Source organism: Benincasa hispida, chromosome 10 (genome assembly GCF_009727055.1).
Source record: "Benincasa hispida cultivar B227 chromosome 10, ASM972705v1, whole genome shotgun sequence".
In the NCBI taxonomy this organism is placed as follows: Eukaryota; Viridiplantae; Streptophyta; class Magnoliopsida; order Cucurbitales; family Cucurbitaceae; genus Benincasa; species Benincasa hispida.
This window is the reverse complement of record NC_052358.1, coordinates 42,428,887-42,500,975: the sequence shown is the minus strand read 5'-3', so window position 1 is coordinate 42,500,975 and position 72,089 is coordinate 42,428,887. Positions and strand designations below refer to the sequence as shown.

Below are 72,089 nucleotides of genomic sequence, written 5' to 3'. Positions count from 1 at the left end.
AAAAGCAAAGTCGAGTAATATAATCAACTCCTCAAAAGAGAAAAGTTGATAGAACTTGTTAAGCGAAACAAGAAGTATTTCTAGAGATAGAAACAACCTTGCGTTCTATAGCACTCCCATTTACATTTCATAGAAATATGACCATTGAGGCAGCCATCAAAAGGTGTGCGCCAATCGGAAGCAAGAACCGTGGTAGTATCTGCAGTGAGATTTATTGATTCTTTAGTTACTTTCCCTCTAGCCCTTTTATTTCCATATAGTCTCTTTTTTTATTCCGCGACATTACTCACCCATTCCTATGTCACGATTATCAGACCCTTAGTTACTCAGAATTTCATTAATTGCATTTAGTTTATTGTCAGCGCAACAAACAATGCATCTTGAACACCATCACATGATTCACTTTACTTCAACAACATCGTATCAGATCCCCATGTTTGACCTTAGGTTATCTTGAGATACTCGTTACCAGGTTTCACTTGGCTTGTTAACGAGAAAACTTGTGATAGGCACATGTTCATTAAGCTTGATCACATACATTTGTCATCACATAATCTTTGTGAATCTCAAAATTGTCGCACCCATTTCCACATAACACACATCCAATCCGTCGATGACAACCCAAAATAAAAAGAAAAACTAACCTAAAGATACTAAAATTTGAAGAGAAATGAAGAAGATTGAAGTTTAACTTCGGCCCCCATCAATTCAGCCCCAAAAAATTAGCATATTTTGACCTAAAGACGAAGGGATATATTTATAGAAATCATCGGAGCGTTGCAACGCTGGCGTTGTGCAAACTTTGGAGTGTTGCATCGCTGCACATTCTGACTTATAGCGTCAAACAAGCGTCAGGCTAGCGTTGCAACGCTCCTGAGCGTCGGCTAGCGTTGCAATGCTGTGATAGTGGCATTTTCGTAATTTTTACTCTTTTGAAGCCCGAATGCTCAAATCACCTTCAAATTGCTTGAAATTAACCTCGTTCTTCACTAAATGATTAACTCTACCTCTTGATTGCTTGGTACCTACAAAATAACACATCAAACACATAAAATCCAACAACGAGCTTAAATTAAGCTAGGAATTATAACTCTTTTTTAGAACTATCACCCTTGTAAATACATCATGCTCCTTAAGCTCCCACTGACCCTCTATTGAACAATTGGTTTATAGTCAACTATAAACCAATTGTTCAATAGAGGGTCAGTGGGAGCTTAAGAAGCATGATGTATTAAGCTAGGAATTATAGCTCTTTTTGAGAGCTATCACCCTTGTAAATACATCATACTTCTTAAGCTCCCACTAACCCTCTATTGAACAAATGGTTTATAGTTCAACTAATAAACCATATCCCTCTCAGCCATGAGAGGACGGGACCCATTTGTTCTAAACCAGAAATCAGTACTTAAGGAAACAACCTATCTACTAACCCAAAATTGGGTAGGAGTGAATTTCATCTTACAGAACTATATCCCTAGCTATCTATCTGGTCTTATCCCCAAAGTGGGAGGCTTATTGACCAATGTTGTTGAACTACTCTCACCTATGAAAATAAAAGGATAATCCCGAATAAAAAGGAGTTTATAGTTAGCTAAGGATTAAGATCGAGTTACCTTAGGTCATCAAATTTGAAATAATCAGTTTTAACAGTAAACGATTATTATAAAGAAAAGTGACTATTTAGTGGTCCGATCTTATGCAAACATCCTTTGCATAGGATGCCTCCACTTGCATGTCTCAACTTGAATGATTTTTGGATCACATCATTTGTATCAGTATACATAGTGGATCACATCCAATAGTGTTGCCAGGATGAGGTACCCAATCTCATCCATATACTTATAGACCATTTTGGCTATATACTAAAACTTAATCCACTTTTATGTCTCCACATAAAGTTAAAGTATTTATATTATAGCCATTGATTTATTTATTGGATTTTTATAACAAAATGCAGTATCAATAACATTTTATTGAATGAACAACTCAATAACACTTTTATTGATAAATAAATTATGTTTCTAATATTTACGAACTGTGAGTTTTATGACATTCCCAACAATCTCCCACTTGGACTAATACTCCAGCGAGTTACAAACATATACAAATATATAATATATATAATGTTGAGATACAAAGAGAAAATATAATAAACTAGGGCATCTACATACCCTTGACATTCTCCCACTTGCCTTAGATTATGAAGCTCGTAGTCCTAGTCCGATCAGGTGGCCCTTGAGCACTTTAACTGTGAGAGCCTTCATAAATGGATCAGCAAGATTATCTTCAGAGGCTATCTGCATGACTATCATGTCTCCTTTGTGTACTATCTCATGGATGAGATGGTACTTTCTCTCGATGTGTTTACTATGTTTGTGGCTTCTTGGTTCTTTTGAATTGGCAACTACTCCACTATTATCACAATACAAAGTGATCGCGATGTATATTTGGAACCACTTCCAAATCTATCAGGAACTTTCAGAGCCTTACTGCTTCTTTAGCTGCTTCACATGTAGCTACGTACTTACCTTCCATCGTGGAGTCAGCAATACAACTCTACTTGATGTTTCTCTACACTATAGCTCCTTCATTAAGAGTGAAAACTGATCCTGAAGTAGATTTCCTAGAATCTATATTAGTCTGAAAATCAGAATCAGTGTATCTCGTAAAGATCAAATCCTTAGGCCCATACACAAGCATATAGCCAATCGTTATCCAAAGATACTTGAGGATGTTCTTAATAGCAGTCCAATGACTGCGTCCAGGGTTAGATTGGAACCTACTGACAATTCCAATTGCAAAGCATATGTCAGGATGTGTATACAACATAGCGTACATCAGACTCCCAACCACTGATGCATATGGAATTCTTTTCATTTCCTCAACTTCTTCAGGCATCTTAGAACACTGTTCCTTTGAAAAATGAATTCCATGTCTAAAAGGTAACATATTCTTTTTGGAATTTTGCATATTATACTTTGACAATATTTTGTCAATATAAGATGCTTGAGATAGCGCTAGCATTCTGTTCTTGCAATTTCAAATAATTTGGATTCCAAGAACATACTGTGCATCTCCGAAATCTTTCATTTGGAATTGTGATGCTAGCCATCTTTTTACATCAGCAAGAAAACTTGTCTCATTCCCAATGAGCAAGATATCATCAACATAAAGGACCAGGAAAGCTACCATTTTGTTGACTATTTTATTGTAAATACAAGGTTCATCAACATTCTGTTCAAAGTTATAAGATTTGATCGCAGTGTCAAATCTTATATTCCAAGATCAAGACGCCTGTTTCAATCCATAAATGGATCTATTGAGCTTGCAAAACTATTGCTCTTGATCCTGTTCCATAAACCCTTCTGGTTGAGACATGTAAATACTTTCGTGAAGATGACCATTCAAAAAGGCGGTCTTGACATCCATTTGTCAAATTTTATAATCATAAAGGCCAGTAATGGATAAAAATATTCTAATCAATTTAATCATGGTAATAGGAGAGAAGGTTTCTTCATAGTCTACCTTCTTTATTTGGGTAAAACCTTTTACCACGAGTTTGGCTTTATAGGTTTGCACCTTACCAATTTGGTATCGTTTTCTCTTTTAGATCCACTTGTAACCAATAGGTTTGACCTCATCTGGTTGATCTACAAGTTCCCAGATAGAATTAAAGTACATCAACTCCATTTCTAGGTCTATGGCTTCAGTTCATCGATCTCTATCTACATTTTCCATTGTCTGTTTAAAGGTTAATGGATCCTCTAAGCAATCATCATGTATGATGACATGAGTATCACCTAAATCCATATAATGATCAGGCTGTTGAGCAACCCTCCCACTACGTCGAGGTATTCTCATCTCATGAGAAGGATGTGATGGAGCGACAACTCTTGTTGAAGGACTAGCTTGATCAACAACTCTTGTTGAATTTGTAGTTTCTCTAGTCATTAAAGGATCTCTTAAACAAGCGAACCAATGAGTGGAAGCAAGATCGTTCCAAACCCATTGTGAAAGAATAAAACATTTACAAACATACAACCACAGTTATGCATCATTGAGTAAATTACAGCATGTTTTCATTCAAAATCAAAGGGAATCGTGTAATATACCTTTGAAGAACTCTTCTTAAAGTGTTCCCTTGATCAACACTAGTCATGCACCCACGCAAACTCGATCCAATGCACGAACGCAACGAACAACCAGTGAATTCCACGAACTGTCTGATCCTTGAACACAATCGAGTTAAGACTCGATCCTCGACCATCAAATAGAAACACTCGACACTACCAATCAGTTGCCTTGGTATTCTCGGTGTGAAAATCCAAGAGATGTGGGCTTTGTATGAATTTGGTAGAGGGAAGGAGGAACTCAACGATCGAGTAAATGGGAGAATGTCTAAGTCTGTCGTATAGACTGGGTACTCGATCGTCTAGTAAATGAGAAGCTATCGTCTAGAAAATTCGATGCCTCGTCGTTCACTCTCTCAAAGGCTATTGTATAGCTTTTTCTTTCACTCGATCGTTATGTGATGCTATTATGAAAAAAATGAAACCTTTTCACTTTTATTCATCAGTTATTAAAACTAATAGTAACTTCCGATTCAAACACGGTTAAAGGAGAAAATAATAACCAACCAAACAATTAACTTATAATTGTTTTATTATTAATAAGTATAATAACTAGTTTATCATATTATATTTATAACCTATAGTTTTAATATCAAATCATATGTAATATTTAAACCATAGTTATTTTCTCCTTTATGACATTTAATCTAAATCATATTTATATTAATTCCTCCATTTAATGCATCTAATACATCAAATCAATTATATCACATATAATTGAATCAATTTAATTATGTCATATATAATCAAATTCCCTCTTGTTAATTTGAACACTTCAAACTAACCCAAAAACTGATTCTCAACTTGAATCTATTGAGATACCAATGGATTCAAGGGGACCTTATGGACCTGTAGGTTGAAGCTCCAATGGTACATGAATAATGACTAAACTCTTTAATCAAGATATCCACCACCCATTAACTGTCGGACACTCCACTAAAGACCGATAGTTGTACTCTTCGCACTACAGATATATTTTTGGGTCCATTAGATATAACCAATCAATATTACGATGACTCTTCACAAATCACTCGTAAGTACAGCTGGGCCAATTTATCATTTTGCCCCTGTAGTTACATCTAACTCCTTAAGTACCACTAAATCCTCTAATGAACAATACATCATAGTTCAACTATGAGTGAACACTTCTCGGGCTATGAGAAGGTATGGCACCACATTGTTCAATCCCCATAATCAGCCTTTAAGGGAGCAATCCATCTACTTACCCCTGCTTCGGGGAAAGAGTGAATTCTGTCTTGTGTAGCTGAGTTCCCAGCTCCCCAATCAAACGAATCCCCAAAGTGGTAGGTTTGAGTCGACGATCTGGCCATTCACACCCATGCAAATCAAAGGACTGCCCTCATAGGCAGGAGTTCCCAACTCATTCAGGATTAAGGTCATGTTACCTATGGTCATCTTAGTGAAATTAAAGTCTTTGTCATTAACAGCATTATATAACGAGACTAATCATTTCATAGTCCGGTCTTATACAAATTCTTTTGTATAGGATACCCCCGTTCGCATGTCTCCACATGAATAATCAGGATCAGACTATTTGTAGCACTTTACAATACTTGTGACATCTACAAAGCGGGCTGTATTCATAGTTTCACCAGGATAAGTTTCCTTCATTTATCCATATACTACAAACCATTTAGGTTATCACTTAAGGCATGATCCACTTTTATGTCTCACCATCTTGTTCTGATAAAATTTTTTTTTTTTTAATTCTTTTACCTAATAAGTTTTCAACTTCTGTCTTAAATTCTTTGAACTTTTCAAGAGTTTCAAACTTATGACTCATTAGATAAATATAGCCATACCTTGAATAATCATCAACAAAATTGATGAAATATTCATATCCTCCTCGAGCTTTAACATTCATTGAACCACAAAGCTCGGAATATATAAGTTCTAGGGGTTCTTTGGCTCTAAGACCTTTTCCTGCAAAAGATCATTTGGTCTTTTTACCCTCAAGACATTATTCACACGGAGACAAAGAACTATCTTCTAACTGATTTAGATGATCGCTTTTTACCAGTCTCTCAATCATGTTGTGATTATATGACCAAATCATAAGTGCCAAAGATAGACGTTGGGAGAAATATTTCATCTTTTATTTTGAGTTTTTACTATTTTAAACATCTCTATATTTAAAATGGCTTTTTCTTCAATTGGTTTTAACACATACAAGTTATTTTCAAGTCTAATAGAATAACACCTCTTGAACTAATAAACACTTCATTGATTTCAAAAGTTACTTTATACATATGTTTTAGCAGACAAGACACAAAGATTAAGTTCCTTTTCATTTTAGGTACATAATATATATTTTCAAGTAAAATGTAAGCATCTCCGAAATATAACTTGACGTCTTCAACTGCTTTTGCTGAAATGACTTCACTCGTTCCCACCTTGAAAGTCATTTCATTTTTTGATAGCTGTGTTCAGGAACTAGTTTCCTGAAGAAAAGTGCAAATATGGTTAGCTGGGCTTGAATCTAGTATTCATATTAATTGAGAACTTTCCACTAAACATGTTTCTATTACAAGTAAATCACATTTACCTTGATTTGCCTTCCCAACTTTCTTTTCTACAAGATATTTAAGGCAGTTGTGTTGCCAATGGCTATCGATGTTGTAATGGAAACATTTTCCTTTTGAAACTTTCATCTTGCTTTTATTATCAAGAGATTGTTTCTTCCCTTTTCCCTTTTTCTTCATCTGGAGACTTTTATCCTTTGAAGATCCAGACTTCTTTTCAGAGGGCCTTGAACTAGTTGAAGCACTCTTCTGAAATTTTCTTTGGGAAACAACATTTGCTTTCCCTTCCTTATTTTTCATTTAGGATTGATAAGTCTGTAGTTCATTGAGAAGAGTTTTTAAGTTGTAATCAATCTTATTCATTACAATGCTCGTACGGAAAGTTAGAAAACTCTTCGGAAGAGATTCCATTATCATACTAACTTGGCTCTTTTCATCTATAACAACCTCGTTTGCCTCTGCAATATTGAAGTGGACAATCATGTTCGTGGCATGTTCTCTAACAGAGGTCCCTTTCTTCATACGCAAATTAAAACATATTTAATAGCATCTTGTCGTGCTGATGAGAAAGGTTGTTCAAAAATCCCTTGCAACGACTCCATGATCTCTCTTGCAATGACCATGGTTTCATGATTTTTTGTAAGCACATCAGATATACTTGCCAAATTATAGGCTCAGGCTTTTTCATTTGCTCGAACCCATCTGTCAAAGCTATCCTGAACATTTCAGGCCACGTTTGGATTGGGAAGAGGAGGACGTTCCTCTGTTAAAACGAACCTCAAATCATCAACAACTAGTATTGTATTTATGTTTGATTTTCAGTTCGAATACCCTTCACTGTTGAACTTATCGGGAGCTAATAATTGTATAATCAAGTTCGACATTGCTGAAAAATAAATAAATTCTATTAGACTTATGCATCTAAATCCAATTTTACCAAAAGTAATAAAGTACTCATATTTCTTTATTTATTTGCAGTGATACATTAGTGAGTCAAAATAGATGCTACTAAGGGTCAGTCAAATATTCCTTCACGAAGCAAGACAATCTTGATCAAATACTATCTCCAGAATAACTCTTATTCCTATAGTTATTTAGTAACCGTTTTCGGTCAAGGACTTACTAACACTTAGTAACTATTGTAAATGTGACCCTCAATTTTCATATTTCATAGAACGATATGAATATGCCCCTGAATTGGATGACAATGTTCAAGATGGAACTATAAAACCCTATTCATTTTTGAAGTTTGGGTTGTTTCGAATTCTACACTCTGAGGGGATCGCCTTGGTTAAGACTAGTTATTGCCGCTTAAAAATGACAGCAGGCGCAACATAGAAATCTCACGGTTCAAACTAATGGAAGAGACCGTAGGATATGTTGATACATTTCCTGCACCCACTTACTATGAACTACTTCCCCTATTCACCTTGATATTGACCTATGCAAACACTTTTCGAATGGAATAGTCGAGGTAAAATCGACACGATGTCGAGCATGGATCTCATGATGTGAACTCTTAGGGATGTGAGAGCTAAGAACAATATGTTGTATATATTATTAATCTCCCACGGAACTGTTCTAACATATTGGGTATACTTTTTTTAGGTATATTTTGGCTAAAAAACATCCTAAGTCTGTGATTTTTCAAACATAACTCTTATATTTTGATTTAACCTACAATATCTAGGTGATAAACCCATTTTATTACCTCACACCGCTCATGTAAGCTTATAAAACCGGTTAACAACGCTCAATTATTCGGTCATAATCTCCAGGTAGAAGTTGTTTCGTAGACTGTCAACTTAAATACCACTAACCTTAGACATGAATATATACCAATTGAGTTTGTAACTGTATTTTATAAGATAACTATTGGGTTTTATGTCCTAAAACTTGTGGGTTGTAAACAATAATCTTATTTTGTAAATCGATAAAATTGTTATTAAATATATGAATTGTTTATTTCGTTTTAGAAATAAATCCAATAAACTAAAAGATCCATGACTATTTCATGAGTACTTGAACTTTATATTGAGACATAAGAGTGGATCAGGTTCAAGTAAATAATCAAAATGATCTATAGTATACGAATAATGTTGGGTGCCTTATTCTGGTAATACTATTGGATACGGCCCACTTTGTAGTTGTTTCAATTTAGTGTTACAAACGAAGTGATCCTGATTCGTTCATGTATTGACATGAAGAGTGGGGAATCCTATGAATGAGTTTGCATAAGATCGGACCAAGAATTAAGTCATTCTTACTTTATAACGTTGTTTACTGTTTAAGACTGACTATTTCAAAGTGATGACCTAGGTAAATTGACCTTAATCTTGAGTTAACTAAGAACTCATGTTTATTCGAGATTATCCTTAGATTTGCATGGGTGAGGGTTGTCTCAATAGCGCCGGCTCAATAAGCCTCCCATTTCAGGGGTAAGACTGAGTAGATAGCTGGGGACATAAGGTGTAAGATGGAATTAACTTCTACCCACTTTTAGGGATAGTAGAGAGGTTGTTGCCCTAAGTGCTGACTCTAGGTCTTGAACAAGAGGTCCCACCCTTTAATTTACTATTTAATATTAATTTAATTTTAAAATTTATTATTAGGATTGATTTTGAAATTAAATGGAATTGGTCAAAATTGTTGACTAGGTAAAAAATGCAATGGAAGTCAAATTGTTGATTTTTTATTTTTGAAAGTCAAAAAGTCAAATTTGTTGACTTTAGACTTTGAGAGTCAAACTTTCACCAAGTTAGTGGAAAGATCCGACATTTGTGAGTGGGAAATTCCAACTATTGAATTATTAAGTGTTGTCTTCATTTGAACACAGTTGCCCCATGGATTTTTTAGTGTCAAATTCTCATCAAACTCAAAGTTGCATGTTTTACATGTCATGGTCTTTGAAAGGAAGTGTTTAATGAATCTTAAAAACTCTTGGCCATAGTGGAATTGGATGAGATTATGTGATAATCTCATTGCAATTTTTTCTCAAAGTCTTAACCTTTTCCTCTCAAAATTAGTCACTCAACGGATCCCACCATCCCGTTCTAAGGCCGGAGAATAGTTGGGAAGACTCTCGTGGTGGTCTACAAACCGTTCGTAAGGAGATTGAAGCAGATTTGGAGAAGCTTCAAAGTCTACAAAGGTTGTATTCTTTTTTCCCTTTTATTTTTCGAACCGACCAAAAGGCCACCGAACTGGTCAAACTAGTTTCTTCCCACGAACCGGCTCTGTCAAGCGCGCCTTTCTGGGCTGGATGACTAGCGTTGATAAGTCTTTTAAATGACTATCTTTTCTATGATAAACCTTAAATTCTATCATAATTGTTTGTTTAAAATGACTACTTTTGTAGGTAAATTCCGATCCCAACTCAACAAAGTTATTTCGGAAGATTTGGAGCTAATTCAAGCCAAATGACACCAAAAGATCACTTCCATGATGAACTACCATTTTGTCTCTCAAGAGGAACAATTAAACACTCTTTAGCAATGCTTGTAGCACCGCGACGCTCCTTACATCACTAAGCCTGATGCTAGCTCATGGAATGCATCTATTTGCTGCAAAACAGGGCAGCATCACAACGCGTCTAATATTCACAGAATAGTCTATGTGCACGCGCGCCTTGTGCAACCAAGCATCAGTGCAGCGTTGCAACTTCGGCCCAAAGCTTCCTGGCTTTTCTACGATTTAGCATTGCAACGCTGGCCTTGGCGTTGCAACGCTATGCCTGCTGATATAAATTTCGTTGTTTCATCTTTAGCAAAGGAAAGAAAGGAAAACTAAAACTTTTAGAGAGAGACTTCGAAATTACATAGCTATTTTTGTAAATTTTGGAGAGACTCAATCAATTTATATTCAATCCTTGTACCAATTATGCAACTATCAATGGATTTCTTGAAGAATTTCATCATCCATGAGTAGGTAATCCATTTTCTTGGGGAATTATGTAGATTGGCACTTTCTTGAGACTTTTCCTTGAAATTTCTTTCATGTAATTACTTTCTTTTGAATGTTCTTGCTAAGATTTAGAATAAAATTGATTAAGAATGAATTGACAACCCAAGATTAATCAATTTTTGTATGCAAAAGTTACATAGTTCTATAACAAATTTGTAATTAGGATTGCAGGAATTAGTAGTCTTGATAAAAAAATGTGGACTTCTTTTCCTCTTTTCTTTAAAGAACCTACTGATTCAAAACATTCATGCAATCAATCTTGAATTTTCAGTCTTTTGATCTGAAGATTTGGAATAGTTAAGAATACTTAGGGATTAATTGTGAAATATCTTTAGGAAGCAATTAAGACCTAGATTAGGGTTAATTGTCAAATTAGCTAATTAGGGCATTAGGAATTGAATCTTATCTCATAATCTCTCTTACTTCTCTCATTACTAAAATTCCTATATCAATTCTTGTTTTTTTCACTTAGTTAGTTTCTAGTTCTTTAAAACAAACAACCCCCCCCCCCCCCCCCCCAGTTTATTTTAAGCCAACTAATAGAGATTCTCTTAGGATAAAAATAAGAAGAGAAGAAGGAAAATTTGAAGAATCGAGTCAAGAAGAGGAACCAATACAAACAAACACTATGGGTGAAGCAAGGGAGCAAACGCTAAGAGAGGTTGCCAAACCGAATTACACTCAACAACTATTATGTATAGTATATCAGAAGACTGTTCATCTTTTACCCACTTTCGAGGTAATCCAAGTGAAGACCCACATAAACACGTGAAAAAATTCCATTTGGTATGTGACGGTATACACCCACATGGGGTAATGCAAGAACAACTTAATCTTAGGGGCTTGTCATTCTCTTTGAAGGATATGGATAAGGATTAGTTGTACTACTTGTCAGCCGGGTCAATCACCACGTGGAATGGTCTTAAGAAAAAGTTTTTAGAAAATTTTTTCCATGCATCTAAGGCTAATAATATTAGAAAATAAATATATGGTATAAAGCAATTGGTAGGAGAGACCTTATATGAGTATTGGGAAAGGTCTAAGCAACTTTGTACTTCCTTTCCCCATCATCAAATTTCTGACCAATATCTTATTCAATATTTCTATTCAGGATTGCTTCCATCTGAGAGGAGCAACATTGATGCAGCCGCTGGTGGATCTTTAGCTAACAAAACGCCCACTGAAGCTAGCCAACTAATATCAACCATGGTGGAGAATTTATAGAATTTTGGATTAAGGACTCTAGAATATGATGTTGTTCAAGCTAAAGAGGTTAGTGCGTTGAGAACTCAATTATCTAATCTAGTTTCCCTTTTCAGTCAAGTTGCTTAAGGAGGACTTCCCCAAATTAAAACATGTGGAGCATGTGGAGTGCTTGGACATGCTTCCGGAGCTTGCCCACAAGGTCAACCTCTAGTTAATGTAGGTTTCCAAAGGAAGTACGACCCCTATGGACAAACTTATAACCAAAGGGGGTGAGATCACCCAAATTTCAAGTGGGGATCTCAAGGGCAATTTGAGAACCGAAACCAATCTTCTTTAAGCTCCTCAAGTATGTCTCTCAATGATGTAGTTAAATCTCTTGCTGAACATTTGTTAAAATTTCAACAAAATTATACAATTTGCAAAAGGACAATACAACTTCAACAAGAAACAAAACAACTTCAACAAGATATAAAATCTTTTCAACAAGAAACTAGACAAGGCTTTTAGAACTTGGGCACATAAATCACGCAACTTGCGACTGTGGTATGCAAGCTTGAGAGTAAATCATCAGGAAAGCTCCCCGCTCAATCGGAGCATGAAAATGTAAGCGCAATCACTCTAAGAAGCGGTAAGGAAATTCCTTCTTCTTCCTAAGTAGCTTGCTCAGTTCAACCAACTCCCAAAAAGCCTGAAAAAGTAATGGATCATGATAACAAGGTAAATGAATCTAAGGAATCTTCCATCTTCCCAGAGTACATAACCACTCTCCCTCTAATGTAGAGCCATATGTACCTAAGGCCCCCTTCCCCAGTAGACTAGTTATGCCTAAAGGAGAAGAAGCCGATTTAAAACTAATTTAAATGTTTAAAAAGGTACAAAGAATATCTCTTTACTTAATGAAATTCAACAAATACCTAGGTATGCTAAATTCTTAAAAGACTTATGTACTAAGAAAAAGAAAAGGGAAAGAAGAGGAGAGAGTAATTGTTAGCAAAAACATGTCTGCTTTGTTAAAAAATGACATGCCTCAGAAATGCAGAAACCCTGGAATGTTTACTCTACCTTGTAAGATAGGAGATAGAATTATCACTCATGCCATACCTAGGTGCATCAATAAATGTCATGCCTTTTCATGTCTATGAAGATCTTAAACTGAATGGCCTATAAAAACTAAATCTTTGCATATAACTAGCTGATAGGTCATATATTCAACCCCTCGGCATAGTAGAAGATGTTTTGTTGAGAGTTAAAGAATTAATCTTTCCCGTTCATTTTTACATTTTAAAAATGGATGAACCATAATCTACTTCTTCCATTAATATTCTACTTGGTAGACCTTTCATGAAAACTGCAAAAACTATAATTGATGTAGATAAAGGGTCTTTGTCAATAGAATTTGATGGAGAGGTAAAATCTTTCAATCTTTATGACGCCATGAGATTTCGAGAGGAATATTATTCTCTTTTCTCCATAGACACATATAATGAAATTGATCACATTATTGGTTCCATGTTATACAAAAGTTCTCATTGTTTTGTAGCCCCATTCATTCATTATGGTTATGATTTGATTACTCATATCTCTTCACTGTCGACGTTGCAATGGAAACATTTTCTTTTTGCAACTTTTATCTTGCTTTTATTAGCAAGAGATTGTTTCAACGTTGCTAACGTTGTAACACTCTATGCAAGCACTCATTTAATCAGCTAATTGACACTTTTTTTTTTTTGCAAAGGTATTGTAATTAAAGTGTAGGGTGGGGGAATCAAACCTCAGATGTTGAGGTCAATAGTACAAGCACTATGCGAGTTGAGCTATGCTCATGTTGGCAGCTAATTAACACTTCAATTAGCATTAAGTGAGTGTGCTAAGTGTTAGTTAGTGGATTAATCCAAATCATCTTGGATTATTCCACTAACTCACCCTTCTTCCAAATTTTGTATTATTTAAATTTCCATTAAAATTAAATTTAATCAAAACTAAAATCTGCATTTTGAATTTACAAAATTGAAAATATTTTATTTAAATAAATAAATAATTAATTAATTAATAATTTAATATCAAATTTCAAATTAATCAAACACTTAATTCATACATGAATCCTATTTATGTTAATCAATATTTAAATATCATAAACTCTCCAATTTACGTTTAAATTTGATAAATTTAAATGTTTAATTATATCAAATATAATTAACCAAATCCTAAATTGAATTTGAACACTTCAAATTCAAAACCCTAGTTTCGATTTTGAATATTTCAAATCCACTCAATTCACTAATCTGACGTATAATTTTACGAGCTAGTAGAGGGGCCTTATGGACCTACAGATCATGAGCTCCAACGATTTGAGATTTAATTGGCTAAACTCTTTAGACCGAATTAATCAATATTCGTTAACTACCAAGACACACTACTATAACCCGATAGTTGCACTCTCCTCACTGCAGATATATTTTTGTTCACTTTAACCATAATCAGTAAGTTAATCCTTCACAGGTAGTTCAGATTTACAACTAGGTCAAAATTATCGTTTTACCCCTATAAATACATCTTACTTCTTAAGCTCCTATTGATCCTCTATTGAACAATTGGTTTATAGTCCAACTACACCATATTCCTTTCGGCCATGTGAGAGTGAGGCCCCTTTGTTCAAAACTAGAAATCAGTACTTAAGGGAACAACCTATCTACTAACCCAAAATTGGGTAGGAATGAGTTTCATCTTGCAGGACTATGTCCCAAACTATCTATCCGGTCTTATCCCCACAATGAGAGGCTTATTAAGTAGTACTGTTGAATTACTCTCACCTATACAAATCAAAAAATAATCTCAAATAAACAGGAGTTCATAGTTAGCTCAGGATTAAGATCGAGTTACCCTAGGTCATCAAATTTGAAATAGTCAGTTTTAAGAGTAAACGATTGTTATAAAGAAAAGTGACTATTTCTTGGCCCGCTGTTATGCAAACATCTTTTGTATAGGATGCCTTCACTCACATGTCTCCACATGAATGATTTTGGGATCACATCATTTGTATTAGTATACAAAGTGGGCCGCATCCAATAGTGTTGCCAGGATGAGCTACTCAATCTCATCCATATACTTATAGACCATCTTGGCTATATACTAAAACTTGATCAATTTTTATATATCCACATAAAGTTAAAGTATTCATATTATAGCCATGGATTTGTTTATTTGATTTTTATAACAGAATGCAATATCAATAACATTTTATTGAATGAACAACTCAATAACACTTTTATTGATAAATAGAATATGTTTCCAATATTTACGAACTGCAAGTTTTAGAACATTCCCAACAGTAAAGTGCTATAAATGATCTAATCCCGATCATTCATGTGGAGACATGTGAGTGGTGATATTCTATACAAAGGAGTTTGTATAAGACCGGACCACGAAATGACTAGTCTCATTATATAACACCATTAATAATAGAGACTTACATTTCACTAGGATGGCCCTAAGTGACATGACCTAAATCCTGAGTGAATTGTGAACTCCTACCTATGAAGGCAGTCATTTGATTTGTATGGGTGAGAGTGGCCAAATTGTCGACTCAATAGGCTTACCATTTTGGGAATTTTTCTAATTGGGGAGCTAGAAACATAGTTAAACAAGACGGAATTCACTCTTTCCCTATCGTCTGGGTAAGTAGATAAATTGCTCCCTTAAGGGCTGATTTTGGGGCTTGAACAATGCGGCGCCACACTCTTTCTTGGTCTCTCTTGGTTCAAGAGGGGTTTGGTCATAGTTAGACTATGACTTATTCTTCATTAGAGGGATCAGTGGTACTTAAGAAGTTAGATGTAACTATAGAGGTAAAATAGTAATTTTGGCCCACCTGTACTTACGAGCAATTTGTAAAGGGTCATCGCACTGTTGACTAGTTATATCCAATGGACACAAAAATATATTTATAGTGCGAAGAGTACAGTTGTCAGTCTTTAGTGGAGTTTAATTAATTATTTAAGTACCATTAGAACTTCAATCTACAGGTCCATAAGGTCTCCTCTGTAGCTCAATAGGGATTAATAAGAATTAATTTTGGGCTAAATTTGAATTGTTCAAATTAATTATATGTGGTATAACTAATATAATGCATTTGATGCATTATAGTATAAAATTTATTTAGAGAGGAATTAAATTTGAATATGATTAAAATATTAATTATATGGATGAAATTCATATAACTGAATTTAGTATAATTGTAATTTATACCATGCATCAAAATAGAATTAAAACTATAGGTTATATTGTATTTGATACAATATAAAACTATAGGTTATGTATTAGATATGATATAACATATATATATATATATATATATATAATATTTATTTAAATTAAAATTAATTTAATTCTAATTTTAATTTTCAAAACTAAAGGGAGGGAAATAACTTCCCTCCCCTTAATTCTCTCTGAAAAAAACATGGTGAGCGGGATGCAATTGGGAATGGGTTGTGATTCTTCTTCTTCATTGTTATGTGATTTTTTTTTAATTCTAGTGTGTTCTACAGAAAGAACTCTCATCTCTCACAAAACTATTTCCCTCTTCCAAAAGATTACAGAGCCCACTCTTCCTGTAAACTCTCATTCCTTACAGAGAATACAAAGGAAGATTTTATAGTAGTGGTCATTCTGTTTTTTTCTTGATCGTGATCAATTCGGAGAAGATGATTCGTGAAGAACGGTTCTTTAAGGGTAAGTTTCTTGAAATCCTAACCCTAATTTCTTTTTCACCGTTCTTTCAGTTACTTGCCTGGGAAATTGATCAACTTCATGTATTTTGAAACCTTTTGACATCTTAAATTACTTCTGCATGAAATAAGGATTCAATCTATCAGCTAACAAGTTCTTAAAAAAACAAATCAATAAACATACATTCTATTTAAGTCTTAGTAATCTCACTCTTTCTAGTAACGCTCTTGCCTGTCTCACTCTCACAAATATTGCTCTTGCATATTATGCTCTAACCAATCTCGCTCTCGCCAATCTTGCTCTCGCTTATCTAACCAATGTCCCTCAACATCCCTTACCTTATCTGACTCTAACTATAACTCGTCTTTGTCCTCAATGCCATAGAACACATTGGAACCCAAGAAACAAACAAGATCAACCATAAAAATATGGTCGATTACTAAACCCCGAAACGGCTGGACGATTTCAAACTAAAATCTAAACAGACACAACATGCACGACAAAGATTAAATTCACTCACTCAAGAGCTTCGATTTGTTAGCAACAGATGGACGGTTTTGCAAGAAATGTTTGATGGATTTCAAATGCAGCGAAATTGTTCGGATTATCAAAGATGGAATGAGGTCGTTATGTTTGAAGAAATTTCAATAAAAGCATATGGAAGATAAGGGGGAGGACTCATAATCTGGTATGGTGATGACGTCGATCATTTGACATTATTTTAAAAAAAGAGGTCATTTAATATTTTGGACCCAAATATTGGGTCATTCATATAAATTTTTCAATGAAAATGCTTGTTTGAGAAAAGGAGCTAATGATATGTTTTTGCATAATAATATCGTGGAGGTGTTGTGCTGATGGGTATGTCAATTGTTGGTGATATTGGGGAAAGATTCCAATATGGACAAGATCCTTACATAAATTTTGATATTTGTGATTTTAGTTTCTCTTTCTTTTCTTCTAACCTCAACAAACAGTTTTTAACCATATCTATTAGTTTAGATGCATTGGGAAATATTCTTAAACAAGAATCTGAATAATACACCAAATAAGAATATAATGAAAGAAGTTATACATGCAGCCAAATACTATAATTCCATATCTATTAATTTGACTTCTATAATTTCATCTGCTTACGGTGGTGGTGATGCCGACGGATCACCTTGCGGTACCGAAGGTGCCAGTTGCCGGTGAGTCGGTGGTGTAGCGAGATTGTTGTTAATCCTATCTATTAGTTCGACTCCATTGATAAAGATTTTGAAAAAGATTCCTAATAAAAGCACTAAATTAAGAAGCATCATGATTGAAGCTATATATGCAAAAAAAAAAAAAAAAAAATAAAAAAAAAAACACTAGTATCATAGAAGAATGACCATGTTTGAAACGCAATTAAAGTCTCACGATCTCACATTGGTATGAAGTCTTTTGAGTGAAATCAAAAGTAAAGTTATGAGAGTTTAAGCTTAAAGTAGACAATATCATATAGTTATAGAAATATTTGAAGGTTTGTTGTTCCCAACAGTTTGGAGTTGTCGTCTAGCATATTAAGAAGTAGCGTAATCTTTTTGTTCGTGGAGCTACCTTGTGTTCTCTCCTCGTGAATTGTGTGATCTAATGTTTTGTTTAGTTGTTTTAAATGACTTAGGCTTCTATTGAGCATTTTCACGTTGGATCTTCTCTTGGGGACATTTTCGTATGAGCTTTTTCGTGTTTTTCGTTGTCTTTGTTTTTTTTTTTTCAAATACTGTTCTAAACTCAATCAATGAATTTCTTTTTCTTTATTGTAATTCAATACCTTATAAAAAAAAAAGAATTTTTAACATATTTCTAAAAATTTGAGGACCAAAATAGTATATTTGAAATTTTAGGGGCTAAATACTCTAAAAATTGATAGATTAAAAATGTATTTTTAAAAAGCTAAATAAAAAAAGAAAACAAAAATGAAAAAGGGACCATGAACCTTTAGCTAAAAATGCATGGAATAAAAATGATTTTTTCTCCAATTTTTTTTAATCAATAACTCGTTATTTCATTCAGCCACAAGAAGAAATAAGATAAGTGCAAAATACTTTTAAAATATTTCTCTTAATATTGCTATGTATGAGCATATCCAAAATGTAGAAAAATGTATTCTCTAACATATTGATTTAAGATTTTGGAGCCTCAAGTGCATTCATTTACGACGAGCTTTAGGAAAAAACATTATGTTTTGATGATCACATTTTTATGGCATTCAAGTATATTTTGGTATCAAGCACTATTGACAAATAATTATTACCATTAATATCAAATGCTACAAATTCTAATTTTGTAATTTTTCATAGTAACACTATTACAATATTTTATATTTATATTAAAATTTTAATATGTATTAAATATGTAAAACAACATTTAATTTATTAATTATAATGAAGAGAGAAAAATCGACATACTTTTAGGATCTACCTTTAGCGGGAAAAACGATAGGAGCTCGTGCTGATAACGTGTTGTAAAATTGAGAAGCACAACGAAACATAACTACCGAGAAATTATAATATTAAAATAATATAAAATAAATAACTTAAATAAAATAAATAAAATAAGAAAATTATGAAATTATGAATTGTTCTCTAATTTTTCTCCAAAAAGTTGAGATTTCTCACCAATATTCACACACTCATGTGAACCCACCAAATGCCTCTATTTATAGGCAATTTCGCAAATAGAAGGTGCGCTTATTTGGACACTAATAATGTATAGTTGTAAGACAAATGACCAACATGTATAAAGACACATGGAGACATGAAGGATGAGCATCTATTTTATTGTAATATTTATACAATATTCTCCCTTAGATGTCTGTTATATATATGAAATATGTCTTGTTAAAACCTTACTATGAAAAACGTTGCTCATGTGTTTGTTGGCTGGACGAATGGGATTGGCTCAACGGCAACTAAACAAGAGATGAAATTTCATATTGAATAGATGACCAACCTATAATAAGACGCAAATTGAATTCCTAATTCCATTCTGCAGGTTCGAGAGACCTGTGGAAGAAGAAGAGAAGCACGACTCTCTTATACAATAAATAGGAAACAGAGCAGCACCCTATGAAATAATATGCTCGACTAAAGGGAGAGGGCAAGAGTTAGGCCTATCTTCTTATTTTTGTAAATCTTGCTATAATACTTATACTAAAGAGATCATTTTACCCTATTAAAATACCACTAGTTCAAGCATCAGTGATTTCATATCCGGTCAACGGCTAAATGTATCCATTGGAGCAATTCTAAAAGGGGGAAATTTGCACCGCTTGGTGAAAGAGATTCTTTTAAAAAATATTTAGTATTAATGTTGTCATTTTTTTTTCTATTTTTATGTTTTTTTTCTTGGTTGTTAACTTTTCTATATTCCAAGTGTTGTAATTATTTTATTTTAATGAAAAAACATGGATCATTTTCATATGTTGGTTGATTAAAAAAAAGCAAAAAATATCTATGTCTAACAGACAGTGCAACTACACATACAATACTTACAAGTAAAAAATAATTTTCCAAACTGACAATGTTGGAAGCAAAAGTCAATACAATGTCAAGTTCTGCAAACCTAATTGAAGGGTTTGGAAAAGTAAATATTATTTTTCCTAGAGGAACAAAATTTATAATTGACAATGCATTGTTCTCTAGTCAATCAAAGGGAAATCTACTTAGTTTTAAAGATATATGTTGCAATGGATATCATATTGAGACTGGTAGAAAAAATAATATGGAGTATCTTTATATCATATCTATTGTCTCATATGAGCCTGCTTTATCTTCTAGATTATATTATACTTATATACGAGTAATTGAAACATATGCAATAATGAACCTAAAGTTCATGAATCCAAACATATTTACAATTTAGCATGACAGATTAGGTCATCTAAGGTCTATAATGATGAGAAGAATTATTGAGAATTCAAATGGACATCCATCAAAGAGCCAGAAGATTCTTCAATCTAATGAATTATCATGTGATGCTTGCTCTCATGACAAATTAATAATTAGACCATCAGTAGCCAAAGTGGGGATTGAATCCCTTACATTTTTAGAACGAATTCATGGTGATACATGTAGACCTATTAACCCATCAAGTAGACCATTTAGATATTTTATGGTATTAGTAGACGCATCCAGCAGATGGTCACACGTGTGCTTATCATCAAGTTGAAATCTTGCATTTGCAAGATTGCTTGCTCAAATAACTAAGTTAAGAGCACAATTTCTTGATCATACAATTAAGACTATTTGTCTTGATAATGCTAGTGAATTTACATCACAAGCTTTTGATAATTATTGTATGTCAATTGAGATAAGTGTTGAACATCCTGTAGCTTATGTTCATACACAAAATGATTTAGCATAATCATTCGCAAAACGTTTTCAGTTAATTGTTAGACTATTGTTTATAAGAGTTAAGTTTCCTACATTTGTATGGGGACGTGCTAATTTGAATGCAACGTCACTTGTATGCATTAGACTAGTAGCTTATTATAAGTACTCACCATTACAATTAGTTTATGGCCATGAGCCAGATATTTCCTATCTGAGATTTTTTTGATGTGCATTATATATTCCAATTGCTCCACCACAATGTATTAAGATGGGTCCTCAAAGGAGGATAATAATATATGTTGGATATGATTTTCTATCAATTATTAAATATCTTGAATCCTTGATGGGTGATGTATTTACTGCATGATTTGCTAATTGTCATTTTAATGAGACAAATTTTTCAATATTAGTGGGAGGAATTAAGAAGTTGGAAAAGAAATTACATGAAATGCATCGTTATTGTCTCATTTAGGTCCTCGTACAGATCAATGTGAACTTGAAGTTCAGAAGATAATTCATTTACAAAATATAGCAAATCAGTTACCATGTGGATTGATAGATGCAAAGAAAGTAACTAAATCACATTTACCAGCTGCAAATGTCCATAAAAAATTGATATCCCACACAACAAGTTGTCACTAATGAGTTTGGAACACGCTAAAAGCCTGATAGACTAGTGGGTCCCAAATATAAAAATCCTCGAAAAAGAAAAAATAATTAATAATCAAGAAAACTTTGTTAAGGATGTAAATACCCATGAAGAAATCCTTGACATAACTAATGATGAAGATGAAATATTTAAAGATAATAATGAGATTTCAATAAATTATGTCATGACAGGAAAAAGATGGAACTCAATTAATGTAGTTATTGGCAACATTTTTGCGTATAATGTTGCTCTTGATATTATATCTGAAAATGAGGATCCAAAACCAAAATCTGTTGAAGAATGTCGACATAGAAAAGATTGGCTTTAGTGGAAAGAAGCAATCAAGGCAGAATTAAAATCACTTTCAAAATGTCAGGTTTTAGGACTAGTAGTCCGAATACCAGAAGGTGTCAAACTTGTGGGGTACAAATGAGTATTTTTTAGAAAAAGAAATGAAAATAATGAGGTCACAAGATATAAAGCAAGACTAGTGCACAAGGTTTTTCATAAAGACCTTGTATTTATTATGAAGAGACGTATTCTCCGGTGGTAGATGCAACTACACTAAGATATTTAATTGGCCTGATTGTGTATGAAAGTCTAGACTTACATCTTATGGATGTAGTCACGATAAACTTATATGGATATCTTGATAATGATATTTATATAAAAATCTCAGAAGGATTTAAGGTATCTAAAATATATAAATCAGATTCCTGAGAATTGTATTCAATAAAATTATGGAGATCATTATATGGATTGAAACAATTAGGATGAATGTGGTACAATCGCTTGGGTGGATATTTGTTAAAAGAAGGATATCAAAATAATTCACTATCTCTGTGTGTTTTTATAAAGAAATCACAGTTAGGATTTACTATTATAACTGTATATGTTGATGATTTAAATAAAATTGGAACTTCTGAAGAGCTTTCAAAGACAATAGAATATCTTAAGAAAGAATTTGAGATGAAAGATTTCGAAAAAATAAAATTTTTCTTTGGTTTGCAAATTGAGCATTTAGTAGATGAGATATTTATTCATCGGTCAACTTATACAGGAAAAAATTTGAAAAGATTTTATATGGACAAAGAACATCCATTGAACATTCTAATGGAAGTTTGTTCACTGTGAAGAAAGATATATTTCGACCTCGAGATAATAATGAAGAACTTCTTGGTCTTAAAATACCATATCTTAGTGCAATTGGTGCACTTATGTATCTTGCTAATAATACAAGACCAAATATTGTATTTTCAGTAAATTTATTAGCAAGATATAGTTCTTCTCCAACAAAAAGACATTGGAACGAAATTAAGAATATACTTTGTTATCTCTGAGGAACAACCGATTTGAGTTTGTTTTATTCAAATAAATCAAATTTTGATCTAGTTGGTCATGCATGTTCTAGATATTTATCTGATCCACACAAAGCTAGATCTCAAACAGGTTATCTGTTCACATGTGGAGGAACTGTTATATCATGGTGATCAATGAACCAGACCATTACGACTACTTCTTCAAATCATGTTGAAATCCTTGTAATTCATGAGACAAGTCGAGAATGTGTATGACTAAGATCAATAACTCAACACATTTTGTGGAACATGGGGTTTGTTTTCTAGTAAAAATCTTCTAATGATGCTATATGAAGACAACACACCATGTAATGCCCAAATCAAATGAGGATATATTAAAGGAGATAGAACAAAGCATATTTCACCAAAGCTTTTCTACACTCATGATCTTGAAGAAAATAGTGACATCACTGTACAATAAATTTGTTCAAAAGATAACCTGGTAGACTTATTTATGAAATCATTACCTACTGCAACATTTGAGAAATTTGTGCACAACATTGGAAAGTGACGACTCAAAGATCTCAAGTGATGTTTCCATGAGGGGAGCAAATAAATTGTATGAAATATGTACTCTTTTTCCTTCATTATGAATTTTTCCATTAGGTTTTTCTTAGTAAGGTTTCAACGAGACATATTTCATAAATGTAATGGACATCTAAAGGGGAGCATTATATAAATATTACAACAAAATAGATACCCATCCTTCATGTCTCAATGTGTCTTTGTACATGTTGGCAATTTGTCTTACAACTATACATTATCAGTGTCTAAATAAGCCACGTTCTACTTGCCAAATTGCCTGTAAATAGAGGCATTTGGTGGGTTTGTATGAATGTGTGAATATTGGTGAGAAATCCCAAAATTTTGGAGAGAGGAAGTTTCATAATTTCATAATTTTTTATTTTATTTAAGTTATTTATTTATATTATTTTAATATTATAATTTTGCGATATTTGTGCTACGCTGCTCCTCAATTTTACAATAATTTTTTTTCTTTATTTTTAAAATTGAAAACACGAAACTAAGTAAAGGAGAAAAAGAGACCATGGACATTTTGCTTAAAAATTCGGTTGGTCTTTTTTTGTGCGCAATGGAGAGCTCGCAGAATCCAAACACAAACACCAATTCAAACCCTAATCCCAATCGCATCCAGAATCCTGTATCGTCTCCGATTGCTGTGTTATGGCCTACCATTGATGGCTCACTAGGGTTGTCGGAAGAAGAGTCGGTGAGCTATGCCCGCAGGTTCTATAAATTTGGATTTGCATTGCTTCCATTTCTTTGGGCGGTTAATTGCTTCTACTTTTGGCCTGTTCTCCGCTCTCGCTCATTTCCTCGCATCCGACCCTGTGAGTTTGCCTCTCTCTGTTTAACTTCGATGCACGCATCTCTACTTTCAACTATTTCCTTAATTTACACTTATAGGTGATCCTTATAGGATGATAAACCGGAAATTTACGTAGTTATTGCTGTTCAGAGGAGAATATGATTCGGACCCTATTGTTGGATTTATCTTACCTCAATATTCTAATGATGGTAGGATCAAGGTTCATTGGTTGTTGTTGTTCTAGTATTTTTAGTTTTATTTTAACTCCATTCTGCTTCACTAGTTATGTTTTAATGTGTGGAAGGCCTAAACTTAGATTATTTTGTACAAAAATACATGATGCCATTGTAATGTAGATATTTGTATTAAAAAAATGAACGCCCGTTGATTTATCTTTGTCTATTTGTTGTTCTTTCTCTTAGGCTTAGTCTGTATGAGTAGTTCTAACCTGTTTATGTGTGCAAATACCTTGACCTTTTTAATAATTCCCCTTTCTTCACTTTGGTGTTTGCTTTATCGTATTGGACATGGCAATTACATCAGTGTCTCGAGTTTGATAGCTTTCATAAGGATACTTTAAGCAATGGTACATTTATACTTCTCGTAATTTGATGAATAAAATGGATAAGGTTCATGTTCAAATTCACTAAATTGAGCTTTAATAATTTGGAGGTACTTTCTGTTTTCCCAATGTCAGCCTTACATTGAAGTGGCGTTGATATGCATTTGTGATGCTTAAATAAAAGCTTTATGTTCTACAAAGTACAAACACCTTTTTTTTTTTTGGTACATCAAATGGGGATAGGATGAATTTGAATCTTTAACCTCAAGGAAGGTAGTACATGCTAATTACAGCTAAGGTCGGCTCACTTTAGTCGAAGTACTAACCCTTGTGAAGGAAGCTAAAAATCCTTAGGCTCTTATGCTCTAGTATACAACTTTTGTAAATAAGACTTTGATTGCTTGTCAAAGTTGCAATTCAGTTGAGCTTTATTATGCATATCTTGTTTTTTGTAATTCTTTTTATAAAAGAATGTGGTCAAGATTCTTGGTTCTTGCCTTCCAAGTATGCAACAATTTAAAATTTTGGCCTCAGTTTATTTGTCATGGTTGCCATTTATTTCAACTTCATTTGGCATATCCTTTTGTGGGAATTATGCATATGAACTTCTTTATGCATCTATCTGGTCGACCTAGGGTTGTCTGTACACGTATACATGTACTTGTACAAATTTAATCATAAGCCAACTAGGAAATTTTGGGTGGTTATGTATGTAAGAAGGATGGGCTTTGTCTTTCCGCACGAAGGTGGATGAGAAACCCGCAAAATGGGCCAATCCATGGTGGTTTATTATGCGTTGAATGAATTATCTCTTCCTTCATGTATCTCCTTTGTGTTAAGGGCATTGATTATTTGGAGATACTCTCCAAGGCCCTGGGTTCAAGCCCACTAAGAAAATAAGAGTGGGTTTTTTGTGCAAGTGTGTGTTGTACGTAATATAACTGGTCAGTGTAGTCTACCTTGGAGGCATGCATATTATGTATGAATTTAATTCTAAACTAACTATGGGACCAAGGTTCGTTGTGTGTGTGGTGTAGCAAGGGTGTTTTTTTGTGTGTATAATAGGCATGTGTTCTTTTTTGAGATTTTCTCGTAGGCCATGGTTCAACCCATGAGCTTGAAAACTTTAATAACCTGTAGTAAGGTTTTTTATTATTTTTTATTATTATTATTATTTTCCCCTATAGGTATTAGGCTTGGGTTAATTTCACGAGAGGGAGTGATTAAAACTTAAAGTGATAATGTACTTGTTCTTACATAGTTACATTTAGTTTAAATGATCTAATTCAATTTTAATTTTTATATTTACATTTGTACGTCCATGCTAGCTTACACACGCTTCAACTAGTTACAATTGTGAAAGAAAATTGTTTTATAATGCAATTTATAGTTTTATTGCAACAATGAAAACTATAATTGTAATATAGCAATGAATCTATTTGAGATCAATACTCTACTTGAAAACTTTTGCGTTAAGTCACTCTGATACTGGAGTTTTCAAGATCAATAATTCTGGAGGATACTTCTCTTGCAAGACTGTTTATATCATTGGTAATATAGATTGAAGTCTACATTTTTTTGCAACAAATTGTAGAAGTTCAACATGTCTAAGAAAGCTGAGTTGTTTCTTTGGGTTTATTTACTATGGAAAGTCTGACACTCTTGATAAAGTTCAAAATTTTGTATCATCTCTCCCTGAAAGGGTGTCCTAGGTAATTGAACTGGTTGAACTGTTTTTAGGATAGGATCAAAGCCATATGACGATCCACTGAACTTTAGCATGAGGATATGGTACAACATTCTGGATCTTTTTAACCTATTGTGGTGCTTTGTGCCCAGCCCTCAGGACTCCCTCGTTCAAATTCTAATAATATGTATGGAAGTTGGTTAATATACTTTCAGTCATAAATTTTTTTATCTTTAGTCAAGAGTACCTAAGAGTTATTAAGGGTATAACTAGGCCCAGGAGCCAGGAGTGTAATCGAGGACTTGTCAGTTTTCCTAGCTTTTCTAGATGGCGTTCCTTGCATAAAGATATTTATGATTGATTCTCATCTTTTATTCAAGTAAATTGGTGATCTTTTCATTTTTTTGGGGGATCTCCTTAATTTTTTGGAGATGGTCAGATACCTTGTCTTTCGTCAAAGTTTCCATAACTTTAGGCTATCATAATTTTTCTTCATGAACTTTAACAATGTATAGTTATTTCTAGAACCACATTGTGGTAGAGTATTTACTTTTATTCAAAAGATATTTACTTGTAATATTTTTCCCATTAACTACTTTTGGTGCTCAGTAAAACTAACTAACGATTTTGAAATTGTTGTTCCTTTAGATATTGTTGGCTCAGCTATTGGTTTTGGTGTTTTCATGGCCATTATCTCGTCTTGGGCATTGACATTCTCCATTGGAGGAGAACGCCTGTTTGGAACTGTTTGGGATAAACTAGTGATGTACAACCTTGCTGACAGATTAGGATTAACAGGTTGGAGCTAGTCCAGTTACCTCCCTTCAGCAACCAGCTTTGATCTTGATCTTGTATATCTCAATGTGTAAATCTCTACCGTCATTCTTTTCTTGAAAGATCTAAGTTGAAGTTTTTGGTTTCCCTTCTCTAAGTGTTTCAAGTGTCGAACATGAACATTTGCATTGCCATATCGATGATTATTAATAGTAGGGTCTCCCTTCAGCTGCGGACTGAGATTTGTGGATTGAATTCTAAACTATCTTGAATTCTCCTTTTCTTTCCTTCTCTCCCACTTTCAATACTGTAAGCTGTTCCTCTTTTCTGGTTCCCCTACTTCAGAACATTCAATTTTTCAGGTGGAAAACTTCCAAAGCAAGTTAGAAACTTCGTTAAAATTCTTGAGGGATGGTGTAGAATGCATCAACGACCGCCAAGAAAAGGTATGATTGTATACCTCTATAATGTGATTATCAAGAGAATATATATATACACACACCACCGAGAGAGTTTTTAAGGATATTATTGTATTCCCAGTTTGAGACATGTGTGACAGTTGATTGATTTACCGTATCAAATAGCATTGACACAAGTTTGTTTTCAGATGCTAGTTTTGGATGATTGCCTCATATCAGGTTAAGCTGGGATTCACTTAATTAACTTTGGTTAGTAGAAATGCTATTCTCTTGATGTTTTCTGATGTTATCAATATCCAAATGGGAAAGCCAATACCTAAAATAGAAGAAGAGGGAGCCAAAAAACTTGCCAGAAATAGGAAAGGATGGGTAGGGTTGGTGGGGGATTTGCTTTTTGAATGGTGTTTGTTTGGTTAATGGTTAGGTTTTCTTTATTACTACTATTCTTTTAAATCTGGTTTTTTTAATTTCAGCACATAGGGGTTAGGACTGGGTGGGTCGGGTTGGGTCGAATTTTGAAGGATTTGTTGCCTCCATCTAGCACCAAACTAATATCTTTTTTTTGTTTAATTAACCTTTATTATTCGAAAATGGAATATCAAAAACAAAATCATTGTATTACTGTGAGGATAGTTTTGTTATTGAGAATTTTTAAAATTAAATAAAAATAGTGTCCACATAATGATAGTTTCTAATTTTAATCACATTAGATATAAATGGATATCAACAGTTGGCACTTTAGGGTTTTGCTTAGTTCAAAATTGATAGTTATTTCTGAATTTAGAAAAAAAAATGCTCAATGTTGATAATAAATAAAATGATTTCGACGTTTTTGGTTAATTTATGAATCTTTTCTCTTGTGGAATAAGTTATTGGATATGGAAAAAGTGTTTTTTTATGAATGTGGAAAATTGAGGATTGCTGAGTCAGTCCGTACAAAACCAACTTCTGTCAAAGTGATTTTGATTCTGAGTGATTTTGTTAAGGGAGCATTAGCTTATATATATTATCCTTCCAAAATATGGATTGGAAAACTTTCTTTTTTGCAAAACAATTATATTGGAGGAAACCTTATACATTTAAATTGTTATTTTTACCTCAACATTAAACTTATTGATATAGTAAAATGAATCTCTTTACATGGTTGATTTTTTTGTTTTCTTCATCTCTAATCTATTATTTTAAGCTTGTCTTGAGGGGCTAGGGAATTAGGATGGCTTCCTCGTTTCCGTCTATGTTATCGATTTCATTCCTTATCTCCAAGAAAATTTCCATGGGGATCGGGATGAAGATTCACCACAAGGAATTTATGGGGATCACGTTTTTGTAGGGAATTTTTTCCTATTTGAATTTTTTTAAAAAATAATTAACTTAAATCACTATTATCATTTCTTTCAATTAAACAATTTAAAGGTATAATTAAGATATTTGATTTTTATAATTCCTAAAAATTAAAATTTAAATATTAAAACAACATATTCTAATCTCAACTTAATAATATATGTATATATAATCAAGGTAGGGGCGAGAAATATAAACCCCCATTCCTATTTAGTCGAGGGGAAAAAAATGAAAAGTAAAAGATGGAACACAAGTAGATAGACAAAGTTGTTATCAAATGAATAGGATATCACAAATTTTATTATTGAATAAAATTTGTGGGTACGGGTATTTTGGATAATTACTTGTTTTATCTTGTTGTGTAACAAAAACCTCTCAAGAAAACCAAGAGTTTTTTTTTTTTTTTTTTGAAAGGAAATAATTGAAAAGAACGAAACAAAAAAAGAATTTCTTATGATGGCATATGACAACCTGTGTAACTGCACATCCAGAAATGTATTGAGGGAATTTGGATTGTTTCTCAAAATTTCTAAAGAACCAACATATGAATTGGCCTTCACTGCATAGGTTGGTGAGATCACAATAACAAATAAAAAGTTTAACTGTCCACAATTAAGATACACCCATTTTGTTATATTTGATCTTATAAGTTGTTCTGTTTTGGCACTAACTTCACTAATTAAGGTTTCAAATTTCATTATGCTGATTAAGCTAGGTGGGTTTTTTTGGGTTCTGTGCACTTTATTGTTAGGTTCAAATTAAAACACACACTTAAATTGTAAATTTGATCCTATGATTTAAAAAAAATAGAATTTAGTCTTTATGGTTTGATAAAATTTCATAAATACTTCATATAGTAGGATTTAAATTCTAATTTTTAAAATCATAATGACTAAATTCTATCTTTTCGAAACTATAGAGATCAAATTTATAATTTAACCATTGAATCAAATTTATAATTTATTTTATTGAAGGTCAGTTTTTTTTTTCCTTAAAAAAAATGAAAAAGTATAAAGAAATTCATAGTTGTTTAATTCAAATCGTTTAGTTTTTTTAATAGGAAAAGTCAATTTAAAGTCTTTGTCGTGGTGTACCAAATTTAGTTTGTGTACTAATCAAATTTATAAATTCTATGTGCAAAAATCTTATTTTATTGAACTTAATGAGTTTGGGAAGATTTTTACGTTGTTTTATGTTAAAATTAGTAGGTGAATTAGGCGAAATTTGAATTGATGGATGAAATTTGCAATACTTATTTAAAATTTAATGTTCTAATGGATGAAATAAAAGTTTTGAGTTGGAGTCAATTATGTTTTTTTTTTCTCTCTTTTTTATTGTTTAAATTATTTGTCTTTGAGTAAAATTGTTCAGTTTGAATAATGATTTTTAATTACAATATAAATAAATCAATTTTGGTTTTAAAGTGCGTGTATTCATTTCTAAACTTTCAAAAGCGTCAAATAGATTCCTAAATTTTTAAATTGTGTCTATAGATCCTTCAATTAAATTTTTAATTTTAATCGATTTATTAGTTATAAATTTAAATTTTATGTCAAATAAAATTAATTCTTTTATTAGTTATAAGTTTTATTTATTTTTTTGACTTATTTTTTTAAGTGTTAAAAGAGTTAGTTTGACTTAATTATGTTTGAAAATAAGGTGATGTAAAACTTCCCATATATATAATGGATGTTATTAACTCTTTCATGACTTTTTCTTATTTGAAAAAAAAAATCAAGAAAGAAAACTAATTTTAAATCACTCTTTTTTCTAAGTACAATAAATATAAGAGATTTGAACCTAGCTTAGCTATACTCACTTTGATTTAAACTCATCCTTTTAATAGGAATATATATATATATATTTTGAAGATTATGTTGTATTCTATATAATTCTTTTTGTTGAAAAAATTCCACATATATATGTAAAATAGGTCAAATTACATGTTTTTGAACTTTTAGGTTTATGTGTCAAATAAGTTCTTGAGCTTGAAAATTTATCTAATAGATTCATGAACTTTCAATTGTATCGAATAAGTTCTTAAAATTAAAAAAAAATTATTTTATGTCTAATGAATTCCAAATTTTTTAATTTTATATCTAGTAGGTTACTAGCCTATTCAACATTTTTTAAAATTTATGAATCTATTATTATATAAAACTGGAAAGATTAATGTTCTATTCGACATAAATTTCAATTTTATGCATAATAATTCATTTACTTTTTTTTTTTTTGTTTTTTAAAGAGAATGTATAATATTCAAGGATCTATTAGGCAGAAAATGAAAAGCTTAAAAAGATTTAATCAAAAAAGTTTAGAGATAAAGACTAAAATTGTAATTTAACTAAGGGAATTATATATGCAACAATTGAAATCTTGAGTTTGACCCTTTGAATTTCAATTGACAGTTCAATCTGATCCACTTTTGGGAAATTCATATGTCATCAGAATCTCTTTACTGAGATTTAGTAACTGCAATGGGAAAAGAAATTAAGAAACCAAATAAATATTAAAATATTGTTGCTTACCCAAAAAGGGGTTTGACTCATGGGTTGGGTTTGTTTTACCCCAATGTTAAAATTTTTAGTATATATATATATATAAATAATTGAAAAATATTTGTAAATAAAAAAATTGTCAAACTATTTATAGAAATAACAAAAAAAAATAAAAATAAAAATAAATACTGATAGACATTGATTGACTCTCCTCAACCTCTATCAAAGAAGATTAAATTTTGTGAGAAAGGAAACCACCGACCTTGACATCGATATAACACATATTTTATGTCAGTTGAGCTATATTTTTTCAAAATAATCAAATATAACTTATTTTTTGGGAAATTGAAAATTATATTTATCAAAGTTGTGAGCTAAACATTTTGTGATATTAGTAAACTTTAGATATTGTTTCGTTGTCATTGTTTTCCCTTTTGAGAAATTCTTAATAATAGAAAAATTCTAAAAATATTATACTTTATAGCAAAAATTTTCAAAAAGTATAAAACATTTTTAAAATTTTTTTTGCTAAAAATGGTAAATAGTTTTAAATATATTTTTTATATTAAAAAAGACTCCTCTTTTATACATATATATAAGCTTAAAAACAAGTTTTAACATGATAAAAAATGGAGAAAAGAGAAAAAAAAAAACACTTAATAATATTAAAAAGAAGGCCGTTCAATATGTCTTTAAACTCTGCTCTATTTTGAGTCTTACCTCATTTGACTTTTGTCATGCATCTTTTAATCATTTTAAATTACATAATTTTTGTGAAATGTGTTTTCTTTTTGCAAATACATAAATTTGTAAAACACTATGTAGCAATCAACAAAAATATACATACATATCTTGCTATTATCTTTTTCTTTTTATTTAGCATAATTTCTTACAAATCTCTTTGGTCAAGTTTTAGAGTTTCAATCTTATAATTTTCATTGATTTCGTTTATCAATTATCAATTTAGTCGACAAAGCTGTTAACTTTGATTATATAGTATCGACCATTTGAACCATTGATCTTTTTAGTTAATGACATATGTACCTTAATTAGTTGAGATATCTAGTATACAAAAGTAAATTATAAAACTACGTAGATTAGTTTTATACTATACTTTAGTATATATACAGACCACTAACTTATAAAAAAAAAATCAATGATTGAGTACTTACTTTTGATCTCAAACTCAAAGTGCATTGGGTACTCCAATAACAATTTTAGTTATGAAAATGAATTAGAAGATAGTAAAGGAGTTTTACCAACTTCTTCCAACTGATATTAATGAGCTTTTCCTAATATATAACAAATAAAAAAAAAAAGAAGAGGAAAAAAAAAAAAAACCTGGAAGAATTAATTGTAGTGAAGGGTTTATCCCAAATAAGGAACTATTACAAAGCCAGCCCATTTACCTAATTAGATCACAAAATGCCTTATAATGGGATGTGTTAATATGTTCTTACAAACAAATAATGCCTTCTCAAAATTAACTTGAAGAACCAAAATAAATGAAATAAAGCTGTTTGCTTTGTTGGTATTTTTCAAATCTCTCAATGCAATTCTCAAAACCCATTTCATAATCTTTTCTTCTTTTATAATAAACTTTCTTTTTCTCTCCTTCTTTTGAGGGTTTTTAGTGTTGGATTTTGAGAATGATGAGATCAAGAAGTAGTAGTAGCAGTGGCGGCAGTAGCGGCGGCGGCGGTGGAAGCAGCGGTGTCAGCTGCTACCGAGGCCATTGGCGGCCGGCAGAGGACAATAAACTCCGGCAGCTCGTTGAACAGTTTGGCCCTCAAAACTGGAATTACATTGCAGAACACTTTGAAGGCAGATCTGGTAACATTCATTTAATATCCAAATCTCATCTTTAGGATTTTAGATGATTTTGTTGGGGTTTTGAAAAACATATTTTCACAGTGATTAAGTTCATTTATTTTTATTCTTTTTAATGATTTAGTTTCTATAATATAAAATTCATGATGATTTAGTTAAAAAAATTTGTTAAGGAAAAAAAAAAAATCTCACTTATATAGATTGACAATTTACCAGAGCAAATTTCACATCAAAGTATTGGAAATACGATTAAAGTCTCATATTGGTCAGATAAGAGGAACGACCCTGAGTTCATTAGAGAGAATAATTATCCCGAATGGTATGAGATCTTTTGAGTGAAATCCAATACTCAAAATACAGTATATAATATTAATTATGTGAAGATATTTGGAGGTATGTTATCCATAACATTGGGAGGCAATGTTTAAGGACATTCCTAACCTATATTTATGAATGATCTTTCAATCGCAAAAAGCTAGGAAAGAAAAACTAGAGAGAATAAAAACTTTAATTAAGATGTTAAAATTTGTATATAATTTCTTATCTCAAGTTCTTCCTCTTCTTCACATCTTCTCCAAGGAGACCAAATGTGTCTTTTTTTTTTTTCTTTGAAAAGGAGATCAAATGTGCTCTCAAACCATAAATATAAATTGTTACGTACTACAATAAAAATTTAAAACTACAAGAACTATGGATTGTTAATTACTCTATTTAAAGTTTGTGTAACTACTCAATTAAATAATTTTCATAAATGTAGGAAAATACAAGGACTAAAAATGATGGAATTTTTTTTCGATAGGAAAAAGCTGTAGATTGAGATGGTACAATCAACTAGATCCAAATATAAACAAGAACCCATTTAGTGAGGAAGAAGAAGAGAGACTTTTAATGTTTCAACAGCTTCATGGGAACAAATGGGCATTAATAGCTAGACACTTCAAAGGAAGAACAGACAATGCAGTGAAGAATCATTACCATGTAATTATGGCTAGAAGAAGAAGAGAACGTTTCACAATATTCACTAATAATAACAACATTAATCTAAGGAACCGCCATAGTTTACTACCCTTTTCAAAGACCACGGCCATCAAATGGACTCCTCTTACGGCCACCGCTCCGGTGCTGCTCGGAAATGGCCGTGGAAAGTCGTCTTTGCCAACTGCAGTGGCGTCGGGCTCCAGTGAGAGCGATGATCAGAAGAGGAGGATTCCATTCATAGACTTTCTTGGTATGGGAAGCTCTTAGTTTAGCAAAGTTTAAATTTTCTTATGGTGTGTGAGTTTCTTCTTGGTTGTCAAATGTTTTGATATGTAAGAGAAATTATGAATTGCCAACTATATTATTGTAAGAGAGAAATTATTGTCCATTCACTTTTTTAAATAAACTTTTTTGTTTAATTTTTTTTTAACTTAGAACCCCGAAGATAGGAGTAATCTTTTAATACTATAAATTATATGCACAAGTTAAAGTTCTTTTAAGTTAAGCATGGTTTATTTGGATTGACTAGAGAAAAAATGTTTCAAAATTTCTTTTGATAAAATTTGTTTAAAATACACTTTAAAAATATTTCAAAAACTATTTCGAGCGGTTGTCAAACACTTCAATTTTTTTCAAAATGACTTATTTTCAATATTAAACACTTGAAAAAGTTACACCAAATACATTCTTAACCACTAAATCAAAATGAATTTTAGAAAATAGTAATTAAATTGCTTGTAAATGTTTTTATTTTAGAAATTGTAAATTATTTAGGGTTGGTTTAGTAGACAACACTACAATAGTTTGGATTTTTACCGACAACAAAAATCGTTGGGATTAGTAAGAAAGAGCATCGGCTGAGCTTTTGCCGACGACTAATAATTGTCGGGAGGATTGTGAGCAAAGCCTTGTCGACGTAACCTTCCCCGACTGTATAACACACAATTGTAGGGAAAAACTGTTATCTCGACGGACGGAGAATAGGGCCTTTATCCCGACCCTAAACAAGACCGCCAGGATAATTATTAAACCCCGACAGTCATAATTTATAAAGACCCTCGGGAGATAAAAACTTCACCCGACGGTGCAAGGTCACCATCGGGATAATTGGGTATATCCCGATGTGAGAAATTGGAGCCACTGTCGGGAAATATTTAAATTATTCCGATGGTGACCTTGTATCATCGGGCAAAGTTTTTTTTATCTCGACGGTCTTTATGAATTATGACCGTCAGACGAACTGACTTATGCAGATTGTGTGTTTGCATCGTCGGGATTTCATAGATTTTTCAACTCTGTGGACCGTCGGAGTTTTGTTTATTACCGCCGGGAGAAAATGATAAACACATCAAATATAGTTTTTCTCGACCCCTTGTATCGTTTGGATTATATATTTAACCGTAAGAATTAGTTTTTTTTAATTCTTTATTTAAATATGTATTTTTTTTTTCAAATGTGATACCTATTTGAATTTTGCAAATATCATTCAAACTAATATAAAAATTTCCAAAATCAAGTAAATGTCATACCAAAGTAAATATTATATAGAAAACATGTTTGAATTTCAACTCTTAAACATACTATTCGTCTCAAATTAACAACAATACATCCACAATTCCTCAATAAGAAATACAAGCTCATGATAGTGTTGGGTCGTATGGGGAGATGCATCTACAACCGTAATCCATAATTCCTAAATCGAAAATAACATTAACATCTGCAACCTAAAATGTGTTTGTCGGGAGATGCATTTGCAACATAAACCTCGAGGAACCTACAAAATACAAATTTAAATAAGTTTAATGTTCAAATACCATATACCAATCTCAAAATGAATATAGAATTTAAAACTCAACTAAGAACATTAATGAATTGAAACAAACCAACTCAAACTTGCATATTTCAATCTCAAACTCAATATAAAACTTAAAAGTAATATAAGAACATTAACAAATAAAACTCACTCTAACTTGAACCTAATATAAAACTTAAAATCCAACTTAAACCCAACGAACTCATAACTACATATTTCAATCTCAAACCTAATATAGAACTAAAAAACCAACTTAAACCCAACCAATTTATAAGAATTGAAACAAACCAAGACATATACGTTTACTTATACAAACCACCAACTTACCTCCCCCCAACTTAGTTTTTCTTAAATGAAGTTTATTGAATCCTCACCCTCTAAAATTATTCTCAATCCCAATATATAAACTAATATAATTAAATTTGAAACAAACGAACACATATCTACATTTACTTAAACAAACCAACTTAAAATTAAACACAAACTAACTATACTTTAAATATCTATACGTGAATGTTGTTACCATAACGGCAGGATAACATACATAAACTTCTAATTAGTTTAGTACGAAAGTTGAAGAGTTCATATCCCCCCTATTTATCACAAATGAAAATCAAACTCAACTTTGGAACGCTAATTATACGTTAACGTTGTTACCATAATTGCAAGATAACAACATACACAAACTTCTAGTCCTAAACAAACATTTTGTGGGTCTGAAGCAAACTGAGGAAACTCATGATCAAAATGCTTCTACCCTTCAACATCAGCTGGATGTCGCAACACTCCATTAGTTTCAACATGTTTATCTTTATGCCACTTCATTTCAGGTGCAATATGTTTAGATGCAAATAATCGCTTCAATCTTGGATCAAAGAAAAATGTCGTAAAATTTTATGTGGGATCTTTGTACTTTTTCCATATTCAACTTTGTACTAAGATTTACCATATACTGGACACTGTTGCAAATCGACAAATTCTTTCCAATATAATATGCAATCGTATTTGCAAGCATGAATAGACTCATAACCTAGTCCTAAATCACGTAATTTTTTTTAGCTTCATAAAAAGAACTAGGCATAGATGCTCCAATGGAAAATGATTCTTTTAACAATTCAAGTAATAAATCAAACAACTTGGTTAGTCCAACCACTAAGAACCTTAATATGCATCAACTTCACCAAGAACAACAATGAAGAGAAATTTGTATAACTAGGGTACAACTGGTTGCGTGCTTCAATATCAAGTCTTCAAATAAACTTGAATTGTTATCTCTTTCTTGGGCATTAGTGTGCATCTCATCCTCGTTTTCTTCTTCATTTACATCGACATTCTGACATTGTAGATCATTTATAATATTCAAAATTTCATTTTCTTCATGTATAACATTCATCTATGTCGTACTTAATCCATCATCATATGTCAATTGAGATGTGTGACTCTCGTATCCCCTAGACAAGTCGACTGGGTCTCCATGATATACCCATTGATGATACATGGGAAAATTTCATTAATGAATAAATGTCGTTCAACTCCATCTATTGGATCCCACCTTGCATTCCTACATTTTCTTCATGGACATCTTGTTTTTTCCAAGTTATTAACATGGAGTTTTGCAATTTCAAGGAATCGATATACTCCTTCTGCATGCTCAGTTGATAGCTTGTTCCTAATCTTAATCCACTCTTTATCCATTCTTAATAATATATGCGATAAGTTGAACCTATATGATTTAGACAATTAGTTATATTAGAACACATAGTTCCAATTTTTAACTTTTAATTTCATTTCATTTACTTCTTGTACGTGTTTTTTTTTTTAGGAGAATGGTCTACAGTTGTGGAATTTATAATGGGCTTTCAAGAAGCCCATTGGGCTAATCGGGCTCATAAGATGGATTCGGAATGGGTCTACAGTCGGTTGGATAATTATAAATGAGCACTTTTTAAGAGCCCATTTGGACAATCAGGCTCAGACTCACTAGAATAGGTTGAAAGAATTGAACATTTGTCAACAAAAGTTAATATATATTCTTTAGTAAATAGCTAAATTTAATTAACGGTGGACTAAATTACCCTCGCCTGAATCAATAAATTACACTATAAAATAAAGGAATAATCAAATAAAAAAACATGACCAAATCTATTTAAATTCTAGAACTTATAAAACTAGAACAATATTTCATAAACCTACAACAAAATCTAAGATTGGAAAAAAAAAAAAAAAAAGAAGAAGAAGAAGAAGATAGTGTAAAAAAAAAAGCTTATAAAATTAGGAGACAATATCTCATATACTTAGCAACACAATCTAAAATACAATCTTGGTAGTTTTGTGATTTAGGTGTAATTGAATGCTAAAAAGAAGAAATACTAACTTGACGCACTATTTGTAATATTGCGTAGACATGTTTAAAACATAAATACACTATATATGAGAATACTTTTGTGATTCGGTGTAGACATGGTTAAAATATACTATATGTGATAATTAAAGTCAATGCTTAAACAAAAAAGTACATTAGATAGACCATATCTACATGTATTGGAATTTAGCCTCCATTCTTTAATGGTTTTATTTGGGGTTTAACACTTTATGTTGTCTCTTAATAGCATAAAATGATTGGAAAAGATTTACTAAAATTCAAAATTTACATCACAATTAATACAATAGAAATCTAGGGCATGAGAGTTCAAAAAGACACGGGAAGAGATTTACTCCTAAATTTCTAGTACATACAGCTATCAAATCTGTGACAATATGCAAATTTTTGAAATCAATCTTTCTAATATTACACTTAAACTTCTAGTCTAGTGAAGGAAATTTTCGAAAAAATATCCTTTGAACGGAAGCAAAGATCGACCCAAATTCCATTTTTCATTGAATTGAAGTTTTACAGTAAAACAAGAACAAGATATGCATTTATACAAATTATAGCATGCTTTTAAATAAAATACTTAGAGTTTCAAAAACTCTTACCTTTGAAGAACACTTTCTTCAAAAACTCTCTCGAACAGATCACGAACTGATCTACTTCTCAACATGGAACACCACCACTCGAGAACCCTGTGTATTCTGTTGGGATAAAGGATTCATGCAAGAGTTGTGAGCTTTGCTTGAATCCTTAGAAGAGGGAAAGAGATGGAGATGAGGAGAGGGAAGAGAAGAACTTTTCTTCTCTGTGAGTTTTTCTAGGGAGAACTCTTCTCTAAAAAAGAATTTAGGAAGAAGAATAATCTCTTAACCAACTCTTTTTCAACGCATGTAATAAAATGAGAGAATAAGGGGAGAGAGTCGTAACTCCTTCCCTTTAATTAATTCAATTAAATTAATATTACTAATATATATATATATATATAATAACTACTTTATTATATATATACACTATATGTTATATCAACAAATGCATGATCTAATAGAGTCACTTACCATGCAAAGATGTTGTTGGGCCAATGTAATACCCGATTTAGGGTCCACATGCCATTGAGCCATAGCCTGGGTAAGGAAGGAAGTTTTATCACTATCAGACTCGTATGGTTCATTGAAATCAGAAGGATGTGAAGAGGATGAAGTAGATCCTTCAGTAGTTGAATGAGTTGGAATTATCATAGTTGGGGTAGAGATGTTATGACAAGGTGAAGTGCGAATACATGGACGTTAGGAAGGCAGTTCGTCAATTCGATTCTGAACAGGGTCAGACCCCCTCGACACACCTGTAGAAGTCATGGGAAGGTCCTTTGAAAGGAAACATTGGGGGACATGAGTGTTAACCCTCAGTCCGTCACGTATTCTTTGGCGTATACTTTTGCGAGGAGCCATTCCTAAAAAAAAGGTTAGAATAAGCTTCAAAGTAGTCCCAAACAACTATTTGCATTTTCTTTGTTTTCTTTAAACTAGTGTGTGTTGATAGGTTGAGCTCAAAGCTTTCGAGAAATTATTGCTGAACCAAGTTAGGACCGTAGCGGAGCAAGTTGTCAGTAGAAAGAGTTGAGTCTTGAAACATAATAGTTACGCTAGTCAAGGCAAGCTTGCAATCGACTATATACATAAAAAAACAAAACTTTTAGAATAATTTATAAAAGTTGGTCCTTATCGAGTGAACATGTGAAAAATTTACTAAAAGTCCAAAACTCGGTCAAGACCGAAATAGAAGGGTTTCAACAGTTTGATGCAACCCAGTCACCACTGACAAAAACCCATTGTTTGCTCCACCCTTTATGGTAGTTGAACATGAAACAATGGAGTTTCCTTTGAAAATAGTGACATAATTGAAATTTGATGAATATTTTATTTTCTTAAGAGTACGAAGGGACATGAAGTCCTCCATAGCGATGTGATTTGAGTTACCCAGTTGAAGCCAGAGGACGTAACACCCTAATAGCACATAATAAGAATTTGGAAATAACTGGAAGGGTGTCACGTTTACGTAAGCTAAGAATTGTTGAATAAAAGGGTGGAGTGGAAGACTGACTCCAAAATTGAACATGGTAGGATAGAAAGTCACTTCGCCTAAAGATGGGTTAGATGGATCTTCACCCAAGGAAGGAATTCTCATGTCACCGAGTCAAAAATTCTAAATTTTCTCCTAAGCGAATTTAGGGAATCTACGGTTAGGGGACCTGAGGGAGGAACGTGGGAAGCCAAATCATCACTTTGGAATCCACACTCCCTCTGAATACGGTTTCGAGGCCTTTGGTTGGGGACGAAGTCAGAATCGTCTGAATCGGACTAAGTCTCGGGTATTCTCCATGGACAAAAAGAAAAGAGATAAACCAAATAGCAATTTACCTCGAGGAATGGAGGAGGGAAGATGAAGATTGGAATGTGGCAAGTTTTGATGTCCGAATGAGTCCTTTTTGTAACAAAATTCGGTATGAAAAATGAGACTTTTTACTAAGGCCAAACTAAGACAAGGATGCCCATAAGTTGTGAGAAGTAAGTCTCGAGCTAGGCTCCAATAGAGGCTATGAACTGCCCAGTTCAAGAGAGGGGCAACTGTGGAGGGTGAAATTCAACCTAGTTCACCAAATTAAATCAAGGGTAATTGAGTTGAGAAAATGGTTTAATTAGGTTGACCCATTTGAGCTAAGATTGAAAGCCGAGCTAAGAGAGCGAGTCCATTCGGAAGATTGAGATAAGAAAATTAAATCAAGCTCGACAAATAGCTTGAACCAGGAAGGCATATATATATACGTAAAAATAAAAAAAAAGAAATTAAAAAAAAGAGATAATGGGAGGAGGGACGGTAGTGTGCTTGCCTCCCTTTACAAGGCAGCCCGACTGCCATTTTTCTCACAACGCAGTTGGGCTGTGTTCGTTGCTATGGTGATTCGCTCTAAGAGTGTATTGTATAAACTAAATTGAAGAATAAGTTCTAAGTGTAAGTGATGCGTTTATGCTTTGATGCGTTTAAGTAAATGTAACGTGTTGGGGTGTCAGATATTTACAGCAGAACGCACACAACTCCTTCTAATGACGTTCAAGTTTTCCTAAACCAGACGCAAGTATAAATATAATTTAGGTTCCTGACAAGTCTAGGGTCGAACTCAGGGATTCAGTTAACCAAACGCAGACCTTGCATTGTATCTACTGTAGAAGTTTTCTTAAATAAATGTGAGAAATGAGTTATTTACACTAAATTGTTGTGCCTGTACAAGAGATGCAAAAGAGTTGAGTAGTTAGTGATAGATCATGTGAGAATGGAGTTTAATGTAAGTGGACTCGTCGGTCTAAGATGAATGTACACAAACCAGGATGTGATGTGGATGAGATGGAGTGATTTGCTTATCTTTTGTTCATGCGTTAGACTTCATTCAACATTTCTCAATGCGAATAACATGCAAAACCTATCTCTAGGATGCATGCGTCTAATACAGAATGTAATAGACACTAGTAAGTCTGTCTCTAGCTGTACTAGGCATCCTACTTGATGTAGCTTAGTTATTCTTTCGAACAATCTAAGTTAAAGATGCTTTTTATCAATTTGTCAAGTTGGCTTGAGCGTTGGAATGAAGTTTGGCATAAAGTATTAACGCGTTCAACATAAACAAGAAATAAACAATGGCAACTATGATGGATCAAATATATGAATTTTATAAAGAAACAGAGTCTTTACAAAAGCAATATTTAATCAAATGAAGTGAAAGCGATAAATGAGATGAAGGAAACTGAGTCAAGCCAAAGAATACAATCTCTTGTATTTCTTTGGCTCAATCTCATTGTGTACAATCACTTGTATAGGAATTGTATGAAGTGTCTTTCTCAAGAGTGGCTTCTTCCGATCCCTGACCGGTGGTGGTGGTGGTTCTCAACCCTTTTGATCGTCTGGCACCACAGCACAGCTTCTAAGAACTAAAACTATGACTACATTATACAGAGAGTAAGGATCTTGATAATTTCCGAACTTCTTGACTCTGGAGGGACTTCATCTATTTACAGGCGTTGGTCACGTCCACTTGGTGAATGGGCAGCATTAATGTCCATGCCCTGATTAGCATTAAAGTCCATGCCCTGATTAGCCGCCTGACTTTCGGAAGCTTTTCAGACGTCGCCTGTTGTGTGGAATCTTTTCAGACACCGCTTGCTACAGGTGCCCATACTTGCAAATGGTGATGTGACACAATCAGCCTGGAGCAATGAATCTTCTCTGTGTTGAACTCCTTCCGACGCATGGCCCATGCGTTAGAGCTTTTTCTGTGGCACTTGTCTAATGTATTAGCGTTAATCCTTGCATTGAAATCCTGCAATACAATGCATTAGTGCCGCGATATTTAGTAATAAAACTTCTTTTGCATGAGTTTGCTAACTTTTGAATAAATCTATGCGTTTCTTCTAAAAATAAGGAGAATCTATCATTAAAAACCTTAGTTGTTCCAACTTAAGAGGAAAAATAACTTGTATTTCTACAAGTTATCACCACCCCAAATTTGAACAATGCTTGTCCTCAAGCATTCCAAAATAATTTTTTGTTATCTCCTTTGTTTTAAGTGTGCAGAGTTCACCTCTCATCATATTCAGTCATAAGCTTGAGATAAGAGTTTGGAAAATATAACTCAGATTGATTCTTTTCTAAAAGGACTAATGTTTAGTTTCAGGTGCAGCAGGCCTTTTATCACAACTCCTTTCATTTCTCAAAACATTCTCGTTTTTTCTAAACCAACAATGCATTAGATGCACTTTTTAAGATAAATGCTGGATAAAAAGAAAAAAAACGATTATGAATTTTTACTTTACCCATGCGTTGTTCCAAGTATCCCACTTTCGTTTTGGCTTGCCTACGGGTGTCATGCGAGCATCCAACTACGGGTTAGAACCCTTCACAATTAAACTCATATCTAATATTCATGCATTTCAAGATATAATTTCTTCAGACTAGATAGAGGAGTTATATGGGACGCGTTGGTCTAGAAGACTTAACTTCGTTTTGGCTTGCCTCCACGGGTGTCATGCTAGTATCCAACTACGGGTAAGTGCTTGTTCCAATTAAACTCATGCCATTTTAAGGTATTTCTTTTGAAGTAATGACAGAGGAATTGCGTTTAACATTTTTCTTATTTTGTTCCCTTTTATTTGTGATGTACCCATTTGATGCGTCTTAACTCGAATTTCCTTCATCCCCAAATTTGGAGATGAGCTACTCATCCAAAATTTGGGGACGAGCTAAATTCTCATTGCTAAAAGAGAAACAAAATTTCAAAAAGGCTTTGAGAGTCTGAAAGGAGTTTAAGACTTAAAGTTTGCACGCATTAGAAGGTAAACATAATCTTTTTAGAAAAGTTCAAGCCTTGTTGATTTTCCTAACGCCTACTCTATACTTAGATTTCATATAGTTGATATCATTGAGGTCAGACAAAGCACAAGACTTAGAAAATGTCTAAAGAACAAAAATCCAGTATGCCAAGGTCAAACACAAGGAACAAAATGATAGGAATTTCTCATTCATTTTCATAAATTCACATGAAGTAAACAAACAAGTCAAGTAGATACAAAAGAACAATTAAATCAAAATACAAAAATAACCGAACACCTCAGAACTCTATTGTGCTGGCGCGTCATCTCTGCGTTCTTCCTCAGGGTCTTCATCTATAAAACATAGGAGGTTTCTAAGATGGGCAGGTAGTGGAGGCAGAGCAAACATTCCAACCAAGACCTGATTGATGTATTACGTTGTGTAAACTAATTGGTCTTGCATCTGTCTTGTTTGCTGCCTTAGATAATCCCTTAGAACCTGATTCTATTGTTGAAGACCTTCGATAGACGCGGCCAGTGGTCTGAGCTAATCACTGATAAAAGTTTTCAACTCTTCTAAGTCTGCGCTGCGTTGAGGTGGTGTTGGTTCTTCATTTCTTCTAACTGAGTCTTCAAAATTTGCTATGTTGTTTGACCTTAGCCCAGTTGGTTCAAAAATTATTGGAGGAGGCACAAAGTTGGGAATTGGACTTGGTGGGGGCGAAGGAAGGGAATAAGGGATTTCCTGATCTATATGAGTTGGTTCCTGTGCGTTTGATCAGGACTCCCTTTTGGCGGAGCCAATGGTGAGTCATGGAAAGTAAGATTGAGGGTTGGTTGCGCTTTTTCAGCCGAAAGTTCAAGCTCAGCTTCATGTTCTTCGTGCTCTAAAGCTTCATCGCTATGTTCAATAATCTGAACGTGTCTTCTTTTGGGGGTGCGTTTGGATGATCAAGGCTTGGTTGCCACTTCCTTGCAGGTAAGGTAGGTTGATGCGGTGAATTGTGAAGTACACGCCTCACTAACTTTATGTCTATCAAGCCATCGATATCTTCATAATCATCCCCTAGAGGGATGCCCCTGCATTCGCATAGTGCACATATCAGCCATGGAAAGTAGAGTTGCCCTCGTGGCTTAGTCTTGATGGCCTTGATCTGATCCCTTAAAATTATTCCAACGTCCAAAGGGATGCACTGTATGACGCAATAGGTAGCCAGGACACGTTCCTTTGATAATGTCTCATTATGCGTTGTAGGCATGATGCTCCGTTTGATCAGATAGTACCTGTCTCTTATACACATCTAGATGTGTATAAGAGACAGGCACTGTATGACGCAATAGGTAGCCAGGACGCGTTCCTTTGATAATGTCTCATCATGCGTTGTAGGCATGATGCTCCGTTTGATCAAGTAATACCACAAATTCGCGTCTGGAGTTAAATTCCTGGAAGCTAACATTTTTGCCCCGTTTCTCGATGTTTGCCATTTGCTTCCACGTTTGGCTACCGTCCTTAACGCATCTTATAATTGGCTTGGCGTTGGCTGCTCTAAGATGCAATTTCCTTCCGCATCCAGATTACTGTCAATGTTGAACACTTCGTTTATCTTGTCAGCTGAGAAGCACACTAACACCCTATCAACAAAATCTATGTTCTTCTCCATATCAAATTCACTGTTGTAGAACATGCGGACGAGGTTGGGCCAAATACGAGTGTGCCCAATGCAGAACTGATTCCACTCCAATGCATTTATTGTTTCTGTTATGTATATTGGCAGAGGGTGGCGCTCGAAAAAGAAGCCTTTTTCTACGAGTATGTCACTAAATTGACGCCTTCTTCCCAAGGTCTTCTTAGGTAAGGCGTTGGTTACCTTGCATTTTTCTGTTGCGTGCTCTTTGGCTTCCCTTGCCAGCTCTCTTAGTTCATTCTTCAATTCCCTTTGGAGAGTCGTCTTCCTTCGCCCTTGCCTTGCAGGCTGATAGTCTTCCAATTCCTGTTCTAGTGCGTCGTGCCTTGAGCTATTTCCATGTATTGCATCCTCAGGGCTGGATGCAGATTGCTCATCTTCTTCTTCCTCCAATATTAACCTTCTTTTCCTTGTTACTCTTTTTTATTTTAAGGGCCCTTCATTCGCGTCGGATGGGCGTGATTGCGACGCGTCAGGATCAATTCTCCCATCTTCTCTATCTTCTTCTTCCCTTTCTTCTCTTAATTCTTCTTCTAGTTCCTCTTCAAGCATCATAGCATACCACTCCACTTCGTCTAATTCAAGTGATGTGTTAGGTGGGTCTGAACGCATCACCTGCTTTTCCTCTTGGCTTTGATTGAGGGACGACAAGATCGCACCAAAAACCTTTTGCTCGTCCAGTCGAGCCAATTCTGCCAATTCTTTAAGATTGCGCTCTGACGCAGGACTATCAGAGGGTGGTATGGGTGGAGTAAATGGAGGTGTGCCTACTGGGGAATGAGGCGCCCTGGGGAGGATATGATGATGGGCGAATGAGGTGGTTGGCTCGACGCGTCTGATTCCACTAGATAAATGGTGGCTAAGGGCTGGATCGAAAGTGGAGGTGGTGGACGCACGACTGGTAACGGTGCATTATGGACGTAGGCTGGGAGTGGATCATGCGTTGCACCCACCATAGTGATGTTAGGAATGACTGGTGGTGGGGCAGGCTTGATGTAGGGTTTGGAAGCGGCCGTAGATGACGGACACGTCCTTGGTTTTGCAGGTGTTCTGCCCTGGCTGGGGGTAGTTTTTGGTTTTGGTTGAGGGGTCTTAGGTTTAGGGGTCTCACCGGAGGGGTAACGATGGTTTTTAAGGTTTTGGAAGAGAGTTTCGTGGGTGCTGTGGAAGGTTTCGAAACAGACGGCGCTGGGGAAGAGGTAGCTCCGCCGTGTGTGGGTTTGGTTTAGGCAAAGGTTTGGTTGGTTTTTCTAGGGCTCGAGGGAGGTGAAATCGAAAACAGAGGACGAGGAATAGGAGCTTACCGGTGAGTCATTCCCAAAGCTCAACGGTCTGGTTCTAGCTATCTGAGGCGGACGACATTGGTGGCCGGAGAAGCTCGAGCGAATCAGAAGCGAGAGAAGACCGGGGAGGTTAGGTTTTTTTTCTCTTTTTTTTTTTTTTTTGTTTCAGAGAACTCGAGAGTGGAAAAATCGAAAGAAGAAGAAGGCTTCGAATCGTTGGGTCCTTTTATAAGCTGAGAGAGAATTAGTGGCTGACGTCAGGTGGCGCCTGACATCTATAATAAATGTAAAGCTGAAGAGACGTCTCAGATTTGTAAATACTCGAGTGTTTTTGTGTTCGCGAGACGCGTCCCTTCAACTAGGCCATGCATTAGACTTGCATCTAACGTGTTCGTTATTTTTAACTCGATTATACACAATTTTTAAAGAAAAACAAACAAGTTTCCAACTTTTATAAAAGCAAAAACAAAGAACAATCTTAAAACAACCAATCAAATAAATCAACAAACTCAAACGCATCGTAAAATACAGAATGCAAAAAGATAGGGATAGAGGAAGCGTCCCTGAAATATATGGCGATACAAACGCAAGGATACCTCGACGCGAGCCTCAATTGGCTTCGTGTAGTGAGAGAGATGACTTTTGGCGTTCCAGTTCATCTTCAAAGTAAGGCTTCACTCTCTGGCCGTTTACTTTGAATGCGTTGGTGCCATCTTCTCGCGTTATTTCCACAGCTCCATATGGAAAGATTGTTTTAATGATAAAGGGTCCTGACCACTTGGATTTTAGTTTTCTTGGAAACAAACGCAGATGTGAATTGAACAATAGAAATTTTTGGCCAACAACAAGTTCTTTCTTACTGATGCGTTGATCATGTCAATGCTTTGTCTTTTCTTTGTACAGCTTGTTGTTCTCGTATGTGTTCAATCACCACTCCTCGAGCTCATTGAGTTGAATTTTGCGTTGAGCGCCCGCGGCGTCCAAGTGCATGTTTAGCTTTTTAACTGCCCAAAATGCCTTGTGCTCCAACTCTAAAGGTAAGTGACAAGCTTTTCCAAATACAAGAGAGTATGGAGACATACTTATAAGAGTTTTGTAAGTAGTCCTGTAGGCCCAGAGCACTTCATCCAGCCTCTGTGACCAATCCTTCTGCATTGCATTGACGACTTTCTCCAGGATAGACTTGATTTCTCGATTTGATACTTCCGCTTGACCCTTTTTTTGTGAGTGATAGGCAGTAGCGATCTTGTGCCTGACATTATATTTTGCAAGTAATTTGGAAATGATGTGATTAATGAAGTGCGTACCTTCATCGCTTATCAGGGCTCTTGGTGTTCCATAGCGTGTAAATATGTTCCTAGTAAGAAACTTAGATACAGTGGACGCATCATTCCTAGCACAGGCTACTGCTTCTACCCACTTAGATACATAATCTACTGCAAGCAGGATGTACTGTTGGCTACAGGACAGGGGAAAAGGTACCATAAAATCTATGCCCCAAACATCGAACAGCTCAACTTCGAGAATATTGTTCAAAGGCATTGCGTCCCTTGAAGAAATATTCCCGGTGTGTTGGCAGGGGTCATATTTTCGAACAAACTCCCTCGCATCTTTAAAGAGGGTGGGCCAAAAGTATCCGCTTTAAAGGACCTTCGTTGCGGTTCTTTGCCCACCGAAATGCCCTCAGTAAGGAGAGTCATGACGCTCAGCTAAGATGCGTTGTGTCTCCTCCTCCGAAACGCATCGACGCATTATGGAGTTGGGGCCTTGTTTATATAGAAACGGCTCATCCTAAAAATAAAACTTGCTGTCATGAATTAACCACTTCTTTTGCTGAGAGCTGAAGTTCCCAGAGAATTTCTTGGTGGTTAAATAATTGACTATGTTCGCATACCAAGGTTCCCTGCCTTCAACTCTAAACAGGCTTTCATCAGGAAATGCATCCTTGATTTCACCTTCTTGGGCTTACATTTCTTGATTCTCTAGCCTGGACAGATGATCAGCCACCTGATTTTCTGTTCCTTTTCTGTCCTGGATATCAATATCAAACTCCTGTAGCAGCAACACCCATCTTATCAACGTTGGCTTCGTGTCTTTTTTGCTCATCAGGATTTTTTTGGCTAAGTGGTCGATGTATATGGTGGCTGACGCACCAACTAAGTAAGATCGAAACTTTTCAATGCCAAACACTACAACCAACATTTCCTTTTCAGTAGTGGTGTAATGTTCCTGAGAGTCATTTAGTGTTTTAGACGCATAGAAGATGGGATGTATCAAATTACCCTTCTTCTGCCCTAACATTGTTCCTACTGCTACATCATTCGCGTCGCACATAAGAATAAAGCGCTGCATCCAGTCCGGTGCTATCAATACTAGAGCTGTCGTCAATGCATACTTCAGGGTTTCAAACGCGTCAGTGCAGTCTTCATTAAAGTCATAGGACCGGTTAGCCTCTAGTAATGCACTCAGAGGTCGCGCAATCTGAGAGAATCCTTTAACGAACTGTCTATAGAAGCCGACATGCCCTAAAAAACTTCGTAAAGTTTTAACATTTGATGGTGGTGGAAGTTTTGTTATGACATCTATTTTGGCTTCATCTACTTCTAAGCTAGCCTTAGATACTTTGTAACCTAAGACAATTCCTTCAGTCACCATGAAATGACATTTTTCCCAATTCAGCACCAAGTTTGTTTCCTCGCATCGAGCGAAGACGGCCTCCAAATTATCTAGGCATGAGTGGAATGAGTCTCTAAAGACTGAAAAGTTGTCCATGAAGACTTCAACGATCTTTTCTAGGAAGTCAGAGAAGATAGCCATCATACATCTTTGAAATGTCCCAGGTGTGTTACACAGCCCAAAGGGCATGCGTCTGAATGCAAATGTTCTAAAGGGACAAGTAAACGTAGTCTTCTCCTGATCTTTCAGATCTATCAGAATCTGGTTGTAACTAGAGTATCCATTGAGAAAGCAATAAAATTCTTTGCTCGTAAGTCTGTCAAGCATTTGACCGATGAAAGGAAGGGGCAAGTGGTCTTTCTTAGTTGCTGTATTGAGTTTCCTGTAATCCATACAGATGCGCCAGACCGTGACAGTCCTCGAGGGTATGAGTTCATTATTGCTGTTGACTATCACGGTCGTTCCCCTTTTCTTAGGACTGCATTGGACTGGACTTACCCAGCTACTGTCGGATATAGGATAAATAACTCCCGCGTCCAACCATTTTAAAATTTCTTTCTTGACCACTTCTTTCATTATGGGATTCAGCCTTCTTTGAGGCTCGATTGACCCCGACTTCCCTTCTTCTAGCCTAATCTTATGCATGCAATAAGATGGATTAATGCCACGGATATCTGCAAGCATTTAACCTATTGCACACTTGTGCCTTTTCAGCATCTGTAAGAGAGATTGCTTATTAGGCTCTATAAGATTTGCGAAAATGATCACAGGTAAAGTGTTGTTGGTTCCAAGGAATGCATATTTCAAGCGTCTAGGTAACTGTTTCAACTCAAGTTCTGGTTGGTTCTTTCAAGTGATGGACGCGTTGGTTTTGTCCACCGCTCACTCATACTTGACGGCTTTGATTCTTTCAGGTTCTCCTCCAACACGAGGACCTTACATACATGAGTCTCTTCTTCAGGCAACTCAATACTGTTTAGTTGACAATCTTCACTATCTGGGAACTTTAATTCATTGAGCACATTAAACTTCACCTCTTCATTATCCATGCACATAGTTAATTCGCCTTTATGCACGTTAATTAAAACTTTCCCAGTAGCTAAGATGGGGAATCCAAGGATAATTGGTACCTCCCTATCTGTTTCATAATCCAAGATAATAAAGTCTGCTGGGAATATGAGATTGTCAACCTTCACCAGAACGTCTTCAATCTTCCCTTCCGGGTACTTAATTGTTCTATCAGCGAGCTGAAGAGTAACAGAAGTAGGTTGTGCTTCGCCAATCATCAATTTCTTAAAAATTGAAAGTGGCATGAGATTAATGTTGGCTCCTAGATCGCACAATGTATGACCCACATCCAATCCTCCTATCGAACAAGGAACTGTGAAACTCCCAGGCTCCTTCTGCTTCTTTGGTAGACTGTTGCTTACTAATGCGTTATACTCCTGCATTAGTGTTATTACTTCCTTCTCACTGACTCTTCTCTTTTTCGTCAAAATGTCCTTAAAAAATTTGACATATGTTGATATGCAACTGCTTTAGGAGCTCAAGAAAGAGCATGAATTGTTGTTCATCATTCTTTTTCATCAGACGCCTAGGAAATGGTTCGTTCAAAGTCACTGCAGGATTTCCCGCATTAGATGTACTGGGTTCTTAATGACTTGTAGTCTCGAGCATTCTTTCTTCCTGATCCATTGAACGTGTGATACGTTCTTTCAAAGGACTGCTATTTCTTTGATTCATTCTTCTTTCTTAAAGAGCTCTTCCACTTCGCAACGTCACCTCGTGACATTGCTCCTTTCCATTATTGTTCCCAGGTGTTTCAGTATTGCTAGGTAGAACTTCAGGTTGCCTGCTTTTCAACTCCTTGCTATTTTCCCTACCTGGATTTCCAGGTTTCTGATAGATGACGCTTGACTTTTCAACAACGCGTCATTCTGGGCTATGTACTCCTTCAATAGGTTCTCAAACGAAGATCCTGAGCTCGACGCCTGTCCTCCTCTATTAAAGGGTTGTTGATGTTGCTGATGCGTTTATTGAAATGCAGGCGGCGGTCCATTCCTTTGCTGATGGTTTGCCCCTGGGTGGTGCTCCTGATGATTTCCTCCTATCCAAGAAAAATTTGGATGGTTTCTCCATCCAAGATTATATGTATTAGAGAATGGGTTGTTTTTTATGAAACATACTGACTGAGGGTTTTGTGGACATTCAGCATAGGAGTGAGGATCTCCATAGCCCACACAACTAACCATGGGCTACCCAAACGCCTCTACCTGATTCACTTTCTGCTGATTTGATGCGTTTCCCAGTGTTATGTTCTGTAGAAGGCTAGGCATCGTAGCCACTTGAGCCAAAAGTATGGCTATTGCGTTGGAATCGATAGAATTAATGTTCTGAGATCTCTTCTTTCTGTCAGCTCTTCCATCATACGTATCATCCACCCGTTCCATATTGTGTTTAGCAATGCAGTCTAGTATCTCTTTAGCCTCAGTGTAAGATTTTTCCATAAGTCCACCAACTGCTGCTAAAAATTTTTCCATAAGTCCACCAACTGCTGCTGCTTCTGCTGCCATCTGTAATGCTCTATTCAGTCCTCCATAAAACGTCTCCATTTGGATAGTTAGAGGTAGTCAATGGTTTGGGCAATTCTTGACCAAGCCCTTAAAACGCTCCATGCTGCTTAAGGTCTCAGCATCTTCTTGTTCAAAGTTCATAATTCTCTCGACGCTTCCTCGCGTTGGTGGTAGGTAGGAAAGTATTTTTGCATAAATTTTTCCACCAACTTCTCCCAGGTGGTGATTTCACCAGGCTTCAGTGAGCTCTGCCATTGTTTTGCGTCATCACACAAAGAATAGAGAAACAAGGACAGCCTGATCGCCTATGGGTTGATTCCAGGATTCATAAATGAATTACACGTTTCCAGGAAACGCTTAATGTGGGCGTGAGAATCTTCACCACGACTACCCCGAAATTGTCCAGCAGACTGGAGCATTTGGAGCATAACAGCTTTCATCTCGAACCTAGTTCCATCCGGCATTGGATATATGATTCCTAGAGAGAAATCATACAGTACAGGGGACGCGTACTCCCTCATGGGACGCGTGCTGCTATTCGCCATCAAGATTGGATTCTGTGCACAGGAGTGCTCTCCCTGCTCATAAACGTTCACAAGCTTAGGCTTAACTCGTAATACTCCCTTGACCGAAGTGTTCCTACAACAGATATAAACGAAATTTCTGGTTAGTTTTGTTTCTGAATCCCCGGCAACGGCGCCAAAAACTTGTTCGTTGCTATGGTGATTCACTCTAGAAGTGTATTGTATAAACTAAATTGAAGAATAAGTTCTAAGTGTAAGTGATGTGTTTATGCTTTGATGCATTTAAGTAAATATAAAGCATTGGGGCATCAGATATTTGCAGCAGAACGCACAAAACTCCTTCTAATGACGTTCAAGTTTTCCTAAACTAGACCCAAGTATAAATCTAATTTAGGTTCCTGGTAATTCCAGGGTCGAACTCAGGGATTCAGTTAACCAAACGCAGACCTTGCTTGTATCTACTGTAGGAGTTTTCCTAAATAAATGTGAGAAATGAGTTATTTATACTAAATTGTTGTGCCTGTGCAAGAGATGCAAAAGAGTTGAGTAGTTAGTGATGGATCATGTGAGAATGGAGTTTAATGTTAGTGGACGCGTCGGTTTAAGATGAATGTACACAAACCAGGATGTGATGTGGATGAGATGGAGTGATTTGCTTATCTTTTGTTCATGCGTTAGACTTCATTCAACATTTCTCAATGTGAATAACATACAAAACCTATCTTTAGGATACATGCGTCTAATACAGAATGCAATAGACACCAGTAAGTCTGTCTCTAGCTATATTAGGCGTCCTACTTGATGCAGCTTAGTTATTCTTTCGAACAATCTAAGTTAAAGATGTTTTTTACCAATTTGTCAAGTTGGCTTGAGCGTTGGAATGAAGTTTGACATAAAGTATTAATGCGTTCAACATAAACAAGAAATAAATAATGGCAAGTATAATGGATCAAATATGAATTTTACAAAGAAACAGAGAGTCTTTACAAAAGCAATATTTAATCAAATGAAGTGAAAGCGATAAATGAGATGAAGGAAACTGAGTCAAGCCAAAGAATACAATCTCTTGTATTTCTTTGGCTCAATCTCGTTGTGTACAATCACTTGTATAGGAATTGGATGAAGTGTCTTTCTCAAGAGTGGCTTTCTTGGCTCCCTGACTGGTAGTGGTGGTGGTTCTCAACCCTTCTGATCGTCTGGCACCACAACACAGCTTCTAAGAACTAAAACTATGACTACAATATACAGAGAGTAAGGATCTTGATAATTTTCGAACTTCTTGACTCTAGAGGGACTTCATCTATTTATAGGCGTTGGTCACATCCACTTGGTGAATGGGCAGCATTAAAGTCCATGCCCTGATTAGCCGCCTGACTTTCAGAAGCTTTTCAGACGCCGCCTGCTGCAGGTGCCCATACTTGTAAGTGGTGATGTGACACAATCAGCCTGGAGCAATGAATCTTCTCTGCGTTGAACTCCTTCCGACGCATGGCCCATGCGTTAGAGCTTTTCCTACGGCACTTGTCTAATGTGTTAGCATTAATCCTTGCGTTGAAATCCTATAATATAATGCGTTAGTACCGCGATATTTAGTAATAAAACGTCTTTTGCATGAGTTTGCTAATGTTTGAATAAATCCATGCGTTTCTTCTAAAAATGAAGAGAATCTATCATTAAAAACCTTAGTTGTTCCAATTTAAGAGCAAAAATAACTTGTATTTCTACAAGTTATTAGACTGCCAAGCTTGGTTGACCTTAATTCTACCTTTTGACAGAAAAAAAAATGGGTCGACAATTTGCTGACCCCACCCTTTAAATTTGCAATATCTACATATATATTAAGTGTTTATTAGTAGAATTTAACATGGATTGATTGTGAAAAATGTAGGAACTCCGTTTACAGAGAATCTTTGAGTGGAAGCAGATCGTCCAAATCCCATTGTGATAGAACGCATACATTTAGAGTCATACAAAACAGATTATGCATAAATCTTGAATTACAGCATGCTTTGAAATAAAAACAAAGTATCAAGAGACTATACCTTTGAAGAACCATTCTTCAAGTAAATCCCTCGATCGAATTCGTTCATGAACGTGTCGAACAACTCAAACATTCCTCGAACAAGCAACAAGCAAAACTTGATCCTCGAACCAACTGGGACACTACTACTTAGTGACCATGGTATTCTCGGTGTGAGAATCCAGGAATGGTGGGTTCTGGCTAATTTTGGTTAGAGGGGAAGTTTGGTATGGAGGAGGAAGACGATTGAGATGGGAATACACTATCGTGTAGACGACCAAGTCTCTCGCATAGACTTCCTACTCGATCGTTTAGTCTCTCAGAAAATCGTGTAGTTACTCGATTGTGTACTCGATAGTATATATGATGTCTTATGGAATAATTACAAAACTATTTTCATTTATCCCATTTTTCCATAAAACCAAATAACTACCCACTAAGGGTGACTATAGAGAAAAAAGTGTTAATTATCAAATAATTAATAAATCATAAATAAATATGATAACTAACTTATCATATTATATTTATAACCTATAGTTTTAATATTCTATCATTTACAATATATAAACCATAGTTCTTTTTCTCTATTTTATGGAATTTAATATAAATCATATTTATATTAAATTTGATAACTATGAATCTAATTCATAGAAAATATATTTGAATCATATTCAAATATTAGTTCCTCCAAATAAACAATAATGTATCAAATACATTATATCAATTATATCATAAATAATTGAATTAATTGAATTATATCATATATAATCATATTCTCTTTTATTAATTTGAACCTTTCAAATTAACCTAAAAACTGATTCTCAACTTAAATCCATTGAGCTACCAAGAGGACCTTATGGACATATAGCTTGAAGCTCCAACAATACGTGAATAACTGATTAAACTCTTTAATTACATTATCCACCATCAATTAACTATCGGGCACTCCACTAAAGACCGACAACTGCACTTTTCTCACTATAGATATATTTCTGTGTCCATTGAATATAACCATGGATCTTAGTTTATTGGTTTGTGATCAATGCAACTAAAATATCATATATTTCATAGACAGAAGTGAATAAAATATCATATATTATAAATTACAAAATGTTTGTTCATACAAGTGTTTACAAACTATAAGATCCTACAAGATTTAGGGCATCAACCCCAACACAAAGACCATGTTAAGTGTTGTAAAAGAAATTCTTAATATGGTCTAGACATGCAAGAGCCATGAAGAAGAATTTTTATCAAAGTATTATTTCTTGAAGACTATTAAATTACCCATTTTTCGTTTTGTATAACTCAATTATTTGCTAAACCAATTAATTAAGGAGATATAATCACATTGTATTTGATTATTGGAGAATCAAACGTCATGGTTCTACCCAAGAGTCAAGCTCATTAAAGGATGAGATGTGTAACGGCCAAGGCAATGATGATTCGTATGAAAAACAGACTAATTAATGATTGTGATAGCTTAGAAGTAGAAAGGGCAAGCTAAGTTGTCACACCCCCTACCAGATTACCTTCCTAACCTAAATGGAATGGTGACTGCAACAGTTACCAACCCTTCTGTTGGTACTTACTGCCTATCTTACCTGTTAAACCTTGCTCAAACCCTGAATATATACATAATAAATAAGAACTTAATACATTTACATTATAGGGTTTCACAGCATTGTTTATACATAGATAATACAACCTAGTGAGCCCCATCAAGAATACTAGTCACTAGACAGAAACATGTGTACTAACTAACATAGGTCTTCAATTACGCTTCCCTCAACTTGCTTCTTGAGTGGCAGAGCAACAACAGAATAGTCTTTTGGGAACTAACCGCTACCTGAAAGAAACATTTGAAAACGTGAGTTAGAAGCCTAGTGAGTGACTTAATAAAACATAAATCTCATGCTTAAACTGAAAGCTCGAAAACATAATACTGAAACTAAAATATACCAAGCAACCGTGTACATAAAACCTTTACAACCATTGTAACTGAAACCTGAATCTTAATTGAGACCCCTACTTCGATCTCTTCATACTGAGCTATGGCTAGGAGGGACCCCTATGTCGATCTCTTTAGAAACTATATCGATGGGCATCTCAAGCAACTTCTTTTAAACATTAGCATTGATAACTACTCTTAAACACCATTAAACATCATTATTCCTTAGTTGAGAACGAGCATACCTCGCTCTAGCTCCCAACGTCTGTTATCGGCTATGAGACCCCTGCTTCGGCCTCTCTTTGCTGGTTTATGGCCTAGGAGACCCATACTTCGGCCTCTCCTTCAAAACTACCCACGTGTACGTGGAGGTTTCTATGTACCGTCAACAACTTAGGTACACTTATTCAGATACCTTTCTTACCTTCAGTACTCTTCTTTATTGTGTTTAGGAATATCAACGCATGTACTTTAGCAATCTTAGGTATATAAACATAGCACATCAAGCTTAGTTTTAACCCTAGCGCATGCTTCATACTTTATAAAATAAGTTGGCTTAAATCGTGTTGAACTAGCTTGTAAAAACTATTAGCATGCGTTAGATATAGAAAACATACTTGGAAAACTCATACATTAGTAACATCATGCGTTGATAAACATTCATAAGCATTAGCAATTCCAAACTATCCTTCTAGCCTAGGAGAAGATATGACTGCCTTTATCCTTAGTTGAGAGTGAACTACTAGATCTAACCTTCAATGTCACCCTTAGTCGGGGAGAACCTTTTTGCTTAATCCCTCGACGTCGTATTACCTACATGCACGTGGTTATAACTGAGTACCGTCATACCTTGGGTACTTCTGCTCAGATACCTTCTCAAATGTCCTTCAGTATCAAGCTGCTAAGATACCTTCTCAAATGTCCTTCGGTATCAAGTTGGTCTGGTACCTTCTCGAATGTCCTTCGGTACCAAGTTAATCAAATACCTTCTCAAATGTCCTTCGATATCTGGTTGGGCGGATACCTTCTCAAATGTCCTTCGGTATCGCGTTTTAAGTAAAACTAGTCATAACATTTAGTTGAACACTAAGGCTTAGTACTCAAATCATCATACTAGTTTATTCATCATACAAGTTCATCATAAAAATGGAGTTACTTAATCATAAAGTATTTGGACAAGATAACATATTTACATCATGTCAATTCTATGGAAAACATGTTTTACTTAGCATGAGAAACAGTTTCACAAATACGTTGCTTGACACTTCATTTAAACACTTAGCATAAGGAATATCTTCAAAGAAATCATAGTTTCTAACACTTAGCATGAGAAATAACTTCTAGGAAATCATGATTTCTAAATCATTAAAACATCAATTCATCACATAGTCACCCACAGCTCGTTGGCCTCTTAACGGGTTATATGCCTCTCCTAGCTCTTCTTGGCCTGAAAGGACATAATTCTCGATTAAACTACTTAGAATTCTTAGAAAAATACCTCAAATAGAACTTTCATCATCAAAGACAACTTTACCAGTGAGATACTCATCATGAGTGAATTCTTCTCATGAGTGAGATCCTTATGGGTGAGATCCTTTCATTCTAGCGATACTCACTTTTCCAGCGAGATTCAGCCCAATTTCTAGCGAGATTCCATTCTAGAGCGAGATCCTCATCACAAAATCTCGCTATAATCTCCACGGTGAGTTGTTTGCTTGTTCTTCCCAAGCAGCTGTCTGCTTATGCACAGATTCTCTCTTACAATTTTAAAAATTCATAACTCAAAATTCAGACCTCTTTTGAAGAAACTTCCTTCTATAAACATGTTTAGAATTGATTAAATTTTTTACCTTAAAATTTAAATAAAAAATTCCTTATAGTTTGGCCTAGAGCTTCCAATCTTCACCTCGAGCCCTGATTAACTCAAGATTATGTCTCTTTTGTAATTTCATCACTTTCTGTTCTTTTTCTCCTGCAATCTTTCTCCGACAAGACAACCTTGAAAATTAGATTCTTCCCAACTTTCAAATGATACCAATTTCACTAAATTTTCTCATGTAGATCGCCGAAACCAAGTTTTCGAAATTCCTCTTCCTTTTAATCTTTCTGCCGCCACCCGAATTCAAGGATTAACCGCCACATGCCAAACCAATAAGTGAGTTTCCTTATTTAACGTGTTTTTCTTTTCCTTTCTCCACAACTTCTATAAATAACAAGAATTTTCACTTATTAAATATTTAATATATCATTCCTTTGGCTAAACATACTTGTTTAGGAACTTAGAATTCGGGGTTTACACTTAGCTACACAAGAGCTTATTTCTTCTTGCTTCCATCCTCTAACCCTCCTAAGATATGGCTTCATTTAACTCATTAGAAGACATCTCATTACTTACTCTTACTTAAAGTAATTAGGGTTCGGGTTTTACATAAGTTCAGTTATTAATTGGGCGAGCTATATAACTTGAGAGGCACGATCAAATAGGGGTATTCTTTTCAACTCATACAAGTTTTTACCAGTTGCATTAAATTCAAATCCGATTCTAACTTGAGCATCAGAGTGAATTTGGCTCAAACACCACACCGATGTTAGCTTTACTCACACTTTTACAAGATATCAAGTTATTCTCTTTGAAAGCAACACTAATTATATTGAGATTATATATTTTTACATTTCAAATCCACCAACAATTATTCAAGATCTAATTCAATTGACAAAACTCTCTACAAAAGTTAGAGATTATAATCCATTCATGGCTTGTCATTTGAAAATGGAAAGCTTAAAATAACAACGTTAAAAAAAAAAAAAAAAAACTATTAAAATGTAACGTTAGATAATTATATCATTAAAATAACTAAATATATTTACTCTATATTTCATGAATGCAGATATAGTTTGGTATGGTGATACCTATATGAAGATTATGATGTAATTTTATAAGAAAGAAGCTTTGTTCGACTTCGCATTTTGTTTACTCTCCTACTACATTATCTTTAATAAATCTCGAGTCTTTCTATATTGCTTGGTGAAAAGTAATAATACAAGCAATGGGTATTTTTTTTTCTTTTTAGGAATCATTAGCACTCGGGAACCAAAAAAAATCCAATAAGTTGAAGATTGATGATTTATAGTATTACTGTATTTTGTTTAAGTTTATTATGAATTATTTAAGTGAGATAGTTAGATATAATTATCTAACGTTATAGTTTAGTAGGTATTTTTTTTTTTGGTTATATTTTTATTTTAAGTCGTCCATTTTCAAATGCCAAGTCATGGGTGGATTATAATCTCTCATTTTTGTATAGAGTATTTGGCTAATTGAATTAAATTTTGAATAATTGTTTTAGATTTGAAATTGTAAAAATATATAAATTGTACAAGTGATAATATTCATGAAGAAAATAATGGTAAACAATATACAATATTGTGCAACTAGGTGGATAATTAATTAAAAAAGTATAATTTTAGGCTATTCATGAATTTTTAAAAAAATTGAAAATAAAAAATTGAATAGCTTTTTAAAAAACATGGATTAATAACTTATGTTGAGGTTTATTGAAAATAAAATTTGTCCTTTTCTATTTTGAGGGGATGAGAAAGAGGGGTTTACTTATAATATAGTAGTTTTGAAAACCATTTATAAAAATATTATAGTTTTCAAACTATTTAAAAAATATATTTGGTTTCTTTTTTTTTTTTTTTTTTTTTTTTTTTTTTTTTTTTTTCTAATAGGTCCAAGGTTGAAAATTTGTGTGTTTAAATAAAATATGTTAAAAGATTTCGTGTGTTTAGACATTTTTTAAATGAGAAAAATAGGTTTAGACATTTTGCCACCGCCGCCGCCATCCGGCTCTCAGTCGTTGTTCGTCTAGATTTGCACGGGTCCTGCCCGTTCGTGGGTCTCGTCGTATCGCAGCAGATCCACCATCATTTTGCCACACATCCGCCGTTCGTCCGTCACTCTCATCCACTCACCTGCTGCTGCCGTTTGAAGATGCCGCTCGCCGCTACAGCCGTTAGAAGTCACTAGAAACGTCGCTCGCCCCCACCATCAATATCCCCTGTCACCTGTCACGTATATCCATTCGTGGTTGTTGCCAGATCCGTTCATCTAATTTGTGTTTCATCGTTACAGGAATCACATTCATCTTCTAATACATAGCCTCAGTCCAATTCGTGAAGATGCATGGGTTTCACCGTCGGTCGCGCCTCTATCGTGCTCAAATCTACTGCCGACCAGATTAGATTAGAGTTCAGTCCCTTACGCTGCAGAGCAGATCCATCCCTTCGTCCAAATTGTCTGTACTGATTCATTCAAATCTTCGTCCGCCTCTCCGTCTGCGCCGTTAGATCATCGATCACCGCTCATGTCAATTCGTGCTTCGTTGCTATGGGAGTCGCGCCTTGCTACTACTGCCACCAGCTCTCTGCCATTACTCGTTCGGATTTGCATGGGTCTCGCCATATCGTTGTTCCACCATGGTTCATTTGCATTCAATCGGATTGTAGATATCCACTGTTCCTAGTCGAGTGTCCACTGCCATTTCCAGTTAGATGAGAATGTCCCTTGATGTGCAGTTCCCCTACCTTTCAGATGTTCGTGTTCGTGCAGGTGCTCCACCGTTTGCTGTGCTTTGCCGCTATAAACCACGACTACAAATTTGGGGATAGTACCAGAAATCGGCGATAATAACACCATCATCAAGCTAGACCCAGACACTTGGAGCCTTTTCTCAAACCGACATGAGAGTTTCCAACATTGATAAACCATGAAGACTAAAACTATCGGTGAATTCCAACGATTTCGCTAGGTTTCAGAGCATGGAAATCGAAGATTTGAACAATCAAATTGGGAGATCACACTTAGCATTGGAACGAAAATACTCTTTGGTGACGATAAAATATTTTCAAGATCCCAAGTGAAGGAGGCAACACGAGGTTGAGCAATTACAATTAGGAATGAGATCTTGAAGCCTCAGTTTGTAGATCTCCACAACAGAAATACAAGATAAGTTTTATATTGACGTCACTTTACGTGTATTTCAAGTTATTGATTTACTGAAGAATATGAAAAATATACAAAAGGAATATTTGTTTTGAAGAATTTGAGAAACGATGCAACTGTTTGTAATTATTTGGATGAAGGATTTTGTGCCAGAGCCTATAACAAAAGATAGGCTAATAGACACTTCTGATTACCAAAATTGACGGGAAAAGCCAAGCTCAAATATCTATGCCCCTCAAGATAAGATAGAGATGCTACCAATACCTGCGTTCAACATTACTTAGTTGTGGTGGATGCATGCCAGGAACCTAGCTAAATCTTCAAAAAGAAAAAGGGGCTTTAGATAGATATTTCAAGTATAGCCAGAGATCTGATAATGATCTTGGAGGAGCCAAGTTCGATATGGTTATACCAGTGTGATAAAGTTTTGCCGTATAATGAGAAGATCAGAACAATTAAAAATACAATAAAGGTTAGAGCAATACTCTTACGTTTGCATCAACGCACATGACTAGCAAGTAAGTGGTCCTCAAAACCAAACATAGGAGTGAGAGCTAATGTTGGGAGTAGATTTTGGCCTAACAGAATATAAGGCAAAAATAAAATAATATAAGATAATATAAGATAATATGAGATTTGATCCTAGCTGGTTAGAGATTAGGAAATTCATATTCTAATCCTAGTAGGGTTAAGATAAAATTCAATGATATATTCCATATAAATTGAAAATTTAAAAATCTATAATAAATTATTTAAATTATAACGAGGTATTCGGCACAAATTAAAATATTGAAGAACTAAACTTTAGATTCTTTCGATAATGTATGGAGATTAAATTTATGTTATCTTCATATAATTATAATTTAAACACAATGATAAGTAACAGAATGAAGTTTTTTTTTTTAATAAATTATCTAAAATATTGTATATAGCAAATTTTAGACGATATATCCCCCAACAAAAAGAAAAAGAATATTCGGGGAAATAAGAACTCTAGTTATGTGGGTGAGCTACATCATGCACCACACAACCAACAAAACAAACATTAACTTTGAAAATATAGTACTGTTGAACTAGAAATTTTGACCAATCACATATCGTCGTGTCATTTTTTTCAAATCAATGATAAAACTATAAATTATCAATTTTTGGGTTAATTAAAAATCGACATGTATATCAAATTGGAATTAAAGAAAGAAAGTTGGCGAATCCCGATCATGCTATGTGTTTTCATCTTGTTCATTGAATTGAATTAATTAATTTGGTTCAATTAAATATTAATATTCAGGTTCAAGTCTAATTGAGCTAAATACTAGGCTTAGTTTGACCTAAATGCTAAATTAGGCTCAAATCCAATTAATTGGACCCAATGGCCAAATCTATAGACCAACCAGGCTCAAGTCCATTCAAGGTCCATGGAAGATGTATAAATAAGAGCATTGCCCCTTCATTTTGAGGGAGGATTGAAAGCTCTAAAGATAGGAAGCTTTGAAGATTGATTGAAGATTGAAGTTCTCAATATTTGAAAACCAAAGTTCTAAAGATTTGAAAATTAAAGCTCCCAAGTTCTAAAACTTCAAAGACTGAAGCTCTCAAGATCTAAAGAATTGAAGATCGAAGCTCTTCAAGCTCTCAAGTTCTCAAGCTTCAAAGAGTGAAGCTTTCAAGATTTAAAGAATGAAAGACCGAAGCTCTTCAAGATCTTAAGTTCTCAAGCTCCCAAGTTCCCAAGTTCCAAAGTCTTTAGGACCAAAACTCTTAAGCTCCCAAGTGTTGAAGACAGAAACTTTATTCAAGTTTTAAAAACTGAAGCACTCAAGTTCTGAAGAACTGTCCTGGGCACTGAATGGCACAACCCTATCATCGCATCCTCTGATTCATGCACGCTGCCTTGATAGAATGCCCGCACTATCGTTGGGATGACTATGGATGGGCATTGGCAAAATACTTCCCATCCAAGTTCGACCATAATGTTTGTGATGAATTTTGATAGTGGGCTTGATACAGGGAAGAATCCCATCTCCATGAGCAGGTTGTCATTTTCCTTTCTGACCTTTAGATGCCTTTGAGCAAGGGACGACCTACTGCCTTCGACCTTTTCCTTTCCCTTCGCTTGCGCATCAGCAAGTCGAGCTTTCTGGTGCGTGGTGTGCTCCCTTTCCCTTTCTCTCTGCCCAATTTTTCCTTATCCCATTCTTCTCTCTCTTTTCTTTTCAACTCAAGATTGCACTGGACTTTTGCCCTACAACACATCTTCTTCTCTTCCTTATTCTTCCTCTCTGCCTCATTTTCCTCCTTCAATTCTCTTTCAAATTGCTCATAGACAAGTGCAATACTTCGCTCATCTGCAAGCTTCTTCTTGTCTTCCTTTTCTGCTATTGCATTCATGTGGCACATCTCTTCATCATGAAGTCTTCTTGCCAAATCCACAGATGCAATGATTTGATGTGCCTATTCCTTTTTCGCTTCCTTCTTCTTAAACTCGTGCTCCCGGTCTTCTTTTTCTTTTTCTATAAGCATTCTCTACGTCCACAGAGGACTCTTGTCTGCCAATTTCTAGCTCACCGGCTTGAATGGCATCCACCACTTCCACCTCTTTAACTTCTTCAATCCGTGTTCTTGGTCGTCTGACAAGTAGAGTGACTGGAATGTCATCATCTTCTTTCTATGAACTTCATGGTTGAGCCCCTGATGTGACCAATCGGTCATGAGGGATTCTGGACTGGTCTTACGCGGTGGCTCCACATGTGTCATTGTCGCACGCTTTTCCATCCTTGCGGTGATTGATTCTTCTTTCACAACTGGGCTTTCTGCCCTTTGTCTACGTTTTTTTTTGCGCCTGATGTACTTTTCTTCTCTCTTGCGTAGTTTCTTTTCGGCCTTCTTCCTTTCCTTCTTTTCTTTTCTTCTTTGAGATCGCTCCTCTTCTTTCGAATCTTCTTGCTCCTTAGTGAGCTTTTCTTTGTCAACCCTTTTTTTTACATCTTCTAGTACTGCCCTTATGGGTCCCTCATTAGAATCTGCTGGCGTATTCTCCTTAGGATCTGTTGTTGCATGGAGTTTAGCTTGCGGTGCAAGAATCACCACATCTTCTTGGGTAATGGTTGGTCAACCATTCCAGCTCCCCCATCACGCTCCATGTTGCTCACGATGCTCCCAAAGACTTCCTCGTCATCTTTTCTCTTCAGCTCACTTTCAAACGGGAGATATGAGGCAACAACCTCAGTTTTGGTGGCTAGGGCACTCTCCTTGCTCGAACCCTTCCGACGGAAAGACGACGATGCGTTGGTGGAGGAAAAGTTCTCTTTTTGGGTTTAACGAGAAGTCGAGGAAGCAGCTTTGGCTAGCGGCGATACAGTTGCTTGCTACCAAAATGGCAGCCTCCCGAGTGGAAAAAGGGGTTATGGCAGGGGAAAATGGCTAGGAAGAGGTGTTGGAGGTTTGTTAGGCCATGGATTCCAGTGAGGATTCAAAGAATGAATAAATTATCATATGATAAGAATGAGATAGCTCAAGGCTCAAGAGAAAATAAAATGTAGATAAAGGCAAGAAAAAAGGAATGAGACGCGCTTTTGAAGGTTGGTCACTCGAAAATTCCCAGTATCGCAATGATATGAGACGAAAGGCTCGGGAATCCCAATAAGCATGCCTATCATTTAATGCCCGTCAAATGGAAGGAAAATTCGTCTGCCGGTGAATTAATGATGCCTAAAAAATATAACCGATAATCCGTCCACATTCCTATGTTGATGCTTAATTAAGTCTCACACGAGTTAGGCAAATTACGAGCACAACAAGCACCCACTACTGCAAGAAATAACGCAATCCATTTGACAGATAAATTAACGCAATTGTAGAACAATCAGCAAATTCTCGGAACAATAAGTTAAAATCAAAGACAGAATAAAAACTATTCTATGAAAGTAGTAAATGGGTAAGAATGGATGTCTTTGAAAGAATAAATTGCGATACCGCAAAGCGCATCCACGCAGGCGATCAAGCTTGCCCGGCCAGATCAATGGTCTCCTTATTGCGATCTACCACGCCTCCGTAATAAGACTTATTGCGTTGACCATTAACCTTAAAGTCATTACTTCCATCTTCATTAGCTAGCTCTACTGCTCCATGCGGAAAGATATTTCTTATGATAAAAGGGCTAGACCACCATGATTTGAGTTTTCCTGGAAAAAAAAGAAGGTAAGCATTAAATAATAGAACTTGTTGCCCTACAACTAGATTTTTCTTACAGATTTTATCGTCATGCCATCTTTTTGTCTGCTCCTTGTATAGCTTGGCATTCTCATATGCGGTAAAACGCCATTCAGCCAACTTGTTCAGTTGTAGTTTCCTGGCTTCCCCTGCGCTGGATAAATTTAAGTTCAGCTTCTTAAGTGCCCATTGTGCTTTATGCTCCAACTTCAGTGGTAGATGGCGAGCTTTTCCAAATACTAGCACATATAGAGACATTCCAATGGGTGTTTTATAGGAAGTACGATATGCCCAAAGAGCTTCGTCCAGTCGCTGCACCCAATCTTTTCTAGATGTGCTAACAACTTTCTCCATAATGGATTTTATCTCCCTGTTAGAGATCTCAGCTTGGTTGTTCGTTTGCGGGTGGTAAGCTGTCAAAATCTTATGGCTGACATTAAACTTTATTAGCAGATTAGCAATGATGCAGTTAATAAATTGCGTACCTTTATAAGAGTTACTCTTGTATAAGAGTTCTTTCAAAGATTGCATTGAGTGATAAAGTTGGTCTATACAAGGAGAAGGTGAAAGGAATTAAAAATTATGTTCTTAAGTACTCATCTGTGTGGATTTCCCCAAGCATTTCAGGTAGATGTTCCTTAACATAAGCTTATCATTGGTTTAACATACCATAGTTCTAAATATGTGTTGTTTCATATTTAGTTATAGACGTACGAGATCCTATTATCAATGGCTGATAGCTCTCAAAAAGAGTAATTATTCCTAGATTAATTCGGACCCATTATTGGATTTTATGTGTTTATTTTCCTATTTTTGTAGGTATCAAGCAACCATGAGATAGAATTGGTGATTTGAAGCTAAACAAGGTTAATTTGAAGCAATTTGGAGTTGATTTGAGCATCCGAGCTTCAAAGAAGTTAAAAAAACATAAATGCCCCCATTAGAGCATCGCAACGCTCATGGTTATCTTTGGCCCGACGCTCGCCCAATGCTGAAAGACAGAATGGGTAGCATTGCAATGCTCACCTTGAGCATTGCGACACTACGATGTTGAGACGGAGATTGCCCAGTGCATGCGCAAGTAAGTGTCGACCCCAGCATTACGCTTCTGTCCCTGATGCTCGGATCCAGCTGCATCAACATTGCAACACTCCACATAGCGTTGCGAGGTTGTCATCTTTTTAATAAATATAATTTATCTGTTTTAAGTCAAAGGGATGCCGAAAATTAATGGGGACATGCTGAATTTCGATGGAGGCTGAGGAGAGTCCTTATTTTCTTCCTTCCCCTCTTTATTTTCAATATCATTAGGATAGTTAGTTTGATTTTGGATGATGAACATGTATTGGATTGTACCTTGTTTGTTTGTCTATGAATCGATGAGGTAATTCTTTTATTTAGTTCTTGAATCGAGCATTCATGTAAATTTTTAATTTTTCTGCCCAACTTTTTGTTTTAATTCAGAATTGTGTTTTCTTTGAATCTTGCTTGATTTCGATTTGTATTTATGTGTTGGATTGATGCCCCTAACATGATTGCACTTCTCTGCTAGTTAATTTCAAGTTTGCACGTTTCCCCGGTAACAACAATTGAACGTGTATGTTTAGGTTTACAAGCTGGCCTTGAATCTTTTCCTTGCATGTTTAATTTATATTTGAAGAATATTTTGTTAATTGAATATGGCTTTTCCTGACAGTTAATCAACATAATTGAATCCTAAATCTTAATGCATGTGTTTCTAAGTTCTTTATTGCCGTTAAGAACCCAATTGAATCTAGGAGCATGTAGATTAGTTAGGGAACGATCTTTCCAACCTTAATTATTAATTAGGATACTTGATTGGTTTCGAATTAATTTATTGTTGGCCTTTGTAGAGATTAGTTATTTCGCATCAATTGGGTAACTATGTATGCATAATTCAGTGACATGATTCATTGGCAGAAAACGATGATTTAAATTATAATGAATCGCCACTTGATTCGAGAACTAGATAAACCAATTACCGTTTCATTTATCCCTTGCAATTTATTTTTCTTGCATGTTCCAATTTCAACCAAAAATCAAAACCCCGTTTTTACTGTTTTTCCACAGTTAAATTTAGCTTAAAATAAATTAATTCAACGCTTCTCTGTGGTTCGACCCCACACTTACCACTATTGCTACGTTTTAGTAGTTATAGGAGTAGTACAGTTTTTACAAATTATCTTTTGATCAAGTTTGAGGCTTATAAACAACGTAAGTTTTAAGCTTGTCAGTAGCGGAGAACATCGCCATTCGAAGGAGCAAGGTAATTGTGTTTGTAGACTACGATGGTCATGCTCCCATTCGATGTCCTTTAAAGTACTGTAGAGAGACAATTTTTAGTCTCAAGATATTTATTTGGTTTTTAAAATGACACTAAGCATCTTACTAGGTTGAGATGTTAATGTAGACAAAAATCAAAGAAGGTCTTGTCATGTTCGATGTTGATAAGAAGTTTCGGGACATCCTAATGGAGAGACAAGCCATAAGAAAAGTACATTCTGACACGAGAGTTCAGAAAGTTTAGGTAATTCAAAAAGTGGCAGAAATTCGAATGGGGACGATAGTTTGAAAAGTGGGGATGGTGGAGATAGTGATGATATAGTGGAGGAAACGATGATGAACATGAAGATACTCAAGGTGGAAAAAGGGACAACGAATCTGAGGATGACATAAATATCCACGAGTCCACTTACACCCCCAATAAGGATATGTTTTCGAATGTGCTGGTGGGCCATGTACACAACGAGGATGAGTGGAACCCATACACGTGCATTCCTTCATATGAAGGTTCAGAATACCATCCAATCGATTATCTCATACGTGAACCCTATTACAATCATGTCCCACCCTCTCCCAGATTACCCTCTTAACCTGGAAGAGAATGTGACGACGATAGTTATCAACCCTTTTGTGGTGCTTGCCCCTAATTAACCTGGAATAATATAACAACATTCCAGAGCTAGTGGAACGTAATACATCTAAAGAAACTTCAGGATCCATACATAGCAAACTCATAACATATTTACAAAAGCAAGGTTCAATGGATCCCACCCTCAGAACTAGTCCCTAATATGCAACACATGTGTAAACACTTAGACTTTTCTTCAACTATATTTTTAAATGGCGGAGCAGCAGTGCAGTTACCCTCTAGGGAGATGACCACTACCTGGGAGAAGGAAAACATTTAAACGAGTGAGCTACTAGTCCAGTGAGTGACTAATAAAACATAAACAACATGCTTTAAAACTAAAATTTGCCAAACAAACTCATACTTAAAACTTTCATCATAGCATAGTCTAAAACATAACTTTTCATAGTTTTTAAGTTGAGAGAGAACCATTTTGCTCAATCCCTCAACATTAAACCTTAGTTGGTGTGGAGTGCTCTCAACACAACCAACGTCGAATCTACCTATATGCACCTGGTTATTACTAAGTACCATCATACCTTAGGTACTACTACCCAGATACCTTCACATTGTCCTTCAGTATCGGGTTTTAACATTTACCATAAAACTCATCCTTTTTTGAAAGCATAGCATAATAAGTCATATGCTTTAACATTTTTTCTAATAAATGTCATTTCTAATTCATGCTCTTTGTACTAAGAAGTAATGAAATAATTAAGTCGTTCTCATAAACTCCTTTACAACCTAGCATAGGTTAACGACTTTCATGAAACATAGTTTGCTTGAAAAATATTTTAATCATTCATATAGACAAGCATAAGTCTAAACATTTCTTAAGCACATGTTACTAATATTTGAAAAACATCAAATTTGTCACTCACAGCCTTTGGGCGTTCCTCTTAGGGTTGATAAGCCTTTCTTATGGGTGTTAACCCTGTGAACATGAGCAACATGCTTTGTTACTAGCACTAGCCTTCTTATGAGGTTAACTTCCATAAATGAGCTCACATTCAGCCTACCATAAGATACATTCATATATAATGTATACCTTGCTTTGCGTTCAACACTTAAAAATTTCCTTGAAGTTTAAGCCTTTGCTATGCGACCAACACACATAACCATCGCACACATCCATGCGCCAATCGCATGTCCTATGCACCCTTTTAAACACACATCAATTCATACATTGCCCCTTATGCATCCAAGCCTTCAACACATGCCCAAACATCTCAAGTATAGCTCAACGTATGTTGGCGCTTAACCTTGCCCTTGCACGCACGTCAACCTAATGAGTTGCCTGTTTGTTCAACCCAAACAGCTGCCTACTTGTTCAAAATTTCCAGATTCAATTTTAAGCTCAAATAACTTATTATCCAGGCCTTATCTCAAAAAATTTCCTTCTACACACTTGTTTAAAATTGTCTTATTACCTTGAAATTTGAGCTTAGAATGCCTTGTGGTTTGGCCGAAATCTTTCAACTTCCACCTCTATCCAGATTCACTCAAATGTCTGGCCTTCTTGCAAAATCTTCAGTTTCCAGCTCGATTCCTGAGAGATTTCTTCCGGCAGACTTGGGACATCAACTAGACTCACCAAGCTTTTAGATGACTCTAGAATCACCTTAATAGCATGAGTACAAAGCTTAAATTGAGCCTTTAAACTAAAGCTCCTCTTTTATACCAAGATCTGCATGTCTTCAAGCATTCTTAGGCTGGCAAATCAACCACTAAGTGTGATTAATCCCCTTAAGTTCGACAGCTGGTCCATTATAACCAGTGACTAAGCTGCTAACCACCGTTTGATCAATGCATGGCTTCACTCTTGCTTGGCACAATCAACGTATGACCCTTGGCCCACACATGGCTTCAACGCATAGTTGATTGGTTATATCCAATGGACACAAAAATATATCTGTAGTGAGAATAGAGCAGCTGTCGGTCTTTAGTAGAGTGACCAAGAATTAATGAAAACTGGTTAATTTAATTAAATAATTTAATTAATGAATCAAGTATCATTGGAGCTTCAATCTACAGGTCCATAAGGTCCCCTCGATAGCTCAATTAGGATTCATGAGAATCAAATTAAGTTTGGATTAATTTGAATTGTTCAAATTAATGGAGGGAATTAATTATATAAGATACAATTAATATAAAATTAACTATATGTAATATAATTAACATAAAGGTTACTTTGAGAGGAATTAAATATTTGAATATGATTCAAATACTAATTAAATTTAATATAAATATGATTCATTTTAACTACCATAAATGGTAGAGAGGAATTAAATATTTGAATATGGTTCAAATATTAATTATATGGATGAGATTCATATAACTGAATTTAGTATAAATGTAATTTGTATTAAATACCATGCATTGTTGAGAGAAAATAAAACTATAGGTTATATTATATTTGATACAATATAAAAACTATAAATTATATGTTATATCAATATAATATATAGTTTACATTGTTGAGTTTTATGTCCTAAAACTCGTGACTTGTAAACAGTAAACTTATTTTATGGATCAATAAAGATGTTATTGAAGTATTGATTCAATAAATTTATTATTGAATGTATGAATTGTTCATTTTGTTTAAAAAATAATCGAAATCCAATCAACTAAAGATCCATGGATATTATATTAGTACTTGAACTTTATGTGGAAACATAAGAGTTGATCAAATTCAAGTAAATAGCCAAAACGGTCTATAGTATATGAATAAGGTTGGGTACCTTATTCTAGTAACACTAAAGGATGTGGCCCACTTTATAGATGTTACAATTGTTGTAAAGTGCTACAAACAAAGTGATCCTAATTCGTTCATGTGGAGACATGCGAGTGGGAGTATCCTATGCAAAGAGTTTGTATAAGATCGTATCAAGAAATAAGTCACCTTACTTTATAATGTTGTTTACTGTTTAAGACAGATCATTTCAAAGCAATGACCTAGGTAACTTGACCTTAATCCTGAGCTAACTATTAACTCTTGTTTATTTGGGATTATCCTTAGATTTGTATGGATAAGAGTTAGCTCAACAACACCGACTCAATAAGCCTCCCATTTCAGGGGTAAGACTGGATAGATAGCTTGGGACATAGAGTACAAGATAGAACTCACTCCTACCTGCTTTTAGGGATAGTAGAAAGGTTGTTCTCTTAAGTATTGACTCCGAGTCTTGAGCAAGGGGCCTCACCTTCTCATTAGCCCGAAAGGGACTCTGTTTGTTGATTGGATCATAAACTAATTGTTCATTAGAGGATAAGTGGAACTTAAGAAACAAGAGGTAATCTCAGAGGTAAAACGGCTATTGACCCAGCCGTTATTACGAACAA

The 72,089-nt window shown here is 34.9% G+C and overlaps 4 protein-coding genes across 5 annotated transcripts; 2 read left to right on the top strand and 2 right to left on the bottom strand.

The window, feature by feature from the left end:
• The first annotated feature begins 23,954 nt into the window (after window positions 1-23,954).
• On the top strand, window positions 23,955-27,576 carry LOC120087598 (probable gamma-secretase subunit PEN-2). The gene is made up of 2 exons (XM_039044418.1): window positions 23,955-24,284; window positions 27,160-27,576. The coding sequence occupies exons 1-2, from the start codon at window positions 23,981-23,983 to the stop codon at window positions 27,318-27,320; spliced, it is 465 nt and encodes a 154-aa protein (XP_038900346.1). The 5' UTR covers window positions 23,955-23,980; the 3' UTR covers window positions 27,321-27,576.
• A 5,364-nt stretch (window positions 27,577-32,940) lies between these two features.
• On the top strand, window positions 32,941-34,721 carry LOC120089368 (transcription factor MYB52-like). 2 transcript variants are annotated; one of them, XM_039046809.1, is made up of 3 exons: window positions 32,981-33,074; window positions 33,178-33,376; window positions 34,173-34,721. In XM_039046809.1, exons 2-3 carry the CDS (start codon window positions 33,193-33,195, stop codon window positions 34,616-34,618), a joined length of 630 nt encoding a protein of 209 aa, XP_038902737.1. In that variant the 5' UTR covers window positions 32,981-33,074; window positions 33,178-33,192; the 3' UTR covers window positions 34,619-34,721. The 2 variants fall into 2 exon arrangements, with proteins under 2 accessions (XP_038902736.1, XP_038902737.1); XM_039046808.1 differs by having other exon boundaries at window positions 32,941-33,376.
• Window positions 34,722-50,357: 15,636 nt separating this feature from the next.
• LOC120089094 lies at window positions 50,358-50,984 on the bottom strand. Its single transcript, XM_039046520.1, has one exon. The coding sequence runs from the start codon at window positions 50,982-50,984 to the stop codon at window positions 50,358-50,360; it is 627 nt and encodes a 208-aa protein (XP_038902448.1).
• Window positions 50,985-65,602: 14,618 nt separating this feature from the next.
• On the bottom strand, window positions 65,603-66,169 carry LOC120089093. The gene has a single exon (XM_039046519.1). The coding sequence runs from the start codon at window positions 66,167-66,169 to the stop codon at window positions 65,603-65,605; it is 567 nt and encodes a 188-aa protein (XP_038902447.1).
• Window positions 66,170-72,089: the final 5,920 nt, after the last annotated feature.

Bases quoted from the DNA above. Each gene is read 5' to 3' on its own strand.
- LOC120087598 (XM_039044418.1), top strand. From the start codon at position 23,981: ATGGACATTTTGCTTAAAAATTCGGTTGGTCTTTTTTTGTGCGCAATG. The intron at 24,285-27,159 runs GTGAGTTTGCCT...TTGTTCCTTTAG, and splicing joins ATTTCCTCGCATCCGACCCT to ATATTGTTGGCTCAGCTATT.
- LOC120089368 (XM_039046808.1), top strand. From the start codon at position 33,193: ATGATGAGATCAAGAAGTAGTAGTAGCAGTGGCGGCAGTAGCGGCGGC. The intron at 33,377-34,172 runs GTAACATTCATT...TTTTTTCGATAG, and splicing joins ACACTTTGAAGGCAGATCTG to GAAAAAGCTGTAGATTGAGA.
- LOC120089094 (XM_039046520.1), bottom strand. From the start codon at position 50,984: ATGCAGGAGTATAACGCATTAGTAAGCAACAGTCTACCAAAGAAGCAG.
- LOC120089093 (XM_039046519.1), bottom strand. From the start codon at position 66,169: ATGGAGAAAGTTGTTAGCACATCTAGAAAAGATTGGGTGCAGCGACTG.